Source organism: Oryctolagus cuniculus, chromosome 17, assembly GCF_051225735.1.
Source record: "Oryctolagus cuniculus isolate XC-2025 breed Fujian yellow rabbit chromosome 17, ASM5122573v1, whole genome shotgun sequence".
Lineage (NCBI taxonomy): Eukaryota > Metazoa > Chordata > Mammalia > Lagomorpha > Leporidae > Oryctolagus > Oryctolagus cuniculus.
In genome coordinates this window covers 22,017,577-22,078,524 of record NC_142883.1, presented here as the reverse complement: position 1 = coordinate 22,078,524, position 60,948 = coordinate 22,017,577, and the positions used below count along the sequence as shown (strand labels likewise).

Here is a 60,948-nt window from a genome sequence, read left to right as displayed (position 1 = left end):
GCTGGGAGCGTGTGGCAGGCCCTGGACGGCCCCCAGAGACTGGCTCTGCCCGTCACTCACATTATGTGTCATGGCCCACAGAGGGCAAGTGCCCTTGCCCGGGTTCACACAGCAAGGTGGTGGCAGGTCAGGGCTCCCCCCTCCACCCCAGGGCTCCTTTCCTGGATGGCTGAAACCCCAGAAGTCGTTTCAGAAGGATTATCAATCACTAAGGCCAAGGTGGGGCCGGGCAGAGCAGTGTCCTTCCTCTGGCAGCCGGCAGCCATTCCCACTTGGGCCACCAGGTGGCAGCAGTTCTTTGCATAACTCAGGCTGGAGGGAGCGGCTGGAGGCGTTTTTCATCTAACCATATTTTCTTTTTAAAAATGACTTACTTGAAAGGCAGAATTAGAGAGGGAGAGATGGATAGACATTTTCCATTGCTGGTTCATTCCCCAAGTGCCAGCAACAGCCAAGGTTGGAGTCAGACCTAAACCAGGAGCCAGGGACTCCATCTGTGGCTCCCACGTGTGTGGCCGGGGCTCAGCCACTTGGGCCATCCTCCACTGCCTTCTCAGGCGCATTAGCAGGGAGCCGGATCGGAAGTGGAGCAGCTGGGACTCGAACTGCGGCTCACACGGGATGCCGGCGCCCCACGCAGCAGCCTCACCCTCGCCACCGTGACGGCCTCCGCTAAGCGGCACTTCCTCACAGTCTTTGCCACGCTTTCAGACATTAGCCGCCGCGGCACCGGCACCGCACAGGGATCGCGCACGTGCTGGGTAAGCCAGTACCTTGGCGCTCGCTCCTCACTCTTGTTAACGAATGCACTGGGATTTTTAAAAAACGATTTATTTGAAAGGTAGAGTCACAGAGAGAGGGAGAGAGAGGGAGAGAGACAATCTTCTACTTGCTAGTTCATTCCCCCAAATGACTGCAGTAGCCAGAGCTAGGGCAGGCCAAAGCCAGGAGCCAGGAACTCCACGTGGGTCTCCCACATGCGTGCAGGGGCCCGAGCACCTGGGCCAACATCTGCTGCTTCCAGGTGCATGAGCAGGAAGCCTTTCAAATGAATAAATAAAAATAGGATAAAATAAAATAGAAACTGGTACATTCGCTGCATTAAAAAACAAACATGCAAACAAACAGAAAGGAATCCCAACCAAAATTGCTGGCGTTCGCTGGGCTGTGGGCTCAGGCAACGCTGGAGCTGGTTCACCACGTCAGTGTCCAGACTCGCTCTACCGCTGCGTGTGACGACGCCTTGTACAGATTTTTATTTTACTTATTCGAGAAGCAAAGAGGCAGACAGAGCTGCCCTCTGCTGGTTTGCTCCCCAAAGATCTGCAATGGCCGGGGCTGGGAGCTCCTTCCCGGTCTCATCTGAGGGCCCCCGGCCCTGCCTCCTGGGGTCTGCAGCCGTGGGAGGCCAGAGGCAGGCATTCCGACCCCCGATGTGGGCGTCGCAGCCTCTTCCCGCGCGGCTGAAGGCCCACCCTGTGGGGGTGACAGCCCTTTACCTCGGAGGCTGTGTTGGCATTCGGAACTCCTGTCATCGAGTGCCAACACCCCCACCCCATCACTATGGCAACCAAGGCTGTGGCTGCCACATCTTCCAGGCGCCCCCCGGGCTGCGTCTTTGCTGCTGGGAACCTGGGGCTGGAGTCTTCCTCCCTGCCCCACAGCCCGCCGCCGCCCGCCGCCACCCAGCAGCTTTTTCCACGTTGCTGCTGGTGACGTTTTGAGATTCTCTGGTGTGACAGGGAGTCCTGTGCGCGTGCGCAGTCCCCCGGGCAGCAGCACCCCCCTTGCTACAGGTTAGATGCTGATGGCTCCGCCTCCTGAGCTCGGACAGTTGTCCACATCGGTTCCCCCCTCCCGCCCCGCCGAGACCACTGCTGTTGAGTCTGATCACGGAGGGCTCAGGAGGGCTCAGGGAGACTGACTCAGCGGTGGGGCTGAACGCAGTCTGGGGAGGGCACTGACCCCAGACGATGGGAATGTGGCACTGACGATGGGAATGTAGCCAGGCTTGGGACAGAGCTCGGAAGCCTTCCTGGAAGAGGTGACCCCCAGCTACAACCCTAAGGGGAAAAGTTAGCCCGGTGAGGGGCAGAGGTGACGAGCAGGTCGCAGGGTCAGAAGTCATCAGCTCTGCCTTTTAACTGTTTTCTTTCTGGTGACACCGGGATGGGCTCAGGTCAAAGCCAGTTCGGGACCTGGAGGGCAGGAGCAGGGAAGGGCAGTTTGAAAGCCGGGAGTGGAGAGTGCTGGTGGGAACTGGGGTGGCCGAGGGGCTGATGTGCTTAGGCGGTGAGACCTGGGAGGACCGGGTGACTGATGAGCTGGGCGCAGTGAGCTGGGTGGAGGGAGGTGCCGCTCACTGACCCCGGGGTCTAGGGCACTGCAGGTGCTGGGTCCCTCTCCCTGCTCAGCACCACCGACTCCACTGGCCTAACCGCCCCACCATGTGCACTTCTACCTCAGGCCACCTGCACCTGCTATCTCCTCCCCTGAGGGCTCTTCTTGGGACAGCTTCATGGCCAGCCCCTGGCCACAGCCATTAAAGTGCCACCTCCTTGGAGATGTTGCTTTCTCCCCGCACTCTCACTGCTTCCTGTGAGCCCCTTGCAGGACAGGGGTTGTCCCCCTACAGCCACATGCAGATCTGAGCCCTGGGAGTGCGGCTGGCCTGACCCGAGACACTCTGTCGCTGGGAAGACGCACCAGACCTGGGAGGCTGGGTGTGGGTACAAGAATGGCAAACAGCCCCTTAGTACTTTCCGATGCTGAAGTGCTGAAATGATAACATTTTGGATATGCCGTGTTAGAGAAAATATACTTGGGAATTTATTTAATCTGTTTTTTACTTTAAAAAAAAAAAGATGTTTATTTGAAAGGCAGAGTTAAAGATGGGAGTTGGAGGGGGAAAGAGAGAGAGCGAGAGAGAGAGAGAGAGAGAGCTCTTCCATTCGCTGATTCACTCCCCAAATGGCTGCAATGGCCAGGAGCCAGGAACTCCATCTGGGTCTCCCATGTGGCTGCAGGGGCTCAAGCACTTGGGCCATCTTCTGCTGCCTTCCCAGGCTCATTTGCAAGGAGCTGAATGGGAAGTGGAGCAGGTGGGGCTCGAACCAGTGCTCACGGGATGCTGGTGTCACAGGCGGCGGCTTAGCCTACTGTGCCAGGACACCATCCCCGTTTTCAGTTTTTTAATGTGGCTCATGAGAAGCTTGATGGCCCCTGTGCCCCCTGCGGTTCCTGTCCCACGATGCTGACACACAGCTTGCGGAATGAGTGCGTCTGGGAGACAGCTGGGTGTGCACGGCTGAGTGGCCGGCATCAGGGAGATGGCAATGGCCTGGGGTCTGGGGACAGCTTCAGCTTCTCGCCCAACACATACTTACTAAGCACCCACTATGCGCCCTGGACGGGGAGGGAGTGAGGCCGAGCGGCAGGGGAAGGGCTGTCCCTGGGGAGGCACCGTGCCCTGGCATCCAGCGAGCAGGGGACGCCCGCCCTGGCAGCCTCGGCTTTCTTCCCAAGTGGGAGCAAAAGGCAGGCTGGCGCGTGAGCCGGGGCGGGACAGGGCTCCCCAGAGAGGCAGCTCCCGGTAAAGGCAGCGCACGCCCAGCCCTGGGGCTTCTTAGGGACAGTCCTGTGGTTCACAGCCCACACAGAGCACCCTAGGAAGGGACTGGCCTTACCCCGATGGCTGGGGGGGGGGGCCTGAGGGGGGTGAGGAGTGGGAGGGGACATCTGGACTGGGACAGAACTGGGATGAGACAGCCGAGGCGCCGCCCGCGGTCCCACAGTGGCCGAGGTCCTGGGCACCCCCACTGAGGTGCGGGGGAGGCCGATGGAGTGGGGGGACAGGCAGGGGACTTGGGGCAGCTGGAGGGGAGCGCAGGGCCAGGAGCACCTGGTTCTGAGGCTGGAGGGGATGAGTTTATAGACTGGGAGGCCAGCGGCGGACAGGGCGGCTGAAGACGGAGGAGAACCACCGTCTGCCCTGGCCTCTGGCCCCAAGCTGTCTCCACCGCAGAGACCCAGGCGGAGGGGCGCCTCCTCCCTCCCTTCCTAGCTGGGCCCTCTCAGCGGGGGAGCGTTTCCGGTGACGCCCTGCCGCCCAGGGAGGGCTGATGGCTGCTGCCGACCTCGCGCCCGCCCCAGCCACCCGCCCGGGATCTAGCGGAGAGCGCAGCCGCGGAGCTCACGAGGATGTGCAGGTGTGCACACGCGGAGCTCACGAGAACATACACGTGCACGGGTGCGAGCTGCACGCTGAGGCACAGGTGCACGCGCATGCGCAGAGACCTCGCACAGGGGTCACCCGTGCACCGGCACCCGCACGCAGCCCACCGCGTACCGCTTGTGCTTGTGTGCACACTCAGACCCAGCCCGCGCCCCCTCTGCAGGGGACAGCGCCGGGGAACGCTGGTGTCACAGCTGTTTTTGTCCCCAGTAAAACGGCCAGGTCACCAGCGGCCCTCCTTCTGTCCACTTCCTCTCGGCCCGGCCTCCTCCCTTCCTGCCCGCATCAGCGTCCGGCACCCGCCACGCGCTCTCCGCGCCGCTCCCCTGCCGCGCGCCGCCTGCTCTGGCAGAGCCCTGCTCGGGTTCCCGCGGAAGCCGCTTCGTGCTCCAGCGGTGTGGACGCAGGAGGCGGGGATCCCGCCGCTAGATGGCCAGGTCCTGGCGGACGGTGGCCAGGGACGCTTTGCTGCGCGCGCTGCCGCCCTCGCCGGCGCTGGCCGGCGCCTGGTGCGCATAGGCGGGCGGCGCGTACGGGTCCGGGCCAGCGCCCGGGGCTGGCGGGGCCGGCGGGGCTGGCGGCCGAAGCAGCTTCTGCGCCTCCTCGTGCGCGCGGTTGCAGCGGTTGTCGCGCTCCCCAGCGCGCGGGCGGCCCTTCGAGAGCAGGTGGCCCAGCTCGGCCACGCTGAGCAGCGCCGAGAGCAGCCCCACGGCGAAGTAGAAGAGCAGGAAGACGGTCTTCTCGGTGGGCCGGCTCACGAAGCAGTCGACCGTGTGCGGGCAGGGCGGGCCGGCGCACGCGAAGTGCGGGGCCACGCGGAAGCCGTAGAGCCGCGCCTGGCCGCCCAGGAAGGCCAGCTCGGCCAGCAGGCGCAGCGCCACGCTGAGCAGGTAGCAGCGGCGCGCGGCGCGGGCACGGGGGCCGCGGGGGCCGCGCGCCGCCTCCGCCGCCACCGCCGTCTCCGTCTCCGCCTCCGCCTCCGCCGCCGCCGCTGCCGCCTCCGCGCCGCCCGCCTCCTTGCCGGCCTGGTGCATGGAGTAGATGACGAACAGCACCGGTGGTGCCGAGAGCAGCAGGATGTGGAAGAGCCAGAAGCGGTAGTGCGAGACGGGGAAGGCGCGGTCGTAGCAGGTTTGGCGGCAGCCCGGCTGCAGCGTGTTGCACACGAACTGCTCCTGCTCGTCCTCGAACACGGCGCCGCCCACCGTGGCCAGCACCAGGATGCGGAAGATGAGCATGACCACCAGCCAGAGGCGGCCCACGAGCGGCGACTGCAGCTGCACAGCGTCCAGCAGCGACCCCAGAAACGCCCACTCGCCCATGGCGCTGGGGACACAGCGGGCTGGAAGGCGCGATCAGGGACCCCCGCGTCCTCTGGGGGCGACCTGACCTTCTCAATCTCTAGGGCGAAAGATGGGGAGTGGGTAGGGCAGGCACTGAGCGACCCCAGAAGCTGGGGTCGGCCAGGGTCTGCGTGTAGTGGGTGACTCTCCACTAAGGGGGGGTCCCTCCTCTCTGGGGTCTGGGGAGGAGCCCCACCCTGGCGTCAGTCACACACCCTGGCCTGCTTCTGGGACCCTGTGGTCCTCCAGGGAACAGTGGGCCGCCATGACTGGCACCGAGGAAGCACACAGCCAGCAGGGCCCTTAAGGTGCTGGGTGCTCTCAGGGGGTAGGAGTCACCAGCCAGCACCTCCCGCCCAGGCCTCCGGACCCCGGGGAGGGGGGGAGGGAGGAGCAGTGGCAGCCTGCCTTCCTCAGCTCCTTCTCCCGGCACGGAGCTCCCCTGAGGGTGGGGGACTGACGCAGAATGAGCCCTCCCTCCTCCACAGCTCTCACAGGGCCTTTGGCCCAGGTGTCTGCTGTCACTCCTGCCCCAGTGGAGGGATCACGGCCTGGCCCTCTCCCACCTCCACCCAAGGACTCGCTGCTTCCAGCCCCCAGGCCCCTCCACCCCCCCCCACACTGTCCCAGGCCCCCAGCGGCCCCCAGCCCCTCACTGGACCCCTCGCACCTTGGGCTGCAGCCAGGACCTCAGCGTTGAGCCAGGGGCCTCGGGAGCCAGCTGGGACCTGTTGCTCCTGGTCCCTCTTTCATTTTCCCGTTTGGGTTTGGCCGGGCTGGATGACAGGATGGGATGGCTGAGAGGGGCTAGCTCTCCCCCTTCTCTTAAAGGGACAGGGTGGCCCTGGTGGACGGCGCTGCCCTTGGGAACAGATCCAGGGCCACGCCTCTTGATGGGCTCTGCCAACTCTCTCTTTCCATCCCCCCTCCCACCCCATCCTATAGCTGTTTCCCTCTGGAAATGGAGGAGTACCCAGACCACATGCTTTCTTTGGGGAACAAGGGGGTGCAGGGGGGGCGCTTCCCCCAGCAGACCCCGGGACCAGGGAGACTAGCTCGGCTGCGAGTGACAGGCCCTTTGGAGGGTGGGCATCCATGCTGCGGTGGGGGTGAGCTGGCATTCGAGGGGCAGGAAGCAGCTAAGAGCCTCTGGTTCCAGCTCGGCCAGAACTTGACCTTGGACAACCATTCTGCTCTCTGCGGCTAGATCTCATGGCTTGTGACCCAAGGAGGCTGGGCCAACTCACACCCGCGTTTCTTTTAGCCCTGCATCTTAGCGCTTGGTCCCAACCATGTTACAGAGAGCCCAGAAAACAAGACAGCAACAGTAAGGTGTTAAGAGCGGCTGGCGGGTCTGGCGCAGTGGCACAGCAGGTTGAGCCGCCGCCTGCGACACCAGCATCCCATATTAATTGTGCCAGTTGGAGTCCTGGCAACTACTCAGCTTCTGATCCAGCTCCCTGTTAATGCGCCTGGGAAGGCAGCAGATGATGGCCCAAGTGTTTGGGCCCCTGCACGCATGTGGGAGACCTGGAAGGAAGAAGCTCCTGGCTTCGGCCTGGCCCAGCCCTCACTGTTGTGGCCATCTGGGGAGTGAACCAGTGGATGGAAGACCTCTTCCTCTCTCTGTTATTCTGACTTGAGTAAGCACATCTTGGGCTTATCACAATGAAGATGTTATTTCCTAACGGGAAAACAAAGGGCGAGAAGGCTCTGAACTGAGTCCCTGCTCCTGCTGTGGGTGTGGGAGAGGCCGTGCTGTGGGAGGGGAGCCAGGACCACCGATGGGGATCTGAGTGTCCAGGAAGGGACACTCCTGGGTTAGAATGCTTAGCTTGTCCCCTCCGCCTTCCTAAGGAGTCTGCCAAATGCTCACACAACTCACTCCTGAACCTGTGCACCTGCTGGGCCAGCCCCCTTGTGGTGTGGAGCCCTGCCCAGCCATTAGCTCCTTCAGTCCTCTGCGCGGCCCGCAGGAGGGCACTGTTCACTGGCTGAGCCACTTGCCACATCTCACAGCCAGTGAACAGATCCTGCCCCATGCCTGAGAGCCCCTACTAAGCCCCTGTCCCGCCCCGGCTCACGCGCCAGCCTGCCTTTTGCTCCCACTTGGGCCCTGTAGGCCCCCAGGGACCTGCGCTGTTTTCCATCTGCTAGTGACCCCCACCCTGCCCCGCCCCACTGTCAGGAAGGGGTGGGAAACATGCCCTGCCCCCCTGGCTCAGGGTCCCGGCCCAGAGTGGAAAAACGCAAAGTTAACCCCTTTTGGGAGAGCATGAGGATGGGGAGGAGTCCCTCGGGAGTGGGCTGGGGGGGGGGGTGAGGGGTAGGACATATGTCCCGGATAAATTACAAAGGGAAAAGCACATGGGGGTCCCACGGTCCAAAAACAGGATGTGGGGTGGGGGCCCTGCTGATCTCTGCTCGTGGCAAAGCGGCTGCCTTCCCTGGTCCCCAGCCACAGGGGTCCTGGGTCACACCTCATCTCCCCCATCTGTGCAGAGATGGTCCCCGCCCCATCCCCCCGTGGCCCCCGCCGGGCCAGGCCAGCAGCCCAGCCTGGAAAAATCCCATCCAACCTTTGTCTGGCTTTGGGTGTGGGGGATGGGGAGGGAAGGGGACTGAGGTGTGGGCTGGGGCGGACAGCCGACGGTCACCCTGGGCGGTTCCCAGCCCGCTGCCACCAGGCCAGACACAGGAGACTCCACAATCTCTAGGGCCCGTTCCCCTTCCCAGATAGCGCCACCCGGCTTGGGAGGTGTCGCTGATGCTGCCCAGAGCCGGTGCACGCGACCCCATTCTTGGCCCTGCTGGAAGACAGGCTGGCTCCGAGGCCGCCCTGCCTGCCCCAGACGCGTCCCCCCGGCCGGGGTTTGGAGCCTTCGCGCAGCACCACGCGGGACGCTGAAGGCGGGCCAGGGCAGAGCAGGGGCGAGGGTGGCCCGTCGCGGGCTCTCTGGCCTTCTGCGCCCCCCGCCCCCCGGCTGGCCGCACGACCTCTGACCCGACGCCTGGAAACTCTGGACCCAGGACCTCGAGGTCGCCGGATCGCCCACCCTAGGCCTCAGCCCGGCGCTAGAACAGAACCGCGGGCTCCGCACTAAGGGCGCCGTGTCAGCCCAGCGCCGCCTCGGGCTCTAGGACAATGTGGGCGTCTTGGGCTCGGCCGCAGCCACAGAACCACCATGCAGCGGCTCGCCTCGCTTCTCTCACGCGGAGGGCTGCCGTTGGGAGCGTGACGGGCTGGTCACGTGACCAGCCTGCTCGCACGTCATTGGCCAGCCGCCGTGGCCACGCCCACCGGCAAGGGACGCTGGGAAGTGTGGTCCTCATGATGGGCGTCCTCGCGTCCAGGAGGGGACCACAGAGCCCTCCGGGTCTCAGGTGTTGGCCAGGCCCCGCCGCCCCGGCGCACCTCCTCTCAGGAATGGGGAGGCGGCCCCAGGCTGCCTCCTCCTCTTGTCCCCAAGCCCTTCCAAACAAGCGCCTTCTGCACCCCGTGAGGTCCCGTCCTTGGGCAGCGAGGCTGGGGCGTGGGGGGTCTTCATTACCTTCAAGGAGAGGCCCCCACCACTCTCTTTGCTCCATTTCACCCGTGTTTCGGTTGTGCCTGTGGCAGCCAGACAGTAACTCTGCCTGAAGGTGGCCGGGCTCTGCAGTGGCCCCCTCTGAGCAACCCGGAGTCCCTCCCTTCGCGTCCTTGAGAGCCCGGCTTGAGTGACAGGTGAGAGGGCTGCTGTGGGGTGGAGGGAGGAGAGGGAAGGGTCTCGGTCTGCAGTCTTTCCCTGCAGCGCTGTGGTGCGGGGGTAAGCCACCGTGTGGGCAGCCCGCATCCCATACTGGGGTGCCTGGTTGAGGCTCCGCCTCTGCTTCCCACCCAGCTCCCTGCTAACGCACCTGGGGCGGCAGCGGAGGATGGCCCACGTGCTTGGGCCCCTGCCACGCGTGTGGGAGACCCGGACGGAGCTCCTGACTCCTGGCTTTGGCCTGGCCCTGCCCTGGTTGTTGTTGGCGAATCTGACCACTTGGGGGCAGTACTGAGACTACTCTGAGGACCCCGCCCTCCCAGCATCTTTCAGCAAGGACCACACAGGGCGGAAGTGGACAAGGTCAGCTCGATCACTTGCTGGCGCACCATAGCAACTCCTTCTCACCACAGTTCTGGGGGCGGCAAGAATCGTTCCTTTAGGCTGGGCTTCCTTCTCGCCTGCCTGGAATAAGGGGTAAGATGCTTCCTGGGCCGGCCGCATCCCACCGTGGAGCGCTGGAGTTGCAGCTCCGCTCTGCCTGATGCCACTTCTTGGGCGATGGCGCCCTGGGAGGCGGCGGGGGATGGTCCTTGCTGCCCCCATGGGAGATCTTAATGGAGTTCCGGGCTCGTGGCTTTCGTCTGGCTCTGCCCCAGCTTTTGTGGCATGGGGGAGTGAACCAGTGAATGGAAGATCCTGCTCGCTTTTCTCAGGGTCACTTTGCCTTTCAACTTAAATAAAAGCACCCATCACGGTTAAGCCTCCGCCTGCAGCGCTGGCTTTGCCTGCGATCCAGCTCCCTGCTAGTGTGCCTGGAAGGAATTTTTTAAAGCAATTAATATGTTTCCGTTCCCTTGCTTCCACTTCCTGTCTAGCTCCCTGCTGATGTACCTGTGTGATGATGATGACCCAAGTGCTTGGTCCCTGCCACCCATGTGGGAGACTCATAGGGCGTTCTGGGTTCCTAGCTTTGGCTTGGCCCAGGGCTGCCTGCTGGGGACATTTGGGGACTGAATTAGTGTGGACTGGTCCTGCGAGCCCGCGCACTGCCGGGATGGTGGGGCGCCGGTGTTCAACGAGAGGCACCGGAGACAAGTTTCGAACATGTCCGTTTATTGACCACCAAGCACACCTTTTACACAGCAGGCAGAGGGGGCGAAGCTAACTCAGGGCAACACTAATTCTATGGGAACTGTTTACCTGGTTGGCAGTTACAAGGCCCTTCAAGCAAGCGGAGTGAGGGACATGCGCCTGGGGCTCCCGCTGCCTGCCAGCAGTCAGGTCATAGGGTCCTTCCCGGGAGGCATAGTGTGCCCGCCCCTCAGCCTCCTGCATGGGCAGGGCAGGCAGTCTCCCAGCCAGGCACAGCATCACCCACAAATCAGTGGATGGAAGATCTCTGTCTTCTCTCTCTCTCTCTCTCTCTCTCTCTCTCTCACTTCTGTGTCCCTCTGCCTTTCAAAGAAATAAAGCTTTATTTATTTATTTTTAACAGACAAAGACAACAAGAGAGAGAGAGAGACAGAGAAAAAGGTCTTCCTTCCGTTAGTTCACCCCCCAAATGGCCGCTATGGCCGGCGCTGTGCCGATCCGAAGGCAGGAGCCAGGTGCTTTTCCTGGTCTCCCATGGGGTGCAGGGCCCAAGCACTTGGGCATCCTCCACTGCACTCCCTGGCCACAGCAGAGAGCTGGCCTGGAAGAGGGGCAACTGGGAGAGAATCCAGTGCCCCAACCGGGACTAGAACCCGGTGTGCCGGCGCCGCAGGCAGAGGATTAGCCTACTGAGGCACGGCGCCGGCCAAGCTTCTTTTTTTTTTTAAGAGTAGTTGCTGGGGCCGATGCTGTGGCATAGTGGGTTAACGCCCTGGCCTGAAGCACTGGCATCCCATATGAGCGCTGGTTCGAGAGCCGGCTGCTCCACTTCCCATCCAGCTCTCTGCTGTGGCCTGGGGTAGCAGTAGAAGATGGCTCAAGTCCTTGGGCCCTGCACCCACATGGGAGACCCAGAAGAAATTCCTGGCTCCTGGCTTCGGATTGGCGCAGCTCTGGCCGTTGCGGCCATTTGGGGAGTGAACCAGTGATGGAAGACCTCTCTCTTGCTCTCTGCCTCTCTTCTCTCTGTGTAACTCTGACTTTCAAGTAAATAATAAATAAATCTTTAAAAAAAAAGAGTAGTTGCTATTGTTGGCCAGCATTTACTTTTTTTTTTTTTTTTTAAGATTTATTTATTTGAAAAGGAGAGGCAGAGAGAGAGAGAGAGAGAGGTCTTCCATCTGCTGGTTCACTCCCCAGTTGGCTACAATAGCCGGAGCTGGGCCAATCCAAAGCCAGGAGCTTCTTCCAGGTCTCCCACGTGGGTGCAGGGGCCCAAGCACTTGGGCCATCTCCTACTGCTTTCCCAAGCCATAGCAGAGAGCTGGATCAGAAGAGGAGCAGCTGGGACTAGAACCAGCGCCCACATGGGGTGCCAGCAGCTTTACTCCCTATGCTCCCGTGCCGGCCCCAGCATTTACTCTTGAGCTGAGCTAATCCACTTGTCTTATATGAAGTTCTAGAATAGGAGGACCTAACCTATAGTGGTGGAAATCAGATCAGTGTTTGGGGCACGTAACTTATCGGGGTGATGGATATGCCTTCTGTCTTGACTGTGATGGTGATTGTGGGGTTGGCATTGGGTGCAGTGATTAAGAACCTGCTTGGGACACCTGCATCCCACATTGGCGTGCCTAAGTTCAAGACCTGGCTTCTCCCTGGGTTCCAGCTCCCGTTAATGCAACCCTGGTGGGCAGCAGGTGATGGCTTCTGGAGCTGGGTTCTTGCCATCCTCATGGGAAACCTGGATTGAGTTCCTGGCTGGTTGCAGACTTTTTTGTTTTGTTTTGACAGGCAGAGTTAGTAAGACAGTGAGAGACAGAGAGAAAGGTCTTCCTTCCGTTGATTCACTCCCCAAATGGCTGCTAAGGCTGGCACTGTGCCTATCCGAAGCCAGAAGCCAGGTGTTTCCTCCTGGTCTCCCATGTGGGTGTAGGGCCCAAGGACCTGGGCCATCTTCCACTGCACTCCCGGGCCACAGCAGAGAGCTGGACTGGAAGAGGAGCAACCGGGACAGAACCGGCGCCCATATGGGATGCCAGCACCATGGCACCATGGCGCCGGCTGTTGTTGCAGACATTTAGGGAGTAACCATCTGCACCTTTCAGAGTTCTCCCCTGCCCTCCCCTTCTCCCTCCCCCCCCCACCTCCACACTGGTCATCCTATTGCATTTATGAAATAATCATTTGGCTTGCTCTTATCAATTTGAGTTTGTAAAGTCTGAAAGAGGTTTTTTCTTTCTTTCCTTTTTTTTTTTTTTTTTTTTTTTTTTTTAAGATTTATTCATCTGAAATGCAGAGCTAGAGAGAGATCTTCCACTGCTGGCTCACTCCCCAAATGGCTGCAACAGCCAGTACTTAGCCAGGCCAAAGCCAGGAGCTTCTTCCAGGTCTTCCACGTGGGTGCAGGGGCCTCTGCTGCCCTCCAAGGCACATTAGCAGGGAGCTGGATGGGAAGTGGAGCAGCTGGGACTAGAACCGGCGCCCATATGGGATGCCAGCACTGCAGGCGGAGGTTTAACGCACTACATCATGGTGGCAGCCCCTGACAAGGATTTGCTTTTTTAAATATTTATTTATTTAAAAGGCAGAGTTAGAGAGAGGCAGAGAGAGAGAGAGTGAGAGAGAGAGAGAGAGAGAGAGAGAGAAAGGTTTTCCATCCGCTGGTTCACTCCCCAGATGTCTGCAATGGCCAAAGCTGCACCAATCTGAATCCAGGAGCTTCTTCTGGCCTCCCACGTGGATGCAGGGGCCCAAGCACTTGGGCCATCTTTGACTGCTTTCCCAGGCCACAGCAGAGAGCCGGATCGGAAGTGGAACAGCCAGGACTTGAACCGGCACCCACGTGGGATACTGGCAGAGCAGGTAGCAGCTTTACTGGCTATGCCACAGCACCAGCCCCTTCCCGTGAACTTTTAAAAAAAAGATTTATTATTTGGGGTACTGGGTTGGGGGGAGAGATTTTCCATCTGCTGGTTTACTCCCCAAATGGCTGAAATGGCCAGGCTGAAGAGAGGGGTCAGGACCTCCATCTTGGTTTCCTGCGTGGGTACAGGGGCACAACACTTGGGCCATCCCCTGCTGCCTTCCAGGCACGTCAGCAGGAAGCTGGATCAGAAGTGGAGCAGCTGGGACCCAAACCGGTGCTCCAATATGGGATGCTGGCGTCACAAGCAGCAACTTAACTGGCCTCACAATGCAACTTTTTTTTTTTTTAAAGATTTATTTTATTTGAAAAGCAGAGTTACAGAGAAAAAAGAGGCAAATAGACCTTCCATCCTCTGGTTCACTCCCCAAATGATCCCAATGGCCAGGGCTGTGCCAGGCCAAAGCCAGGAGCCTGGAACTCCTTCTGGACCTCCCACATGGATGCAGGGGCCCGAGCACACCGGTCATCCTCTGCTGCTGTCCCAGGCACATTAGGAGGGAGCTAGATTGGAAGTGGAGCAGTCGGGACTTGAACCAGTGTCCATATGGGGTGCTGGCACTGCAGGCGGTGACTTAACCTAGTACCCCACCAACTTTTTTTTTTAAGATTTATTTATTTGAAAGGTAGAGTTAGAGAGAGGAGAGACAGAGATATTCCATCTGCTGGGTCACTCCCCAAATAGCTGTAATGGTTGAGGCTGGGCCAGGCCAAAGTCAAGAGCTCTTTCCAAGTCTCCCTTGTGGGTTTAGGGGTCCAAGGACATGGGGCCATTCTCCACTGCTTTCCCAGGCGCATTAGTAGGGAGCTGGACCGGAAGCTGAGTAGCTGGGACTCAAACTGGTGCCCATATGGGATGTTGGCACTGCAGATGGAGGCTTAACTGCTGCGCCGTAACACCTGCCCCTCAACCCAACTTTTAAAAAAATTTTTCACTAATCAAAGATAGAGGAAAAATTATTTTAAAATATTTATGTATTTATTTGAAAGCCAAGAGTTACAGAGAAAGGGAAACACAAGAGATCTTCCATCCGCTGGTTCACTCCCCAGATGGCCATAATGGCCAGGGCTGGGCCAGGTCAAAGCCAAGAGCCAGGAGCTTCATCCAGGTCTCCCACACTGGTGGCTGGGGCCCAAACACTTGAGCCATCTTCTGCTGCTTTTCCCAGACCTTTAGCAGTGAGCTGGACTGGCTTCACTGTTCCGTGAAAACGCCGGCCCCCTTTCTTTGCTTTTTCTGGATTTATTTACTTATTTGAAAAGAGATCTTCCATCCACCATAGTTGGGCTGGGTGGAAGCCAGGAGCCAGGAATTCCATCTGGGTCTCCCACCTGGGCCATCATCTGCTGCCTTCCCAGGCACATTAGCCAGAAGCTGAATTGGAATTGCAGCAGCTGGGACTTGAACTGGCGCTCCAGTATTAGGATGCTGGTGCTGCGAGCAGAGGCTTGACCTGCTACAGTTCTCCACTAGAACTTACCGATACCATCAAGGAGCTGATGAGATTATCAAAATACTTGCTAACTAGGGAATCTTTTAAAAAAGATACATCCATATTTAAAACTATTTTACTAACTGATTGAGTGTGGAGGAGATTAAGAACTTAATACCTATGTATAAAATCCTGAGAGGGCCAGTGCTGTGGTATAGCAGGTGAAGCCACAGCCTGTAGTGCTGGCATCCCATATGGGTGCCGGTTCAAGTCCCGGCAACTCCACCTCCAATCCAGCTCTCTGCAATGGCCTGGGAAAGCAGTAGAAGATGGCCCAAGTGCTTGGGCCCCTGAACCCACGTGGGAGACCCAGAAGAAGCTCCTGGCTCCAGACTGGTATAGCTTCAGCAGCTGCAGCCATCTGGGGAGTGAACTAAGGGATGGAAGACCTCTCTCTCTCTCTCTTCCTTTCAAATAAATAAAACTTTTGGCCGGTGCCGTGGCTCTGTAGGCTAATCCTCTGCTTGCAGCGCCGGCACACCGGGTTCTAGTCCCGGTCGCAGCACCGGATTCTGTCCTGGTTGCTCCTCTTCCAGTCCAGCTCTCTGCTGTGGCCCGGGAGGGCAGTGGAAGATGGCCCAGGTCCTTGGGCCCTGCACCCCATGGGAGACCAGGAGAAGCACCTGGCTCCTGCCTTCGGATCAGCGCGGTGCGCAGGCCGCAGAGGCCATTGTGGGGGTGAACCAATGGAAAAAAAGGAAGACCTTTCTCTCTGTCTCTCTCACTGTCCACTCTGCCTGTCAAAAACAAAAAACAAAAAACAAAAGCAAAAACAAAAAGAAAAAAAATGAAACAAAAAAAACTTGAGGGCTATATTTTAGAATAAGAAAAAGGGTAGGGGCTGGCACTGTGGTGTAGCAGGTGAAGCCGCCGCCCACAATGCCAGCATCCCATATGGGCGCCAATTTGAATCCCAGCTGCTCCACTTCCAATTCAGCTCTCTTCTGTGGCCTGGGATAGCAGTAGAAGATGGCCCAAGTCCTTGGGCCCCTGCACCTGTGTGGGAGACCTGAAAGAAGCTCCTGGCTTTGGATTGGCACAGCTCCGGTCGTTGAGGCAATTGGGGAGTGAATCAGTGGATGAAATACCTTTCTTTCTGTCTCTCTGCACCTCTGTTTCTCTATAACTGTGCCTTTCAAGTAAATAAATAAAATCTATATATATAAAAAAGAAAAAGGGTATAGTGTGTGTTTGAAATAAAAAAAGGGCAATGTGATGTTTAGAGCTAAAATTTATTAAAGTACAAAATTGCTGAAATTAAGCTAAATAGGAAAACATAGTAAATATTTACAAAAACATGGATAACATCACACAAGTCACACACATGAAACAGTGCAAAAAGGTCTGAAAGGCTTACACGTTGACACGTGGCAATTTCCTTCCTCATGGATGTAGCGCGCTCCTCTGAGCACAGCGTCAGTGTAATACACGAGGTCTTTGTTGCCGTACTCCTCTGGAATGCAGTGCGCCCTAGAAATGTGTTCTTTCAGAGGCAGCCAAAGGGGACAAGTCAGGAGCTGAGGCAGTCATACAACTGGCCTGGTTTTCTTCATCCTATTGACTGTGTTGACGTTATACAGACATGACTACGATGTTTCTCTTTAACCTCTGATGATATTCAAAAGATACAAAGAATATGAGCAGTTTTTCATCATCTGAACAAAAATTCAGCACTTAAAAAGGCTGAACAGCATCTGGGTACCATAAAGTTCTATTTGATGGAAAATTACTTCTAAAGCTAAGATAAAACAAATAATCACAGTGTATCTCACAGTTGCTGAAAACAGGACAGGCAGGTGACACTTTAGTGAGAATGCTCCAGTTTTAGCTTAGTGAATGGTTAATAAATTACTTTATGCTCAAGTGATCACATAACTAACTCTAGAGTCCAGAACTTAAAATGAGACTTTAAAGACAAAAGAAAACGAACTCAAACATTGATAAAGTACAGAAGAAAATAATGTCCATGAGACTGTCACTATCTGGACAGTATTATAAGAAGCTAAAGCACCTGGGGAGGGAATTCAGAGCTTCGGTAACTTTAAAAGCAGTCTTGGGCTTGACAAGACCATTATTTAAAATAATCACCTCCCATTTTAAAACAGATCATCTTCATCTGACTCTTCAAGGTACTTTATAGGTTTCTTTGCCCTGCTGGATTTTGCCCGAGGAGCCACACTTGAGTCTAAGTCGAGAAGGAAGTCATCATTCTCCCCTTTGGATTTCTGAAAAAGAAAAGCTCAAGCAATGTGTACACTGCAAACCTGACAGCATAATTTCACTGTAAAAAATAGAGCAGCAGATTATAATTCAAGGAGTTTTCCATCTTCTACTAACTAGTAAGAAATAAATCAAAGGCTACCAATCCTCCCACTGACGAAATACGTGGTATATTTAACTTTATTACAACTACACATAGTAAAAACTAATGGATTGTGAAATTTAAATTTATTTCCTTAAAAATACACCAAATTACAGCTTGCATCTAGCACAGTGGGTGAGACAGCTGTGTCCCACCCTGAAGGGCCTGGTTTTGATTCCCTGCCCTGGTTTCTGACTCTGGCTTCTCACTAATACAGACCCTGGGAGTCAGTGGTGATGGCTCAAGTAATTGGGTTCCTGCCACCTGGACTTTGGCCCCAGGGCAGCCCCAGCCATTGTGGGCATTTGGGGAGTGAACTTAGGATGAGGGCTCTCTGTCTCTCAAAAACAAAACAAAACAAAATCACTATACCAAATTAAGAGCAAGAGGTTAGTTCATGTGTTTTAAAATGTGCACAGCACAAGGAATAACTAGGACTCACCTTGCTTGTGACTGCTTTGGAAACAATTTTCTCAAAATTAGAATCAGAATCGTCAGAAGTTGACGGCTTCCTTTTGCGCTGAGTCTTCGTTTTGGCAGGTTCAGGCTTTTGAGAGACATCAGAATTCAAGGCTGGATTCTTTTTGGTTCCTTTTGGTGCAGCCCTTTTTTTGGCACCAGTAGTGGAGGTGGAAGACTGACCTGTAGGTCAACAAGGCATTGGATCAGTGTGAGTCTTAGCTGAATTTTTCTCATTATGAACTTTCTTCAGCAACCTAATGACTGTGCACATTTAATATATGAAAAGACAATACTGCTGAAGATACATTACAAAATCAAAACAGAGGGGCCGGTCCAGTGGTGCAGTAGGTTAATCCTCTGCCTGCAGCGCAGGCATCCCACATAGGCGCCTGTTTGAGTCCTGGCTGCTCCACTTCCGATCCAGCTCTCTTCCGTGGTCTGGGAAAGCAGTAGAAGACGGCCCAAATGATGGGGCCCCTGCACCCATGTGGGGGACCGGGAAGAAGCGCCTGGCTCCTGGCTTCAGATTGGCACAGCTCTAGCTGTTGTGGCCATTTGGGGAGTGAATCAACGGAAGGAAGATCTCTCTATCTCTCCCTCTCACTGTCTGTAACTCTACCTCTCAAATAAAATAAATAAAATCTTAAAAAAAAAAAAAAGAAAATCAAAGTAGTATTAAGCATTCAATTTTTTTTTTTAATTTTTTTTTTTTTTTTTTTTTTGACAGGCAGAGTGGACAGTGAGAGAGAGAGACAGAGAGAAAGGTCTTCCTTTGCCGTTGGTTCACCCTCCAATGGCCGCCACGGCCGGCGCGCTGCGGCCGGCGCACCGCGCTGATCCGATGGCAGGAGACAGGAGCCAGGTGCTTTTCCTGGTCTCCCATGGGGTGCAGGGCCCAAGCACCTGGGCCTTCCTCCACTGCACTCCCTGGCCACAGCAGAGAGCTGGCCTGGAAGAGGGGCAACCGGGACAGAATCCGGCGCCCCGGCCGGGACTAGAACCCGGTGTGCCGGCGCCGCTAGGCGGAGGATTAGCCTATTGAGCCGCGGCGCCGGCCCTTAAGCATTCAATTTTTAAAAAATAAACTTAACATTTGCAACAGCGTATAAATTCTAACCCTGTCAGAAATGAATTGGATAATACCTGGCATTCTGAGAAACATGCTGATTTTAAACCTTTTGACTGTAATTTTGATTATAAAGAGCTAAAAGAAATTGCTCCTGTTTGGAAAAGGTTCAGGTTTAACATCAGTCTCAGTTTTGAGGATGAAAACCTGAGACTGACTGTGAGAGCCGTGGTTAATCTCACTATTAACTCATGTTGAAGATTTAGACTTACTTTTCGCTGCTGTCTTCTTCACGGTCACATTCTTTTTAGTAACTGGGTTTACAGTTTCAGTTTCACCTGGGAAATCAGCAGCAGGAGGGCTTGAAGAAAGTGGTGCCTCATCCTTAGCATCATCAACTTCAAGGTCTGCTACTTCAAATGGAAAACAGTACGCATGAGCAACACAAGAAAAATCATTGAATGCTTTGTCCCTGCCATGAATTCCTGTATGAAACTGATTCTGTATGACTTTTCTAGCATATTTAAAACAATACTTCTACAACTTTGTTCTAATTTCTGAGTACTTCATCAGTAAGAACAGATTTCATTTTTCCCATCTCTAGCGCTGGCCCCTATGCCCTATACCTTCAGAATCAGCACTCTGACATGGGATGTGCGTTTCCCAAACAGCTTAACCTGCTGTGCCACAAAAACCCACCCCACTATGATTACTTTTATCCTAGAAAACATGGAAACTTACTCACACACAAAACTAGATGTAATGAATAATCTCAATATAATGGCTAATAAGAAATCAAATGTAGGGGCTGGTGTTGTGGCAGATTGGGTAAAGCCACCACCTGCAATGCTAGCATCCCATATGGGTGCCAGTTTGCTTCCTAGCTACTTCACTTCTGATCCAGCTCTCTCTGTGCTTATGGCCTGGGAAAAGCAACAGAAGATGGCCCAAGTAATTGGACCCCTGCACCCACATGGGAGGCCTAGAAGAAGCTCCTGGCCCCTGGCTTCAGCCTGGCCCAGTCCTGACTGTTGCGGCCATCTGGAGAGTAAGCCAGCCAATGGAAGATCTCTGTCTCTGTCTCTAATTCTGTCTCAGTAAGCAGAAGTCTCACTATTTTCATTTAAATACATACCTGACATGGCACTTTTCTGTGGCTTCAGTTCTTTCTTAGTGGGTCTACAATAAAAAAAATAACATCCTGACAACCATTTCTAAATGTGTCAAACTACAAAAACTTGTCATGGACTGTTGAAAACAATGATGAAATCCACATTAGATCAGATACTTACTTTGGGGAAGTTTTGGTCTGAGGTGGACTAGCATATGATGGGACAAAATCGTCGTCTTGAGTTTTTTCATCAAAATCTGAGAAATCATCATCTGAATCCAAATCCACTGTGAATTTGGTTTTTGCTGTTAAAAATATACAATAAAAGAAACACTTAGTTCACAGATTGATAAGATATCCTGAATATTTAACTTCATTGTAGTCTCCTAAAAAAATGCTTCAGTTCTTCAGAACTTTACGGCATAGTAACTTCTGGGATTAAGCGCCCTGACATATACTGGCCATTCAAATCTCACAGCACACCAGCAATGCTCTTCAGTTTTCCTTACTTGCTGCTCTCCGTGGCTCTATTTCTCTTGGAGGGACATCAAAATTGCTTTCGTTACTGCTCATATCTGATTCTGAATCAGACCAGGGGTTTCTCTTCTTTGCTTTTTTTATTGGTTTAAATGGCAGTGTAGTTTGCTTCTTTGTCTTGGTACCTAGAGGGAAGATAGAAATTAATCACCTTTATATATTCTTTGACTCACTTCTCCATACAACACCCATTGATCCTTCAAATAATTATTGAGCAGTGGTAATACAATGGTGAACAGAAACTGACACAGTCCCTGTTCTTGTGAAATGAAAAGCTTTTCGTTTAATCTCATAAACAATGTGCTTATGTGGACGAGGCTTCTTTAAGAAAGATGTTTGAGATCTGAATGTTAGGTAGGAGTTGACTAGCTGAAGGGAGGAAGAGATAACTTGTACAGAGACCCTCCGGGGAAACAGTGCACTGAGAAAACTGAAAGTCCACAACTAGAAAGCAGAAATCGGGGGAGAGTGGTGGTGGAGGATTTTGTGTTAAACGGAGAACCAATATGACCGACCAGGTTTGCATTTTTAACAGTTTTCTCAGGTTGTAGTTTGGAGACTATGCAGAGTCAAGAATATAGAACCAGTGGGAGGCTATTGCTAAAGTCAAAGCAAGGGAGATACTGCAAAGGGAAAAGAATGCCTAGGACCAGACCTTGATGGGCCTTTAAACTGAGTATGAAGTTTCAAGTTACTAAGTCATGGTCATTCTGTTCCCCAAACATCTTACACTCATCCTTTGCTTTTTATTTCCCTCATCTTGGCCCACAGAGATAACAAGGGCAGTCTTACTGGCCTGATACAGTCTTCTTCATGGTCTCAGAAGGGAATTTTCCTTCAATACATCTGTGTCATGTTTCCCAGTTGAATATAGTCTTTTTAGTTGTTTCCCTGCAACAGTCTGGTGTTTATTCATTTCCTACTGTTTTTTTTTCCCTGTGTATATTATGTGCTCATTTTCCTTCTTCCAATGTGGAATACTTAAGTCCTGACCAATCTTCAAGACTCTAACTCAAGTTTTATCTCTTTCATAAAGGCTTTGTAATGTACATGGGTCCATAGTGATCTCAACCTTTCTCTAAATCCCTACAATGGCTAGTATGAGGAACTTCAAAATTTGTGGGAAAGATAAACTTATTTTGGTACAAAAGTTTGAATTCCATGCATATAAGTATATACTGCTTAACTTTCTTTAAGATTTGTTTATTTGAAAGGCAGAATAATAGAGAGAGAAAAACTCTTGTATCCCCTGTTTTACATGCCAAATACCTGCTCAACAGCTAGGGCTAGGCCAGGCTGAAGTCAATAGCCAGGAAGTCCATCCAGGTCTCCCACGTGGGCAGAGGAACCCAAGTACTTGGGCCATCATCTACTGCCTCCAGCTGCATTAGCAGGAAGCTGTATTGATAGTGCAGAGTAGCTGGGGCTTGAACCAGGCATTCCAATATGTGATGTGTGGGTGTTAAACCTGTTGCACCACAGGGCCTGCCCCTAACTTTCTTTCTTGATAAACCTGTTGGTAAATATCATGCTCTTGTATTTCTTGTGCCTCATCACTATGTGATACATTGATTGGAAATGAATGCTCAAAGTACTTTACTCATTGATCATTTATACTAAATACCAGCTAGGTCTAAAATTAAATGTGTGCTGTTATAAGGCCAGTATATAATGTTGTAGAAAATGGTACCCACAAAATACTTTTATTACTTTTTAAACATATTAAGATGTTTCCATCTGTTTTTTTTTTTTTTTTTTTTTTTTTTTTTTTTTTTTTTTTGACAGGCAGAGTGGACAGTGAGAGAGAGAGACAGAGAGAAAGGTCTTCCTTTGCCGTTGGTTCACCCTCCAATGGCCGCCGCGGCCGGCGCGCTGCAGCCGGCGCAGCGCGCTGATCCGATGGCAGGAGCCAGGAGCCAGGTGCTTTTCCTGGTCTCCCATGGGGTGCAGGGCCCAAGCACCTGGGCCATCCTCCACTGCACTCCCTGGCCACAGCAGAGGGCTGGCCTGGAAGAGGGGCAACCGGGACAGAATCCGGCGCCCCGACCGGGACTAGAACCCGGTGTGCCGGCGCCGCTAGGCGGAGGATTAGCCTATTGAGCCGCGGCGCCGGCCTCCATCTGTTTTTTATATTGCTTTTGTCCATAGATCTAGCATATGTTTGATAGCTAATTCTATCAAAAGCAGATACTCAAGGATAGATATACAGATAAATCCATGGAATAGAATTGAGAGTCTAAATAAATCTTCACATTTGTAGTTAAGTTCACTTTTTTTTTTTTTTTTTAAACAGGCAGAGTGAACAGTGAGAGAGAGAGAGAGACAGAGAGAAAGGTCTTCCTTCCTTTGCCGTTGGTTCACCTTTCAATGGCCGCCGTGGCTGGCGCACCGTGCTGATCCAAAGGCAGGAGCCAGGTACTTCTCCTGGTCTCCCATGGGGTGCAGGACCCAAGCACCTGGGCCATCCTCCACTGCACTCCTGGGGCGCAGCAGAGAGCTGGCCTGGAAGAGGGGCAACCGGGACAGAATCCGGCGCCCTGACTGGGACTAGAACCCGGTATGCCAGCGCCACTAGGCGGAGGATTAGCCTAGTGAGCCGCAGCGCCGGCCTGTTCACTTTTGACAAAGGTGAAGATAATTCAATGGATAAAGAAATCTTTTTATGTGGTACTATCTTAGATGGATATCTACATGCAAAAGAATAAATGTGAATCCCTTATATCATATAAAAAAACTAATTCAAAGTGGATCACAGACCTTAAGAAAACACAGGAGCAAAAGATTATGACACCAAAAGCATGAGCAACAACAACAACAACAAAAAACAGGCAAATTGGACTTTAACAAAAAAATATTTCCAAATCATACCTGGTATCTAGAATGTAGCTCTTACAACTCAACAAGAAAAACAAGACAAATAACCCAATTAAAGGATCTGAGTAAATATTTCCGCAAAAAGATAAGCAAATAAACATTTTCAAAATCATCAGCAATTATGGGAATGCAAATCCAAACCATACTTTCCACCCGCTAGAATGACTAGGATCAAAGAGAAAGATGACCACAAGTGCTGGTGAGGACGGGAAGGAACTGGAAAGTCAGATACTGCTGGGGGAATGTGAAATGGCACAGCTGCTCTGGGAAACAGTCCATCCAACAGTTCCTCAAAAGTCCAAACAGAATAATCATGTAATTCAAAAATTCTAAGTATCTACCCAAAGAAAACAGAAATCCACACATATACCTGTATATGAATATTCAAAGTATCATTACTCGCAGTAGCCAGAAAAGTGGAAGCAACCCAAATACCCATTAACTGATGGACAGATAAGTAATTAATGTTGATGACCTCTAATCTGCAAATTTGAAATTTAGGGACCAGCATCATGGCACAGTGGATTAAGCTGCAACCTCCAGTGCTGAATCCCATGTTGGGGTCCCGGCTGTTCTGCTTCTGATCCAGCTTCCTGCTAACATGCCTGGGAAAGCAGTGGAGGATGGTCCATATTTGGACCCCTGTACCCTCATGGGAGACCTGGATGGAGTCCTTGGATCTTGGCTTTGGCTTGGCTCAGCCATAGCTATTTGGGAAGTGAACCAACAAATAACAGATGGAAGATCTTTCTGTCTCTGCCTCTTTCTGATACCCTTTCAAATAAATAAATCTTTTTTAAAAAATTGAAATTTAAAATGCTTGAGAATCTGAAGGTTTCTGAACACACTCAAAAATTTCAGGTTTCTAGGACTAGGTGTTTCTTTAGCCAAGCAGTTAAGATGCCCACATACTGTAACAGAATATGTGGGTTCTAATCCTGGCTGCAACTCCTAACTCTAGCTTCTTGCCAGTCAGTATAGCCTGAGAGGCAATGGTGATGGTTCACGTAAACTCTGCCAGGCACATGGGAGGCCTTTGAATTTCTGGCTCCCGGCTTTGGTCCTGGCCCTTGCAGGCATTTGGGTAGTATTTATCTATCTAATTCTCCTACTGTCTCTCAGACCTCTCTCTCTCTACTTCCGCCTCTCTGTAAGTCTGCCTTTCCAACAAATAAATAAATCTTTAAAACACAAACACACACACACACTTTTAATAAAAAAAGAAAAAAACTAAAATATTGGTCAAAAAAGGGTAGGAAAAACCTAAAAAAATTAGGTTTTGGAGCATTTCAGATAATAGATACTTAAGCAAAAAAACCTGCAAATATTCCAAAATATGAAAAACTCTGGAATATGAAATACCTCTAGTCCCAAATGTTGCCAGATACTATTTGGCAATCAAAAAAGAAAGAATGGTAGGCTTTAGGCCACTGTGGACCCAGGGAGGTAGTGGTGATAGTGCAGACAGGTACTTCTTGTCACCTAGTGGGAGACTGAGACGGAGTTCTCAGCTCCTAACAGCAGCCCTGGGTAGTGATGGAGTCAACTAATGAACGGGAGCTCTCTCTCTGTACCTTAAAAAACAAAACTAAACAAAAAAACTGATATATGTTAACACATGGATGACCCTTGTAAACTTGTCAACTGAGTGAAGTCAGTCACAAAAGACCACGTATCATCTGATTTTGTTTCTAGAAAACATCCAGAATAGGTATATCTAGAGTCAGATTTTTTTTTAATGGTTGCTTAGTGGGAGAGGGTGTTTTGGGAAATAATGAGTACTGTTAATGGGTACAGTGCTTCTTTTTAGGGTAATAAGTTGTTATGAAATTCTTTGGCTCTGCTAAAAAAAAGTGAGTGGTACACCTAAAATGGGTGAAATTGGTATGTGAATCTTTCTTCTCAAAGATTTATATACTAGAATCTTGAAATTGGCCAGTAAGTGACATATCATTGTTTTCTTAGATTCCCAACTAAGGAATTCAAATTACAATGTTAAACTATTTCATTCCAAAATGATCTCTTCTAATATGAATCAAATCCAAAGGTCAATATATAAGGAAAATTCAAGTATACGTCAGACATAGCTTTCCTTCAAGTTAGTAATTCAACTCAACAAAAGCATTTTGAACATTTATGTGCATTTACTAGACAACAAACACAATTTAATCTTAACTTTATACCATTTTCCCTAAATGTTATTTATTATACCTGGTTCTCTTTTCTGTTTCTTCTCTAATCTTTGTTTTAAGTCTTCTAGTTCTGTACCATCTTCCTTAGGGCTTCCTTCAGTATTTTCACTCTAAGATAGTAAAAACCAGTTAAGTTCTGTCACCTTATTATTTAGAATACTATATATCAAATACATATATATATATATATATATATATATATATATATATATTTGCAGAGGAGCTTCACATAGGTCCATGGAAATTTTGCAATATTTTTATTTATTTATTATTTTTTTGACAGGCAGAGTGGACAGTGAGAGAGAGAGACAGAGAGAAAGGTCTTCCTTTGCCGTTGGTTCACCCTCCAATGGCCGCCGCGGCCGGCGCGCTGCGGCCGGCGCACCGCGCTGATCCGATGGCAGGAGCCAGGAGCCAGGCGCTTTTCCTGGTCTCCCATGGGGTGCAGGGCCCAAGCACCTGGGCCATCCTCCACTGCACTCCCTGGCCACAGCAGAGGGCTGGCCTGGAAGAGGGGCAACCGGGACAGAATCCGGCGCCCCGACCGGGACTAGAACCCGGTGTGCCGGCGCCGCTAGGCGGAGGATTAGCCTAGTGAGCCGCGGCGCCGGCCAAATTTTGCAATATTTTTTTAAAAGACTTTATTTTATTTTTTGAAAGGCAGAGTTACAGAGAGGCAGAGGCAGAGAGAGAGAGAGAGCTTTGCCATCTGCTGGTTCACTCCCCAAATGGCCATAACGGCTGGAGCTGTGCCGATCTGAACCCAGGAGCTAGGAGCTTCTTCTGTGTCTCCCACGAGGGTGCAGGGGCCCAAAGACTTGGGCCATCTTCTACTGCTTTCCCAGGCCATAGCAGGAAGCTGGATCGGAAGTAGAGCAGCTGGGACTCAAACTGGCATCCATATGGGATGCCAGCACTTCAGGCAGTGGCTTTACCTGCTATGCCACAGTACTGGCCCCTGATTTGCAATATTTTAAATTCCATTTTCTAGTTTTTGGAGTTCCTTTATTTGACCAAAGGCTATTGTTTACCTTGGGTTTTGGTTAAAAGCTCTGAATAAATATATAGGTGTGAGTTTTTCATGATTCTTAAACATGAAAATAAAAGCAATCATGGGGCAGTGTTTTGTTTAAGATGCTGCTTGGGACACCTTGATTGCATATTGGGAGTGCCTGGTTTGAGTCCTAGCTCCTCCACTTTTGATCCAGCTTCCTGCTAATTAATGTGTACCTTGGGAGGTAGCAAGTGATGGCTCAAGTAGTTGGGTTCCTGTCCACCTATGTGGGAGACTTGAGTTTTGGACTCCCAGCTTCTGGCTTGGCCCCAGCCATTGTGGGCATTTGGGGAGTGAACCAATGGATGGAAGATCTCTGTCTCTCCTTATCTTTCAAATAAATTAAAAATAAAATACAGGGGACCAGTGTTGTGGTGCAAGGAGTTAAACTGCTTACTTGGGATGCTGGTATGCCATGTGAACTGCTTCCAATCCAGTTCCCAGGTAATGTGCCTGGGAAGGCAGTGGAAGATGGCCCAAGTATTCATTCCCTACCACATGTGGGAGACCTGGATGGAGTTCCAGGCTCCTGACTTATGGCCATCTGGGGAGTGAACCAACCGATGGAATCTCTCTCTCTTTCTCTCTGTAACTTTGCCTTTCAAATAAACAAATCAATCTTTAAAAAAAAAAAAAAAAAAGAAACAAAAACAGTTGGGGGGGGCAGTGCTGTGGTGTATTGGGTAAAGCCACCACTGCAGTGCTGGCATTCCATATGGGTGCCGGTTTGAGTCCAGCTGCTCCACTTCTGATCCAGCTCTCTGTGATGGCCTGGGAAAGCAATAGAAGATGGCCCAAGTGCTTGGGCCCCTGCACCCATGTGGGAGACCTGGAAGAAGATCCTGGCTCCTGGCTTCGGATCGACGAAGCTCCAGCCGTTGAAGCCAACTGGGGAGTGAACCTGCGGATGGAAGACCTCTCTCTCTGCCTCTCCTTTTCTCTGTGTAACTCTGACTCTCAAATAAATAAATAAATAAACAAATTAAACACACACACACACACACACACACACACATACACACATACACACACACAGTTGGTTCTTATAAACAACCAGGCACAATAAGAAAGGAAAGTTATGGTTTAGATGTATAGTAAATTCTAAACGATGGGGGTTAGAAATTTAATAATATAATTTGTTCAACTTTAAGCAAAAATATACTTAGTTTATATTTAACATTCAAGAGTTTACCTTAATTTTCCTTTTGATTTTCTTTTCTGCTTCTGCCTTCATCTCCGTGGTCACTCGAGGAATGACTCTTTTTCCCCGTGGAGAAGGCAAAACTTCAGCCATTTGTGTTTTTTTCCCTTTTGCTTTCCCCCCTTTCCCAGGAAGTCCTACTTGCTCATCTTGTTTTTCCTTGGCTTCAACAGCCTACCAAAGGGATATAAGTAAGATTATAAGCTAAGACATCACAATTATCTAAAAGGTATCAGGTTATACTGATTTCAATTTGTTGTATCTTTTTTTTTTTTTTTTTTTTTTTTTTTTGACAGGCAGAGTGGACAGTGAGAGAGAGAGAGACAGAGAGAAAGGTCTTCCTTTGCTGTTGGTTCACCTTCCAATGGCTGCCGCGGCCGGCACACCGCGCTGATCTGAAGGCAGGAGCCAGGTGCTTCTCCTGGTCTCCCATGGGGTGCAGGGCCCAAGCACCTGGGCCATCCTCCACTGCACTCCTGGGCCACAGCAGAGAGCTGGCCTGGAAGAGGGGCAACCGGGACAGAATCCGGTGCCCCGACCAGGACTAGAACCTGGGGTGCTGGCGCCGCTAGGCGGAGGATTAACCTACAGAGCCACGGCGCCGGCCTCAATTTGTTATATCTTAAGATAAATTTGTGGTAATCTGTTTAACAACTAAGAATAACATCAAGCACAGTGGAGATAAGAAGCAGGCATTCAGCCCGGTGGTAAAGAGCCCACGCCCCACACCACGCATGCCTAGGTTTGGTTCCTGACTGCAGCTTGCTGCTAATGCAGAAAGGCCTGCTGATGGCTCAGCTAGTTGGATCCCTGCCACCTGTGTGGGAGAGCTGGGCTGTGCTTCCAGTTCTTGGCTCCAGCCTGGCCCAACCCTAGCCCTTGTAGGCATTTGGGGAATGAACCAGAGAACAGGGTAACTCTCTCTATACCAAAAAACCCATACCACAGTAGTAAAGATATGATTAATGGTCACTTTGAAAAGTGTAGGGACAGATTGGATTATTTTCCTGATTCTGCCACTCAACCTTTCTGAGGGTAAAAGGGGGAAACTGAGTTAAGGATAGAACATATACATGTATCTGTAAATGCAAATATAAGAAAGGATGTGATATCAGTAATATGCACTTATCCAGTCCATTGACTACAATGATTTGGTTATTTACACTAAAGCTTATGCATAAACATGTGCATTAAGTTTATAAAACTGTAGCAAAGGATCTTGTGAGGCTGTCTACCTGGTGAGCCCAGAAGACGAGCTGGCCCTGTCCTCACACTGACCAGGAGGCCGCAGCTTGTCCCCACGTTCCTGCTGTCTTGCTCTTCTTAGCTGCAGCAGATCCTTCCCTTTATCAAAAACCAACTCCGTCCTTTCCTCTCTCTGTCTAAAAACCGGGTTCCCAGCACATTGACTTTATTTAATAATTTGTTCTCTTATATATTATTTATAATGTGTCCTTATATCCTTTATATTCTTTCTATTGCTAACTGTGTAACTTCTTGTTAAGGGAGTATATTATTAGACTACATGATTTCATTAATAAACATTTTAACATGGGCATTATAAACCACATACCTCCAGTTCTTCAATAAAAGCAGCCAGGTCTTCTTTCCACAAATCTGATGGGCCCTTTCTCTTTAATGTTTCCAGCTCTTGCTCCTTCATAAATAATCAGGAAACTGAGTTAATATATATGTACAAAAATAGATTTTCATGCAGCACACAAGCTTTAGTCTTAATATTAGAGCAAAATTAAGTAATATGCAACATCCATGTCCTATCAACAACTTACTTTTTCGTTTCTTTGTCTGCACAGCTCATCTTTCTTTTCCTTGGTTAGATACCAAAGGGGCATATCAAGCAGGTAGTTGAAGGTTGGCCCAGAATCTGTTACAGAGTCACTTTTTTCAGTTTCCTTTTCAGTGTCACTCTCTTCATTTTCTTCTTCATCTGGGACCTAAAGTATGAATCAAAAGGTAGGTTTAATAAGAAAGGTAAAACATAAACATTATACAAAGTCTTTAATGATATATGAAACCAAGTGCTAAGCAAGAAAGTACCTTTTGCTGGGCTTCTTTCCAGGCCTTCACAGGATCCGAATCATATCCTCTCTGAATCAGAACTTTAATTAATTCTTTCTTAGGCTTATTTTCTATTAAAATATAAACAAAGATAATGAAAAAAAAGTTTTTCCATGACAGCGGCAGATAATGGTTTTCAGCAATATTTCAGAAAACAGACAAGATTTCACTACGTTGGCTGGCGCCATGGCATAGTAGGTTAAATCTCTGCCTGCAGTGTCGGCATCCCACATGGGTGCCGGTTCAAGTCCCAGCTGCTCTACTTCAGATCCAGCTCCCTGCTAATGGCCTGGGAAAGCAGTAGAAGATGGCCCAAGTGCTTGGGTCCCTGCCACCTACGTGGAAGACCCAAATGAAGCTCTTGGCTCCTGGCTTCTGATCAGATCAGATCAGCTCAGCTCTAGCTGTTGTGGCCATTTGGGGAGTGAACCAGCAGATGGAAGACCTCTCTGTCTGTAACTCTGCATCTCAAATACGTAAATCTTAAAAAAATTTTTTTACTACACTAAGCCAAAAGAGTAAAACTGGAAATTAAGCTATATTGTCTTGTATATATTTGCATATCCTGATATAATAGACAAGTCTTCCTAATTCATTGACAAATGGAAATTACCACAAGGGGGCAGTCAAATCACATGAGGTCAAGTTCTAATAACTTGTAAAATCAGAAGAGAACAAAACCTCTATTTCTGATAAGACTCTATCTGAATTATACCCTTTGGTTTTTATTTTAAAACTTGACCAGGCAAATTTTAGTACCACCCAACCAAATGCTGATTTCTCTTAACCATGGTTCTCCAGGATGTATTTGCTCCTTTTTTCTGTAATACTTCTCTTTCAATGTCTTCTGTAGTCTATTTATTACACTTGAAGGTATACTGGGAGTTACCAGCTAGAGTATGAGTTTTGGAGTACCACCTTTTGTTAGTTAATTTGACATAGATTACAACTTTAGGCCCTCTAATATTCACTTATCAGGAAGACTGGACAGTTGCTAGTATTTCCTGAATTCCAGTCACTGAGTATAAACTTTTTTCTTCAAATCATATTCAGTATTACTCACTTTAGCCATGCCTTAAGCAATAACATCTGTGAAATAAGAGGGCTATAATGCCAGTGTGATTTCTTTAATTATACATGAAAATGAACATATAACTATTAAATATTTTTATTTACCATCATAAAATTAGCCTGTGATGATCAGTCACTTGTGTTAGTATATTTTGAGACTTGCTTGTTGAGACTGTTTTCTTCCTGGTCACTTAAACCCTGACTTTGTTGTTTCTAAATTTTTAAGGCCTTAAAATTTTTAAAATTTGCTTGCATTTATTTGAAAGGCAGAGACGCAGAAATGAAGTGGTTCCCTTCCTAAATGTCCACAACAGCCAGGGCTGGGCCACACTGAAGCCAGGAGCCAAGAAACTCATTCTAGATCTCCCATGTGGGCAGCAGACACCTGAGTACTTGAGCCATCACCAACTGCTTCCCAGGGTGAACATCAGCAGGAAGCTGGAATGGAGAGCTGGAGCTAGGACTTGAACCCAGGTACTCCAGTGTGGGATGTGAGTGTCCCAGGTGGTGTCTTCACTACAGAGTCAAATGCCCTCCCCGGCCGGCGCCGCGCTCACTTGGCTAATCCTCCACCGGTTGCTCCTCTTCCAGTCCAGCTCTCTGCTATGGCCCGGGAAGGCAGTGGAGGATGGCCCAAGTCCTTGGGCCCTGCACCCTCATGGGAGACCAGGAGGAAGCACCTGGCTCCTGGTTTCGGATTGGCGCAGCGCGCTGGCCGTAGCAGCCATCTGGGGGGTGAATTAATGGAAGGAAGACCTTTGTCTGTCTCTCTCACTGTCTTAACTCTGCCTGTCAAAAAAAAAAAAAAAAAAAAAAAAAAGGCAAGCCCTCCCCTAGACTTTCATTTCATTTCCTTCCTTCCTTTCTTTCTTTCTTTTTTTTTTTTTTTTTTTGACAGGCAGAGTGGACAGGGAGAGAGAGAGAGACAGAGAGAAAAGAAAGGTCTTCCTTTGCCATTGGTTCACCCTCCAATGGCCGCTGCAGCCGGTGCACTGCGGCAGGCGCACCACACTGATCCGAAGGCAGGAGCCAGGTGCTTCTGGTCTCCCATGGGGTGCAGGGCCCAAGCACCTGGGCCAACCTCCACTGCACTCCCGGGCCACAGCAGAGAGCTGGCCTGGAAGAGGGGCAACTGGGACAGAATCTGGTGCCCCGACCGGGACTAGAAGCTGGTGTGCCGGCGCCGCAGGGCGGAGGATTAGCCTAGTGAGCCGTGGCACCGGCCTAGACTTTCTTTAAACAAACAAAACTAACCTCAAGACTTGACTCTTAATAGTTTTGGTTACATAATATACTTATAATGTAAGCCATTTGTAAGTTCCTTCCTGATTTCTTTTTTCTATAGACATTATCTCTTCTTTTGATCATCCAATTTACACAAGATAAACTAGCTCCTTATTCTCTTCCTGTCTAAATGTCAACTAAGTTTTGATTTTGCAAGATGCTTAATCTAGGAAAAGCTTGTTCTTTGAAACTGTAAATGCCTATTCAGGTATTTAAAAGAAATGTTTGTATAAGTAACCAGGTGAACCAAATGGATTTTGCCCTCCCTTTATCAATGTTACTTTCACCAAAAATATTTAAAGAAAGTTAGCATAACCACAGTTTTAGTAGAGGCAGTCATTGTTCCAAAAACATACCAATGATTATTTTGCCATCTATTTTCTCTAAGATAAAACGAGCCTGATTGTTCAGTTTAGCAGATTCAGCACCAAGCATTCCTAGAAGCCACTCTTTTCTTAAGCCATAATATTTAAGCCGGAGTTCAAAGAAGTCTTTTAGAATATCCAAGACTGTGTCATATTTCTTTAAACAACCTACATGGTCAAAAAGCACCTGAAAAAGGAAAAGCCAAGAATAAACTGGATAAACTATATAGAAGTAGCCTAAGATATCCTTTTAAAATTGACATTAGTCTTCAGTATAAATTGAACCATGTATCTCTCTCACAAGACATACCATAGAGTTGCAGGTGAGACTGGTTTGGAGTTTGAAGACTTTGTGTAACCCAACTCTTTCTGCCTCTGCCAGTTTTTCTTCAGTCATCTTCACAACAAACTTCACAGTGGTATCTGTGTGGTATTCCCTGTAGTCTGTTATGAGAGGGGGTGTCTTCTCGGTGCCATTCAACATGGGTTCTAGAACTTGTTCTTTATATGTCTAAAGAAAGAATTAAGCCTACTGTAAGTTTCTAAAACATAGGCTCCTGAATACTCAACAGTAACAGGACAAAAAGTGTTTCTCCTGTTCTCAAAACTAAAACCAAAATCCAAATCATTACTCACCTGGGTCCACGTTCTGACGGGAAGCTCCGAGATTTCAATGGTTGTGGAATTAAGAATAGCTACTTCACCATTAATAACATACTGATTTGGAGCCAGCTCTTCAATAGTACCCTTGAAGTTCTTGTAACTTGGAAGCTAAAATGGCATTTTAAAAAATAACATGTTTTCTAAATATATCAAAGACAGAAATCACAGTGAACAATAAAAGTGTAAGGTATGAAGTAAATTCTACTTTCCTCCTCTTTAATCAGATAGTCTACACAATTGAAGCCCGAGGAAAACTAAGGCTCCTTACAACACAGAATACTTACCATTGGCAATGGTTCTTCTCCATCCATCAAACGTCTGATGTTATTCACAATTTCACGAACATCAAAGTTGGGGATTTTGCAGGACCACCCAGTACCAATTCCTTCAGCACCATTTATCAGCACCATGGGTATAATAGGAATGTACCATTCAGGCTCAACTCGTTGGTTGTCATCATATAAGAATCTTAACGTGTGATCATCTTTTGGTGGAAATAATAGCCGAGCCAAAGGGCTAAAGAAAACAAAGGCTGTTATATTACAAGACACTGGCTATGAAGGAAGACCTTTCTCTCTGTCTCTCTCTCTCTCTGTCTAACTCTGTCAAAAAAAAAAAAAAAAAAAAAAAAAAAAAAAAAAAAAGACACTGGCTGTGACACTTTCATGGAAAGGACACGTTATCTCATACTTATTTATGAAAATTACCTTGGCTCTGCTTGCTGACTAATATTCATTTAACAGGATTTACTGAGTACTTTCTATATGCCAAGTATTGGGACTCAAAGTCTCAGCTCGCAAGGAGCTCACATTCTAGTATAGGGAGAGAGAAAATGAACACACATTTTGTCAGGTGGTGTGGAACTGCCAAGGGAAAAAACTGAAGTAGAAAGTATGATTAAAGGAGTACTCAGGGAAGGTAAACTCTTTTTGATAGGATACCATTTGAACATAGAGAAGAAACTGAAAGTGAGCTGAGCCAGGTGGATATCTGGGGAAGGTGCTGTAGGCAGAGACAGTTAAGTAAAAGGCCTTGAAGAAGGCATGTGTGGCGCATGTTTGAGGACAGGCAGAGGCTAGTATCGTTGAAATAGAGATGGTATGAGAAAGGATCAGAAGATATGGGGAGGGGTCCGTGTAGCGTAGCGGGTTAAGCTGCTGCCTGCTATGCCACCATCCCATATGAGTTGCAGGTTGCTCTACTTCCAATCCAGTTCCTTGCTAATGTGTCTGAGAAAACAGAGGAAGATGGCCAAGAGCATGGGCTCCTGTGACCCATATGGGAGATTTGGATGAAGTTCCTGGCTCTTGGCTTTGCTTGGCCTGGCCCAGCCATCATCACTGTGGCCATTTGGGGAATGAACCAACAGATGGAAGACCTCTTTCTCTGTAACTCTGCCTTTCATATAAATAAAATCTATATTTTTAATATTTATTTTATTTATTTGAAAGAGTTACAGAGAGAGGTAGAGATAGAGAGATCTTCCATCTGCTGGCTCATTCCCCAGAGGGCCACAGCGGCCAGAACTGCGCCAATCTGAAGCCAGGAGCCAGGAACCTCCTCCAGGTCTTCCACACGGGTGGCAGGGGCCCAAGGACTGGGCCATCTTCTACTGGTTTCCCAGGCCATAGCAGAGGGCTAGATCTGAAGAGGAGAAGCTGGAACTAGAATTGGCACCCATATGGGATGCCGGCGCTTCAGGCCAGTGCTTTAATCCACTCCGCCACAGCATCAGCCCCAATAAATAAAATTTTTAAAAGCATATTTAAAAAAAAGATCAACTATAGGATAAAAAAAATACATATGGGGAATTGGGGCACAGAGCTCAGGTCTAATTAGCTAAATAATCTTTAGATTTTGCTGTGAACAGCTGAAAGGCTCTGAACTATAGTGGCTTGTTTTTTTAAAAAAATAATTTGCTGTAAGAAAGACTGACAGGTTAAATTATACATTTCAATGCAGATACTATGGAGTTTGCTGATAAATTGGATGCAAGTGTTGGGAGAAAGAATCAAAGTTACAAATACAATAGTTTATAGTTCAGGACACAGATTTGAATATATGAGACTGGATGGGCGATCATTTGAGAAGTGAGTATAGACAGTGAAGAGATCTGATGACGGAGCCTTAGGGCAGGGCAATATCTAGAGGTTGGTAAGATAAAACAGACCCAGTAAGGAAGACTAATAAGGAAGAGAAGAATTATCTATTGTCATAGAGACCAAATAAAGAAGAGTTTTAAGAAAGATGGGAGTGATTAATAACTATGTTGAATGCCACCAAAATGTTGAATGAGAGCTAAAAACTACCTATTCATACTATACTTTCCACAGACTTATAAAGGAAGTAAATTTCAAAGTCATTTTGATTCAGACCCAAACTCTATACCAGAGTTTTATGACCCTTGTAATATTGACATTTTGGGCTGGATAATTCTTTATTTTTGTTTATTGGAAAGGTGGAGCGACAGAGACAGAGATAGAGGGAGAACTTCCATCTATTTCATTTTTCAAATTGCCACAACAGGCACAGCTGGGTCAGGCCAAGCCAGGAGACAGGAATTCATCCATGTCTTCCATATGGTGCAGTGACCCACATACTTGAGCCATCACCTGCTGCTGCCCAGGGTGTACATTAGCAGGAAGCTGGATTGGAAGGAGAGGTGGGACTTGATTCTAGGTACTCTGACATGGGATGTGAATGTCCCAGGCAGTGACTTAACTGCTACAGCACAACACCTGCTCCAGCTGGAGAACTCTTTGTGAGGCTATCCTGTGTATTATAAAATATTTATAATAGCGTCCCTAGCCTCTATTCACTAGATAACAGTATTTTCTAATTAATTTTTGTATTTTAGCCTCATATTGCTTCAAAACTAGAAATAGCAATCTACTATAAGTTTGAAAGTATACCCACCTAAGCATGGTGAAGATGTATCGAGGGCTAGCAGAATCCTTGCCACCATGCAGCCTGGTACCAAACTGACCAATGGGCTGTAAGAGGTTCAGGTTATTGCTACCCACAAAATTCTGAGCCAAATTGATAATGGTCATCATTAGCGACATCTAGGGGGAAAAAGATTCATTAATATCACTTGTAGGCTCTTAATAATATACATCTATTATTATAACTAAGTTCCACTATAATTCTGTAAGGTTTTATGAAGTTTAGATGTTTCCCAGATAAACAGATGGCAGAAGTAGTACCTAAATTCAAGACTTTTGGTTCCAAGTTCAGGGCTCTGTCTATGGCCATACTACTCTGAACACACCAATCTTGTCTGACCTCATAAGTTCAGGGCTCTTGCCTTCAACAATTTCTATCTATTAAGTTCTCTTAATTTTGAAGTTCCTCTCCCTTTATAAAAGTTTCTTAGCAAACTGAGAATTTCCACTTTTGTGTTAAAATACTGCTCATTTCTATTCTAGCATGTATCATTTTATCCTACAATTATAAGTGTGTGTTGGCCATCTGGCTAAACTGTGATTCTACTTTGGAGGTAGAGAACATAGTTATCCTGTGTATGCTGTATAAAGTAGACACTCAACAAATGTTTATTGGGTGAATATTTACTGAGTCTTCACTACATTTTGATTTAAAGCAACAAGATAATCATTATATTTCCAGAAAATTAAAGGAAGCCTAATTTTCTAAAATTGTTTCATATAATAAATGCAAAAAAGCAATTCAATAACAAAATACAAAAAAAGAATAAAGGGAAATGTAGTCATAAGATTCAGATGTATATAAAGTTGCCCTTTCCAATTTCTAGGGACAAAGAAAATTAACAATTTGGCGTTAAACCTGCTAGACACTTTGCTGTAAGAATTCTTTGGCCTTGGGGGCTGGCATTGTGGTACAGCAGGTTAAGCTGCTGACTGTGATGACAGCATCCTATATAGCTATCAGTTCCTATCCAGGCTGCTGCACTTCCAACCCAGCTCCCTACTAATGCACCTGGGAAAGCAGCAGAAGATGGTGCAAATACTTGGGCCCCTGCACCCATGTGGGAGACCCAGATGAGTTTCAGGATTCTGGCTTCAGCCTGGCTTAGCCTGGGCCATTGTGGCCGTTTGGGGAGTGAATTACAGAATGGATGATCTCTCTCTCTGTGTAACTCTTTCTTTCAAATGAGTAAGTAAATATTTTTTTTCTTAAAAGAGTGGGGAGGCAGTGCTGTGGTGCAGCAGGTTAAACCCCTGGCTTGCAGCACTGGCATCCCATATGGGTGCTGGTTCGAGTCCTGGTTGCTCTACTTCTGATCCTCTCTGCTATGGCCTGGGAAAGCAGAAGATGGCCCAAGTGCTTGGGCCCCTGCACCCTCGTGGGAGACCCAGAGGAAACTCCTGGCTCCTGATCAGCTCAGCTCTGGCCGTTGCGGCCATTGGGAGTGAACCAGCAGAAAGAAGACCTCTCTTTCTCTCTGGCTCCACCTCTCTCTGTAACTCTGAACTCTTTCAAATAAATAAATATTTAAAAAAAAAAAAAAAGAAAGAAAGAATTCTGCCTCTATTTTCCTATCTGACATACCATGGTGATTCTTCAGTGTTTGTTTGTTTGTTTTTTAATTTATTTGACAGAGTTAGACAGTGAGAGAGAGAGACAGAGAGAAAGGTCTTCCTTCCGTTGGTTCACCCTCCAAACGCCAATCTAAAGCCAGGAGCCAGGTGCTTCCTCCTGGTCTCCCATGCGGGTGCAGGGCCCAAGCACTTGGGCCATCCTCCACTGCCTTCCCGGGCCATAGCAGAGAGCTGGACTGGAAGAAGAGCAACCAGGACTAGAATCCGGCGCCCATATGGGATGCTAGCGCCACAGGCGGAGGATTAACCAAGAGAGCTATGGCGCCGGCCCCTCTTCAGTGTTAGTGCATACATTTTTACTTAAGTTATATCATAGATTCCATGCCTGCATATGTCACATTTTAATATAATAATTTGCCAGTCAATGAATATTTTGGATGTCAAATTTTCACCTAACCAAGTTATAATATACATCATTAAATATCTTTGAACACCTTGCATATTTATGAATATCCTTGTAGGAATATTATTTCTATAGAAATACAATGGTTAGATCAAAGGCAAGCACATTTTATAGCTTGATAGATGTTACCAAATTGTTCTCTATTATGGATATACCATCTTACATTTCTGCCAAACATGTTTGGAGAATGATTTTGCAGATTTCTGCTGTAATGCTTTTTGGAAATATGGATTGTCTGTTTACCTCACCATGATGGTAAGAAGACATTTCTGCCACTGACCCAGCTAACTGGGCAACCTTCACTTCTCGCTTATCATTCCGTTTGAAACAAGTAAACAAAACCTTTCTCTGCCCTGGTTTCAAACCTGTAAAATGAAGACAGGCAAATAGTTAGCCATTTCTGGGCACTGATTTCTACTTTACAATAAAATTATACCAACAAATTGGAACTCACCATCTACCATTGACGGGATAGATCTCTCATTATCAGAATTTGAGAAGAGGATAAGTTCTTTGTTTATGAAGTCATTGTATGTCAGATATGTGGTGGTTTGCCCATATAAGTAATCCTAAGGGATCAAAGAGGGTAAGTATTACATGATTTAGTTAAAAAAAAAAATCACTGGTCTTAATAAGACACAGAAATAAAATATAAATTATGTGGAAGTATTTATATGTTTTAAAAATTAAAAACAAATTTAATTGTTGCACAATTAGAAAAAAAATGCATCACCTTTGTAATTTCTTTCAGGCCTCATACATTCACCCAGCAGTTGAAATAAGAAAATTTATACAGTTATTATATTAAATTTTTACTGAAATAAGTATTCAGTAAGTGTAATTTGCTATAGTATCAATCCTAAAAGCTCTATCAAATAGTGCATTTCGTGGAATATATTTAAAATTGTTACCTCAGGAAGGCCAAGTAACTTTCGTTGTCTTCTATCCTCCATGAAATGAGTTAACCATTCTTTTCGATCATCTATTTGCTTTTTGCTAAAGGCCTACAAATTAGAAAAGGAAAAATATGTCAGTGGCACTAACAGGTTCTAAGATCTTTCTCTCATGAAAACAACCAACCAAGAACAAAAATCCTGTTATCTAAAATAAACTGGGTCCTTCTATGGAGTATACTTACTAGAAATATTCTATTTTACAAAACACTCACATAAAAACTTACATGTTGATTGAATAGTTACAGCAGTGCTTTCTAAAATTAGAATATATATATATGTATATATATATATATATATATATATATATATATATAAAAATTACAACTCAGACTCACCAGGCTGATTGCAGCATCATCTTCAGGACCAGAATATTTGAACTGGATACGATGTCTCTTCATATCTGCAAAGTATTCTTTAGCTTCCTTTGATGTGCTAGTGCCCAAACCTACGAAATGAAGAACACCCATATAAATATTGTACAATGGTATATAACAAAATGAGAATTTCTATATGGTTTCAATACAAACCTTTGTAATACTTGACTTTCCACTTTTTATGATTTGGAGTAGAACTCTTCCATTCTTCAAATTCGGGAAGGCTATAGAATGCCATTTCTTGCTTGTTTCTCGATACCTGTGAGGAAGTGCACATTGCTGTGGCTTTGCATTCTGTGGAGTCCCTTGCATACCACCTCACATCACTGGGGTTATGTATACATCAGGTTTGAGGAAAAGGACCTTAAAATATTCACTCTGGTATCGCAGAAATTAGCATACCTTTACAATTGGAGTGATAAATTCTTCCAGAAAACGATGTCGCAGAAGCGAAGGCCAGTTGTGATGGATAAAATTAATCAGCAAGCCTTTGATATGGGAACCATCTTGGTCCTAGAAAAATTTGGAAAGATAAAGTACAAAAGGATTATTTTGAAACTAAGCAAAATTATAACTGAACTACTGGCAATTTCTCAAAAAACCTTCTATGGGAATAACTTAAAAAAACGATTTAAAAAAGAGCTATTCAAATTCAGACTCATTTAATCTATATATTTAGTATATAGGCACAAGACACAAGATTAGAAATTTATTAGAGATAATGAATAAAGCTACTTAAATAACTTATTATTATGGCAGGAAAGCAATGTAACAATAAGATACGCTTAATTGTGTTTAACAATCTAAACTACTTAATAACAAATCTGACCTGATCTGTCATAATCATTATCTTCCCATAACGAAGAGTCTTTAATGAATCTTCATCTTCATAGTTTTTCTTGTACTGAAGACCCACAATCTTGATAATATTGTTAATTTCAGCATTTTCCATAATCTGAAATAGACATATGTCCCCCCCAAATAATAATTTTTATAAATTTGAAGAGAACAAAGAATTATAACAGTATGTATTGCTTGGGTTTTTTTGAGCTTCAATATTTTGAATTATAGGCATTAGCCTATAATTCAATAAGTCAGAAAGATCTATTAGGGTATGCTACAATGTACACAATTTTTTTTTTTTTTTGACAGGCAGAGTGGACAGTGAGAGAGAGAGACAGAGAGAAAGGTCTTCCTTTGCCGTTGGTTCACCCTCCAATGGCCACCGCAGCTGGCACACTGCGCTGATCCGATGGCAGGAGCCAGGTGCTTCTCCTGGTCTCCCATGGGGTGCAGGGCCCAAGTACTTGGGCCATCCTCCACTGCACTCCCTGGCCACAGCAGAGAGCTGGCCTGGAAGAGGGGCAACCAGGAAAGAATCGGTGCCCCGACCAGGACTAGAACCCGGTGTGCCGGCACCGCAAGGCGGAGGATTAGCCTAGTGAGCTGCGGCGCCAGCCAATGTACCCAATTTTTAAAAATAATTATCTAAAATATATTTCAAAATGCCCAATGAGGGAGTAAAATACAAGCATGAAATCCTCATTATAAACTAGATTTAGATTATAGAAATAGTTTTATATTTTACCTGTTTATGAGAAGCTTCTCGAACATTGAGTATTTTTCCTCTAAGAGGGAAAACCCCGTATTTGTCTCTTCCAACCACACCAAGCCCTGAAACAGCTAAAGTCTTGGCTGAGTCTCCCTCAGTCAGGATAAGTGTACATTCAGCAGAGTTTCGGCTCCCTGAAATAAAAACACACAAATTATTATAATCACATTTAATTCAACCTCAAATATACTAACTTGGACATGTTATTAATAGACTTTGGATAAAACACAAATAATTTACAGCATACAAGTTGGCTTAGGAGTAAAGCGGTGCCAGTAAATAGAGCGATATTTTAACTAAAGTTCATCAAAAAATTAAAAATATGGAGCTAAGTTTTTTACCTAATGGTTAAAACACCTATGCGGGGACAGTAATCCTCCACCTGTATCGCCAGTATCCCATATGGGCACTGGTTCTAGTCCTGGCTGCTCCTCCTATTCCAATCTGGTTCTCTGCTATGGCCTGGAGAGCAGAAGATGGCCCAAACCCTTGGGTCCCTGTACCCGCGTGGGAAACCTGGAAGAAGCTCGTGGCTTCAGATCAGCACAGCTCTGACTATTGAGGCCAACTGGGGAGTGAACCAGTGGATGGAAAACCTCTCTCTCTCTGCCTCTCTCGCTCTCTCTCTCTGTGTAACTTTGACTTTTAAATAAAATAAATTAATTAAAAAAAATTGTACACTGTTCAGAGTGGCATAATGAAATTTTTAACCATTCCACTCTATCCTGCCTGGTGCATGATTCATCTTCTTGTCTAATGTAGCTATGCTATGTATGCTAATAACCAGGTTATCAGATGGATATTTGGAGTATACTGTGGTGCTTGTGGTCAAGTAACCTTTTCCTGGTAGCCTAACTACAATGCCCACAGCATTCACCTCATTTCATCTCACATACGCCCTGTATCATCTAACACCTTCACAAGAAGAATGACTATAATAAGTACAAGAAGATATTTTGAGAAAAGGCCCACATTCACATAACTTTTATTATAGCATATTGTTATAACTACATGCTATTACTGCTCATCTCTTACTGTGCCTAATATATAAATTAAGATTTATCATAGTATGGATGTATAGGAAAAAATAGTATATATAGGGTTTGAGACCACCCATGGTTTCAGGCATCCAATAGGGGTCTTGGAACATATCCCCCAAAGATAAGTAATGATACTTACATTGTTTCTATACATTCATGTTTTTTTAAATGTCCTCTTTTCAAAATTTTTTTTATTTTTATTTATTTGAAAGGCAGAGCAGGAGAGAGAGAGATAGAGAGGGAGAGGGGAAGTAGAAGGGAGAAAGGGAGACAGAGATATCTTCCATCCACCAGGCAAGGGTTCACTCCTCAAATACCCACAGTAACCAGAGCTGGGCCAAGCTGAAGCTGTGAGCCTGGAACTCCATCTACATCACCCATGTGAGTGGAAGGGATTCAGTAATTGAGTCATCAGCTGCTGCCTCCCCAGCGCAGTAGCAGGAAGCTGGATCTGAAGCAGAGTAGCTAGCTGGAACTCAAACAGTGCACTCTCATATCAGATATAGGAGACCCAAGTGGCAGCTTAACCCATTGCACAACAATTGTCCATCCTAAGCATTCATTCAATCGTATTTATTAATAATATTTGTTAGGCAATGGGCTTACTATATAAAATTCTTGCTTTATACTACAAAATAATCATCAATATTATTTAAAATAGCTTACATTTGGAAATGATCTAAATGTTCAGTGAAAGGGAATTGGTTGATTTTTAACAAAATTATTCTATTCATGGGAAAAACACCTATGGCATGTTGTTAATGTATAAAACAACCAAACTCCAAGATTTACAGTGTGGAAACATCTGAAATGAATACCTGCATCATTGGCATCATCAAGTTTGGGAATTCCCTTGATTCTGTTATGCTTTACAGCTGAACACTTCTTGTTTAACTGGACTTGGGCCTTAAACTTCACCCAGTTCAGTATGCTTTCTACAATACCACAGCCAATTGCCTGAGAAAAGATTCACAATAGGGATGAAGAGTTGTGTTAGAAATCTAGAATATAAGTAAGGCCCTATAACAATAAAAGTAATGCAAAGGCTAAAAAGAAGCAGAACAGTTTCTGATAGAAGGCGTGTCAGACAATCAGTGTTAAGGGAGCTGGTTCCTTTGGCTCATTCATTCAATAAACATTTACTGTGTACCTGCATGGTGCTAAGTACTGAGTACTGGTTGGGGCTATAGTGGTTAAAACAAAGTAGACACGGTCCTTGCCTAGACTTTAAGACAAAACAAGGAAGCCAGAAATAAAATATTACACGTGTGATGAATGTCATGATTAGGTAAAGTTTACCAAATAATGTAACTTAGTTGGGGGGTGGGGGGAAGTAGACTTTTCCTGAGTAGAAGTCATCAAAAGATTTCAAAAGAAAGGGGCCAGTGCTATGGCACGGTTAACACCCTGGCCTGAAGAACTGGCATCCCATATGGGCGCCGGTTCTAGTCCCGGCTGCTCCTCTTCCGATCCAGCACTCTGCTGTGGCTTGGGATGGCAGTAGAGGATGGCCCAGCTCCTTGGGCCCGTGCACCCAGGTGGGAGACCCGGAAAAAGCTCCTGGCTCCTGGCTTCGGATCGGCGCAGCTCTGGCCGTTGTAGCCATCTTGGAGAGTGAACCAGCGGATGGAAGACCTCTCTCTGTAACTGTTTTTCAAGTAAATAAAATAAATCTTCAAAAAAAAAAGATTTCAAAAGAATATAAAGACAAAAATGTGTGCTTTTATAACACAAAATAATCACCCGAGAGAGGTGGGCTTTGTGGTGCAGGTTAGGCTGCTACTTGCGATGCTCACATTTTAGATCATAGTGCCAGTCTGAGTCCTGGCTGCTCAGCTTCCAACTAATGCTTTCTGGGAGGTAGCAGATGATGGTTCATGTGCTTGGGCCCCTGCCACTCATGTTGGAAACCTCGATGGAGTACTGGGCTCTTGGCTTTGTCCTGGCCTAACCCTGGCAGTTTTGGGCATTTGGGGAAGTGCTCTAGTGGACAGAAGATCTCTTTCAGGCAGACGACAATAATTATCACTCAAGAACATTGCAGAGAAAAGACTGAAAAGGAATGAAGGTTAACTAAGAATCTGTTATAGTAATCCAGAAGAGAGAACGGTAGGAGGCCACTAAAAGACATGATTCTTGTCATTGAGGCTTTTTTTTTTTTTTTTTTTTTTTTGACAGGCAGAGTGGACAGTGAGAGAGAGAGACAGAGAGAAAGGTCTTCCTTTGCCGTTGGTTCACCCTCCAATGACTGCCGTGGCCGGCGCACCGCGCTGATCCGATGGCAGGAGCCAGGTGCTTCTCCTGGTCTCAAATGGGGTGCAGGGCCCAAGCACTTGGGCCATCCTCCACTGCACTCCCTGGCCACAGCAGAGAGCTGGCCTGGAAGAGGGGCAACTGGGACAGAATCCGGCGCCCCGACTGGGACTAGAACCTGGTGTGCCGGTGCCGCTAGGCGGAGGATTAGCCTAGTGAGCTGCAGCGCCGGCCCTTTAAAAAAAAAAAAAAAAAAAGATGTATTTATTTATTTGAAAGCAGAACTACATAGAGAAATCGTCCATCCATTGGTTCACTCCCCAAATGGTAGCAACAGCCAGGGCTGGGCCAGGTGGAAGCCAGGAGCCTGGAACTCCAACCAAGTCTCCCACATGGGTGGCAGGGGCCCAAACACTTGGGTCATCTTCCACTATGTTCCCATGTGCATCAGCAGGGAGCTGGATTGAAGTAGAACAGCCAGGGCTGGAACCAGTGTTCATATGAGATGCTGGCATTGCTGATGGTGGCTTAACCCACTGCTGCCACAATTCCAGCTGCTCGTTGGGGCTTTTAAAATAAGATAGGCAGTAGTTTTGTTTGCTAGGTAGTAGGGAGTTCCGTGCATGGGGAATAGTGAGTTTGGAGAGAACGAATTCAATTTTAGATGTATTGATTAAGAGTAATATTAAGCATTTAAGTGAAGGTACTTGGTAAGCAGATTAATTAGAAAGTGATATGAATTGAATGGTGTTAGGTAATTGGGAAGTATAGGCATGTAGATGGTAATTAAAGCCTTGGTAAAACCAGTGAAGTAAAAGCTATTTTTTTAACTTTCTTTTCAGACTGAGATTTGGCGATGATCTGTGTGGGAAGAATCTTTGTTTCTGCAGAGCTGAAAAGAGCAATGGAAAAAAAAAAAGTAAGGTGCTTCTATTTTTATTTTCCTCTAAGTACTCACAGCTTTGATGAATTTTTCACTCAACTGGCATGTTGATCCAAAGCTCTTGGCTTGTAAAGTCATGTTTTCTTTTGTCTGAGAGTCAAAGGTTGGGTTTTCAATTAAGGCGTTCACAAAAATCCACATGTGATTTTTCACCTGCAATAAAAGTTGATATAAAGCCAGTAAAAATATATTCATGTTTTATTTACAGTCTTTTTCTTTTCCCTTGACTTTAGAAAAAGAAAACTGCTAAAATATCATACCTGATGTGCTTTTACTGCAACACCACCCTTGTTCTTCTTCTTTACAACATCAACAAGTTTAGCCACAATCTGATCAGCTACATAATCAACATGTCTGCCACCCTAATGAAGAAATAGCCAATTTGTTTAAAACTCAGTATACTCAAAGTCATAATAATCAAACATTTAAAAATAATCTAATTTAGCTTCCTTTATATCAAGGTAGCCAGATGGTCAAATCCATTTTTTATATTAAAAACAATAAGAACACTTCTAAAATTACCTTGGAGGTGGCAATGCTGTTGACAAAGCTAATTTGCTGAAAGCCTTTTTCACTCATTGTTAAACATACTTCCCATCTGTGGTTTACTTGCTCATGTATTACTTTCAGTGGGTTACCAGTTTCATCTACCTTATCCTTCAAATACATATCCACATAACTACGGAATCCTTTCACCTGAGTGGGAATTAAAGGTAATAAAGTTAGTAAAAGTGGAATAAATAATAGTCTATGAGGATTTTTTTAAAACTAATGAAACAATGTTCACTTATGGGCATAAGAGAATGGTCATTAAAGAAGGGTACAAAAGTATTTTAGGTGTCTCTTTGAGGAAAAAATTCCTTCTGTTAGCTTTAAATGAGCTGATTTTAAAAATGTGATATACCACTTTCTTTTTAGGAACATATCTGGAAAATGGTAAGAAAACCATATGGGAGAAAAAACACCAAAATTTGCACTTGACAATGATCAAAGTCCCTTAACACCTAGGAACACACTTACTGGCAGCTTATTTCCATTAAGGAAAACTTTGACATCTTTAGTGGACCCAGCAATATCATATGCTCTTCTAACCATCAGTGCAACAATATCTTTGTCCAGGCTTTGCATTTTAAACTTAGACAAATCGGGCTGAAAGGTGATACATGTATAATCTTCTCCACTAAAGGACTTGAGCTCCATCTCACCAGCTCTCCCCATGTTATCCATCCAAGTCTATGAAATAGAGAATAGAAAAAATGAAAAACCCGTCATCTCAAAAACAAACTAACACAATATATGAGTCCTGGAAAATAACTCAATAATTTTCCATGGTTTAATAGCTTATAACTTAAGTTAAATGAACTATATTAGTATAAATGGTAAAATTATAGTTCATAACAAAGCACACAATTACTATTTACTTACCTGTTTGAACATTTTTTTATATTCTCTACTGGCTGTTTCCACAGTAAATTTGGTACTGAATATGTTACACAATTTGGCTCCATAGCCATTTCGACCACCTAGGCAAAATACAAAACACCATTTTATTGTTATTATCTCATTGACAATTTTATTTTATTTTTTTTAAAAAAGATGTACTTATTTACTTGAAAGGCATAGTTACAGACAGAAGAGGGAGAGAGAGAGAGAGAGAAAGAAAGGTCTTGCATCAGTTGGTTCACTCCCCAAATGGCCATGATTGCTGGAGCTGGACAGATCCAAAGTCAGAAGCTTCTTCCGGGTCTGTCATATGGGTGCAGGGGTCTAAGCACTTGGACCATCTTCCACTGCTTTCCCAGGCTCCTGGCTTCGGATCGGCACAAATCTGGCCATTGCGGCCAATTGGGGAGTGAACCAGCAGATGGAAAGACCCCCCCGCCACCCCACCTCTCCTCTCTCTCTGTAACTCTGACTTTCAAATAAATATTTAAAAAATAAAAAAATTTTTAAAAAAGGTATTTTTAAGCAATAAATATCTCAATGTTCTACCTGTTACTTTCTTTTCATCATCATCATAGTTACTGGACGTTAGGAGCTGTCCAAATATGAGAGCTGGGACATACATCTTCTCAACTTTGTGTTCAACAACAGGAATACCTTTTCCATTATTCCATATGCTAATTAAATTATTTTCTCTAGGCAAAGAAGGTTGAAAACTTTATTGTAAAGCAAATGTTACACTAATACTTAACATTTTAAAGTATTTAAATAATATTATTTCTAAAATAGATAAATTCATAAGTCCAATTTCTCTCTTTTCATGTATAATACTTTCTGAAATTCATCATGAACAACATTTTCTACCATGCTTATTTCCTGATACTCCTAAAATAGGAGCAAAGAGGAAAAAATATCTTTTCCAACCACTGAGGGAGCCACTGATAATGCTGAAATACTATTTGATTTAAAAATGTTAGGATAAACAAAGGGAAAAGATTTATGCCCAGTGGAAAGAAAAGAACAAACTTGGAAATAGTACCATCATGCCCCTTTTAAGAGGATCAGCTGTGCCTCTCTAGTTCCCTTAACTTTCTCACCCAACAAAGCACATCCCAAAACAAATATAAAAGGGAAAAACATTATAAACATTATCAATAATAAAGTAGTTTGCTCACTAATAAAATGCTGACAATTCATTTGGACTCATTTACTTGCTGATTATTTTAGGCTAATTTTTAGAAAATATATTTTGGTTATAACTGGATACATGCTACAGTTTTTATTTCAAACACTACTTAACCTTATCTATAAACAAAACTGATTAAAACTAGCTCAGTATTTTTTGAAAGACTATGATATTGAGTCCTTACTTAGGAGTTTGTCATTTATATACTCCCCAAAAGAGCCATAAGTAGTTTATGTCATAACTGAGCAGGCTAATAAAAAGGTGACACAAACACTGTGACCATCCATAAAGGACAGTGACATTTATAACCAGAAATGGTATATCAGAACATTCTCTACTCCCATCTGCTGGTTTATTATTTGAATAACACCAAGAGAAAAAACTAAGACTATATAATACTCAGAGCAATTACAGATGCCTGCTGAAGTAGTTCTGCACTGTGCCATGATGTCTTTACTTTGAAATGACTCAGAAAAAAAAAAATAGATGCAGCAGACATGGAAAAACGTTGACAACTGGTGGGTTTATTTAGTGGGTATCACAGGTTGTTCATTTTAGCATTCTGCCTTTCTGTACTTTTGCAGATCTTTGTTTAAACGAAATTCAGCTTCATTGGTAACCAAAGTAAATGCAACCAACAACAACCCAATGAACTATAAGAAACAAAAGAACCAAGCAAGAGACATACGGATCAATGGTGACTCTAATGCAAGACATTTTGGGGTCCCTTTGTTTATTGTCCGCAGCATTAACTGAAAGAAAAGTAAAATACATATTTGTAAGAAATTGAAGTGTTTTAAAGAATTCCTTTATAGAAAAAAAATTTCCCAAACAGCACAGGAGTAGCATTAACAAAATGTTAATTTAGCAATTTTTATTCTTAGTGCTGTTTTAGGAAACACTTTTCTGGGTTTCAGTAGACTGCCTCACTTCTGCCACTTGTGCGAAATGACAGGAGCTCTGACTACAGAGGGTTTGGAAAGCGCGATGCTCCCTATGAAGGATTTGACCAGTAGATCTTTAAAGCATTCACCACTCACCTAGAATCTCGTCAAAGATTTTGTACAAACCAGGAACAAAAGTGACTTCCCTGTAGTTAATACCAACATCTTCATCGTAAACCCACATATGCTAGAAATAAGGCAAAGACATAGTTATTTCTCTTCTGTACCTATTGTTTTGTCATCATGGTTACTGTAAAATCTTCTAGGTTTTAGATATAGTAGTTTAGGCCAGTTCCAATGACACCTCGTACATGAAGTACGAAAAAGCTAACTTAGAAAAGTATAACATTTCAATCGATAAATTAACTGCATTTAGGTAGCTTAGTTTTACCTGGGTCACTAATTCTACAGAGCCAATGTAGGTATCTGGGCGGAGCAAAATATGTTCCAACTGCGTTTTCTTTTGATAGATTCTTTCAATAGACAGTCTCTTCTTCGCATCTTCATTTTTCTTTATTTTGTTCATTTGCATATTTTCATTGACAGGCTAGCAATTTTAAAAAAGAAAAGAGCTCTTTACTCACAGGTTTATAGGAAACTACGAAAAAGTGTCTACCACAGCGATGCACTTCACTTTGCAATCCGTTGTCTGCTGTTGGTGGCGTTTAGAGCAAACAGGGCAATTTCAAGTTCAGTGCAGCCAGCCTCCCGGGCGACAGATTAAATGGACATCACATTATCTCAGCACCTGTCGATGCTGCGGACACCTGTTCTTTGGACGACTTTGGATGTCACCCGCACACGAAGCTACTGCGTGCCCGCCATGTCCTAGGCACGGAAGCGTCTAGGCAGTTTGGGGGCTATCAACCCAACCCACTGGCCCCGGGAGGAGGCTCTCTGGGCCAGCCGGGCCGGCCGGCTCCTCGCCGGCAGCCCTGGGCCAGGCTCTGCACCCTCCGAGTCGGGCGACCTCCATCCCGCGTCCACGCAGAGAGCAGGAGGGAAGCACCTGACGCGCCACTTCGAGTCCCGCACGGACCGGCGCAGAGGCCGACCAGAGGGCGAACTGTCCCCAGAAACATTAAAACGACATACAACGCCCTGAAGCCGTTCAGCCGATGAGTCACTGCTAGCGCCGTGAGGGGCTTCACTCTCCTCGCGATCACCCCGGCCGCGGAATATGGACGCCCGGCCGGTCGCGGGCCAGACTACAGCCCAGGAGCCTCACCCCCTCACGGGCAGCCAGAGAGACGCCCCGGCCGCACCGAGGCTCCACCCTCCGGCCCCTTCCTCGAGCGGTACCTGCAGTGGTGACACCTCCATGGTGACGGCCGTAAAGGGGCTCGAGAACCCTAAAAGCGACTAAACCGGTGGGACCCACGAGACGATCGGAGACCGAGCCGCTACTCCACAGACGCGCGTCGGTTGGAAGTCCCCTAGACTCATTTGAACCAGCCTCTAGCCCGCCCAAAACAGACGAGCCAATCCCCAACTTGTTCTCATTGACACCCTCCTGAAGAACCAATCGTGGCTGACTTTTTATATCCTCCTTTGGACGGCCAAGGAGGCCGGGCCTGTTCGAATGAACCAATTAGGCAGGGGAGGCGGGTCTAGAGGGTTAGCAGAGGCACTCTGGGAGTCTGAACTGAGAGATTGAAAAGGAATCTGACCAATGATGAGCGTTGGTTTGTTCTCTCCTGGCCGAAAACCCTGAGGAGCGGAGCCGAAGAAGCGGGAAGGGGTTTCCTGTACTGCCTGCTGGCTTATGAGGAAGAGGAGGGAGATATTTATTCCTCAGGCGATGTTAACCTATGTCAGAACCCTGAAATAAAGTAGTTAGCGAGCGAACGGCAATTTCTGTGTTTTCCTGGGGGAAACTGAGCCCCGGCTTTCCGGACAGGCAGTTCGGGCCATCCAGTCAAGATTTTCTGGCGTCTGCCTCAACCTGACGCCTTCACGGCATCCCTCCATCTCCGCTCCCCCCAAGGATTTAGTTTCCAAATACGAAAAAGTTCCACAGTTGTGGGTTTGGGGCGTCGAGAGGCCATGCGCGATAGAGGGCGGCGGTCACGCTCCCAGCAGGGCCGTGTGGATCCGCCCCGGCGCATCCACAGGGCTCCGAGCGGAGCGGGGCTTGGGGCCGCCAGGGACCCCGCGCCCTCCTCGGGGGGTGGTGCTTGTTACTCTCGCCCTCGTCCTGTGGGTGTTTGAGTGGATTTTTTTTCTCCCCGCGCCTCAGCACAGTTCAGCGCGTTTGGGGAAACAGCACAGCGGGAATGGCTGCTGATTGCGGCTGAGCCCCCTCCTTGTGTCCAGAACTCCTTCCCTCCACCTACGTTTCAGCCCCAGCTCAGCAGTTTGCCAGCTGTGTCATCTTGAGGGAGGAAGCTTCCGTTTCTTCCCCGGTAGCTTCTGCCCAGCCAGAAGGCTAACCAGGCCCTGGGCTCCAGGGCCAGCGTCCAGTCTCGAAGTTTCCCCAGACGCAGGCTGGCCCTGTCAATCACGCTGCCTTCTTCCTCCTGGAACGAAGAGCCTGCCCAAGGCTGGCAGTCGGCCCCTACAGCTCCCAGCCCTCACCCTGTGGTTCACCCAAGCATGCAGGACCCCGCCTCGACCTATCTGAGATAAGGCAGTTCCAACCCTCTGTTCTGTCCCCCGGCCTTAAATCTCACCTGTCGCTTGGCCTTATCCTGACTGTATGGATCTCTGTCCCCAAAACCCAGAAGCAGAGCCATGGAGTCTAAAGGATTTTGGACTCCCACATCCCTGAGGCTCTGTTTGTTTCCTCAGGTCGTTGTCCTTTATCAAGGCCACAGAGGGCTCACTGAGATGTGGAAGCACCTAGGACCATCCTTCTCCCACCCTGTGGCACAGGGTGACCTTACCCTGGCCTCCGCCTTTGCCTTCTCTTCTGGGCACAAGCTGTTTCCTGCTTGGCCTGACCCCTTCACACAGCCATTCACAGGGGCACCTTCAGGACATTTTGGGAATCACTGAAGAAGGAAGTACTCTGGACAGATGGGTCTGAGTGGCACAGAACATAAAAGAGAACACCTGGAGCCTGCCAGCCACTAATCTGCTAAGCAAAATGGGTTGGGCCTCAATTCCTGAGGGCTGTGGTGTGGGAGGGGGAAGCTGTGGTCCTCATTACAGCCTTCCCTCACTCAGCAGGGGTCCAAACTGGAACTTACCCTCAGCCCTACCCCAACCATGTGTAGGGGGGTGGTTGGTGAGTACTTGCCACGTATATGACCTTGAGCAAGTCACTCAGTCTCATTGTGTCTCCATTTCTTCATCTCAATGGGGATGGGCCAAAAGAAAAAAGAAACGGGGATGGGGTTTGCATTACGACGCTGGCTGGAATGCCTGCATTCCATATTAGACTCCCTGGGTTCAATTCTTGGATTGCAATGTCTTGCTAATGCACATCCTAGAAGGCAGCAGTGATGGCTGAAGTAGCTGGGCCCCTGCCGCTCATGTGGGAGACCTGGATTGACTTCCCAGCTATTGGTGGGCACTTAGGAGTGAACCAGGAGATGGTAGCTCTGTCTGTCTGTCTCTTTCTCTCTGCCTCTCCAGTAAATCAATAACACATTTAAAATGGTGATAATGGGGAGTACCTCCTTCTCTTTATAGACTAGTGAGATAACAGGTGACGTGCTGGTTTGGTGTATTGCCTTGGCAAAGAGCAAGTGGTCAAACCATATTGACAATGATTACTTCTGCTCCCTTGCAGGACTTTCCTCCCCTTGTCAGTGTCAAAGCCACTTCAAAATTCAAGGCTCTGAGAAGCTTATCTGTTTAACTGAAGCTCCATCAAGTCTTTTGGAGCATATTAGCATATGCAGATAATTTCTTTTAATAAGTATTCTTTGGTTGGTTTCTCTGGGGGTTTTGTGTGTTTCAGATTCCCCACTCAGGGAGGGGACCGAGCAGACAGCGGCCAGACTGAAAGCGAGGCTCTGGATTTGGGGTTTGGAACAGGCTAGACTAGAGCCCACTGGGAGTTCTTGGATGAGGCCGGGCCAGTGCCAGGGTACTCAGGTGGTTAAGGCTGAGCCAAGAGGCTCTGTTTGTTTTGAGGTTGACAAGTGGTGGTGGGTTCTGGTCAGGTGTTTTTTTTTTTTTTTTTTTTTTTTTTTTTTTTGGCCAGGGATACCAGCCTTGGGTTGGAGGAAAACCCAGAGTGTCCCACAAAGTTCAGTGTCTAGGTAATTCCTGGCAAACAAACCTGGAGGGCTCAGACAGAGGTAGGAGGAGGGTAAGAGAGGTTCTGGAGAGGAGCAGCTAGGCCCAGAGATTAGTTCCCAAATCTCTCAGATGTTTCCCTCAGCAGAATCTATCAAAATTTCAAACATGTACACACTTTTAAACTCAGCAATTTAACTTCTAAGAATACTGGATGCAGTTCACCAATTGTACAAACAACAGGGTTATTGGTAATATTGTTTTTATTTATTTAACATTGAATTGTCAGCTTCATTTTTATTTGAAATGCAATTAAAGACAGAGACAAACATCTTCCATTTGCTGGTTCCCTCCCCAAATTCCCCACCACAGTGAGGGATGGGCCAGGCAGAAGCCAGGAACCTGGAACTCAGTCCTGCTATCTAATTGGATGGCAGGGACCCAAGTACTTGAGCCATCATCTGCCGCCTCCCAGCGTGCATGTTATCTGGAAGCTAGAATCAAAGGCATAGCCAGGACTCAAACCCAGGCACTCTGATAGGGGATACAAGGGTCCCAAGTACCATCTTAACTGCTGCATCTTATGCCCACCCCCAAGAAATATATTGTTTTTAATAGAAAAGAACTAGTAGCAATCTAATAGAATAATCAGCTATTAAAGAGAATAAAGTTAGTCTAAGTATACTGATATGGAAATATCACTAAGATGTATTAAGTTAAAAAAATGAGATGAAGGGTAGTGTGTAAATTATGATTACATTGGGTTAAATAAAATTATATATAATTTAGGAGCAGGCATTGTGGCTTCCCTCTGTCTGATTCATTTTCCTGCTAATGTGCCTGGGAAGGCAGCAGATGATGTCCCAAGTGCTTAGGTTCTTGCCAATCATGTGGGGGACTAGGTTGGAATTCTTGGTTCTTGGCTTCAGCCTGGCCCAGACCTGGCTGTTGTGGTCATTTAGGGAGTGAACCAGTGGCTAGCAGATCTTTCTCTCTCTTTCTCTCTCCCTTTCTCTGTGTCATTCTGCCTTTCAAACAAACAAATCAATAATCTTTAAAAAGTATATCTAATCTATCTATCTATGCATTGAAAACATCTAGAAGGAATTGCAAATAGGTAGAAGGGGAGGAAGACTCACTGTTTAAATTTATTTGTTTATTTGAAAGACAGAGTTACAGAGAAAAGGAGAAACAGAGTGAGCTTCCATTCTCTGGTTCACTCCCCAAATAGCTGCAATGGCTGGGACTATGCCAGGTTGAATCCAGGAACCTGGGACTCCATCCTGGTCTCCCACATGGGTGGCAGGGGCCCAAGCAATTGGGCCATTTTCCAGTGCTTTCCCAGGTGCATTGGCAGGGCGCTGGATCAGAAGTGGAACAACTGGGATGTGAACTGGTGCTCATACAGGATGCTGGCATTGCAGGGGGAAGCCTAACCACTGCACTGCGATGCTGGCCCCAGACTCACCTTTCCTATTTTCCCTTCTTTTTTTTTTTATTTTTTTTATTTTTTTGACAGGCAGAGTAGATAGTGAGAGAGAGAGACAGAGAGAAAGGTCTTCCATTTGCCATTGGTTCACCCTCCAATGGCTGCCGCGGTCGGTGCGCTGCGGCCGGCGCACCGCGCTGATCCGATGGCAGGAGCCAGGTACTTATCCTGGTCTCCCATGGGGTGCAGGGCCCAAGCACTTGGGCCATCCTCCACTGCCTTCCTGGGCCACAGCAGAGAGCTGGCCTGGAAGAGGGGCAACTGGGACAGAATCCGGTGCCCCGACTGGGACTAGAACCCGGTGTGCCGGCGCCGCAAGGTGGAGGATTAGCCTAGTGAGCCACGGCGCCGGCCTCCTATTTTCCCTTCTATCCTAATCTAAAAATTTAAAACCATGGGCACATGTTATTTTTGTAATGTAAAAAAATTAGCTTAAATAAGCAAAGTTCAAAAGTTTTCCTTCTGAGGGGCCAGCATTGTGGCACAGGAGGAGTGGCGCTAAGGGCAACTCATTCACTTGAATAAAACGGAAGGCTACATCCTTTTGTTTATGATTGAAGAAAGTCACAGTGCGTTCCAAAGATCTGCCATGAAGCACTGTTTACATGTTGTTGTTTTTGAGAGGCTGTCTTTTTTTTTTTTTTTTTTTTAAGATTGATTTATTTATTTGAGAGGCAGAGTTACAGGGAAAGACAGACAGAGAGAGAGAGGTCTTCCATCCACTGATTCACTCTCCAAATGGCCGCAATGGCAGGAACTGGGCTGATCTGAAGGCAGGAGTCACGAGCTTATTCTGGGTTTCCCACGTGAGTGCAGAGGCCCAAGCACTTGGACCAGCCTTTGCTGCTCTCCCAGGCCATAATTAGGGATGCTGGATCAGAAGTGGAGCAGCTGGGACTTGAACTGGTGCCCAAATGGGATGCTGGTGTCGCAGGCAGAAGCTTAACCTACTACACCACAGCGCAGGCCCCCTGCTTACATGTTTCCCTGTCTTCCCTCTTGATCATAAAAGGAGAGAAGTTACAGGAGCAGAAAGAGGGGAGTTTTACAGAGCACAGTGGAGGCCGTCACTTGGAGCAGGCAATGAGTCTTTTACCCACTAGAGGAGAAAGCCTGCAGAGCTCTTGAAGTCAAGGTGTCTTGAAGTTCTCTGGATTCCAAGGAGAGCAGAAATGTGAACATGGGAAAAAGTACCATATAAAGAAACTGTTTCCAATTAGAGTGGGGGAAGAATATACATTCTTAGGAGATAGGGACTTTTCCCAGTACTGGAATGTTCAAGAAGAGTCTAGATGATCATTTTCCAGGTATGTTGCAAGAGATCTCTAGGGTAAGCATTGGACACAAACAGCTGCACGATCTCTTCTGACTTTATGAATATTACAGTAATTTTCCTAGGAGTTTATAGTTTTTTTTTTTTAACCACAGTTTAGGAAAGGAAAAATACACAATCTTTGGAACAAAATAATTAAAGGCAGAAATTTAAAGGAAAATACATATTCAAATAAAATACATATTCAGCTCCCAAACTATGCTTTAAATCAAGGCAACTGAGGCCCAAAGGGGTTTAGTAATGCCCCCAGGATTGTGAATTTCCACTTAGCTTTTAGGACTCAGATCCAGGGTCACCTCCCTCTGAAGCTCTCCCTGGCCACCCTGGGCGCCTCGGTTTTCCTGGCACCCTGTGCACTTCTCTCTATCACACAACACTGCTCACTGCTCATAGTGAGCTCCTACCCAGGTCTCTTCAGAACTCAAGCTCTTGGACAGGTGGATTTGCCTGTTCCTTTGGGGCCCTCAGCACTTGTGCCTGAGTGCTGCTAATAGTACTCTTATCGACCACCTGGTGGCAGCATACTCAGCTCCAGGCACTTTGTGCAAGAGGGCCAGGACTCAGGGCCCTGCGGCTGAGCAAAGTCAGCTCCTGAAGCAAAGGGAAAGACCCATATGTGCCTCCGCTCATGCCCACGTGGAACTGGGGTCGGCTGTACCAGTGTTTGTTTGCTCCCTCCCTTGGGGATTCATTGGAAAGTGCCATGCCCACTGCTGACATTGCCAGGTTGTTCTTAGGGACACAGAGGTTGGTCCCAAGTATTTGCACTTGGACCTCATGAGGGAGCTGCAGGAAGGGGAACCCAGAAGTGGCCAAAGGGCTTAGCAGCCAGGGTCCCATGGGCCTTCTCCTGCCTAGGGCTAAATCCCCTGAGATGAAGAGGAAGGAGAATTCCCCACCAGGGCAGAGGGACCCTGCTAGAGGCTAGAGTGCCAGCGGCTCCAGCAATCTCATTTATAAGCCTCTTACCTCCTGCCTTTCTCCAACCTGTTCTGTGACTCCCAGATCACGTCTAAGGATGGGGCAATGTGGGCATGGGGGTGGGTGATGTGCTATTATATCCCCTTGAGCTCTGCGGAGAGGTGGGAACCAGGTTAATAAGTCTGTCCTCTGGAAGTGGAGCCACGGTAGTCACTGGGTGTCCCTGAAGTCGCCTGGAGGCAGAAGGTGTGGGGGTTGTGGGCACCCACTGTGGCAGAGAACTTTCAGAAGAGCAGAGCCGATGATGGAACCGGGGAACGGCAGGGCGTTGCTGATGGCTTAGTTTGGAGTACACAGATGAGAGCAGAGAGGGCTGGGAGGCATCTGGAATTATTTATCTCGAGGAGAGAGGCATTCTTGCAGGCCTCACTGACGTGACATATATAAGAAGTGACAAGTCCAAGATTACAGTTCCCGGTCTATGGGGTGTTCTCCTGTACACACTGCCTTCTCAAGGCCAAGGGAAGTAACCTTGAATGCTGCAGGGAGACCTGAGAGGCATTTTTGAGGATGCTGCTTCGGGGAGAAAGAGGAGGTGAAAGAAAAAGAGTTGGGGGCAGCCAGAAAGGAAGGGAGCTCTGGCCTGAGGACAAGAACCACATCTGTTCTCTCAGGGAGACAGCAGAGCAGAGATGATCTTCCCATGGTCTGGGGGGCCCAGGAGGCCCCTGCAGGCATCTCCCACCACACAAGCGTGTGTTGGGAAGAGGGGTAGAGGGACAGAAGGAGATGAGCTTTCCAGCCCCGAGGGAAGAGTCCAAGGAGGAGATCCAAGGGGAGGTGTGATAGGGGGTTGGTGAGCCAAGAGGGATTGCGGAAAATGTATTCAATGCCAGTCTCCAGCCACACGGGGGTGTTAGCATGCAGCCGCTCACAGGGGAGCAGCGTTTGTTGTAGCAAAGGATGTAGGGAAGGATGAGGGAGAGGAGGGGGAGAGGGAGAGGGAGAGGGAGAGGGAGAGGGAGAGGGAGAGGGAAGAAAGAAACTGAAGACATAAAGGGAAGAGGAGGAACTAAAGGTATGGTTGTTGATGTTCTAGCTGTGGCAACTGGACAACTCGAGAAAGGATAGCTAAAAATTCCAGGGATGTGAGCGGTCCCCAGAGAGAAGCCAAGAGGGGATGCCGAGGAAGGTTTCAGGAGGGCTTGGGACAGAGAAGTGGACTGACATGGTAGGTGAATTCGTTGTTGTTTTTTAGATTTATTTATTTGAAAGTCAGAGTTTCAGAGGAAGAGAGAGTTAGAGAGAGAGAGAGAGAGAGAGAGAGTGCTTCCATCCACTGGTTCACTCCCCAGATGGCTGCAATGGCCAGGGCTGTGCCATGCTGAAGCCAGGAGCCAGGAGTTTCCTTGGGGTCTCCCACATGGGGAGCAGGGGCCCAAGCACTGGGTCATCCTCTGTTGCTTTCCCAGGCGCATCTGAAGAGAGCTGGATCAGAAGTGGTGTAGCTGAGACATGAACGGGCACCTATATGGGATGCTAGCATTGCAGGCAGCTGCTTTAGCCATTACACCACAACACGGGCCCCTGTAGGTGACTTCTTATCTGTGGACCCACTGGCTAGGTTGTCCTGGAGGAGACTCTGCCCCAGAGACCCCTCTTCCCGTCACTGGGGCTGGGGCTTAGCCGTGCATGCCCGGTAGCTGGATGCAGGGTCCCAGAGCTGTCAGGCTGATGCTAGTGCGGGGCTGGCAGGGAAGACTCAGCAGCTTCCAGGCACGTGGAACCCGACACCTGCGGCAGCAGGGCTGCTTGGCAAGAGAAGGAGATGCTGCCCGAGTTTGGGGAAGCTCTCCAAGGCCATGGAACCTCCATGTGTGTGGCGAGGCTGCCAGTTGGAGAATGCTGGGCCTGAATGCAGCACCGGCTCTATTGTCTCACAAATGGGTTTCAATGCACTCAGTCGCCTGTGACCTTAGGCCGGGTCTTTTCACTGCTTGCAGCCCCGTTTATAAAGTGGGTTTATAGGATTTCCATGGCGATCAGGGATCACAATGGCTAACATATATTGAGCCCTACTCCATGCCAGGCACTGTGCTAAGGGCTTTACATGCATCGTCTCGGCTGGTTTTGCACAGCCCCTCCTAGCCTGGGCTGGCGTTCTCCCTCTGTTATAGCCTAGGGCTTCTGAGGATAAGAGGGAGGATGTCGCTCCGCCAAAGTCACACAGCTGGTAAATGGATCCAGTGCAGGCGGTTGGCTCTGGGCTCTTAGGCTCACTCACTGGGCTGGTTATGGCTAATAACTAACACTCAGTACACACTTCCTAGGTGGCAGGCACCATCCTGAGCACTTCATAAGGTTCATTCTTAGTCATCACAGCCACCTTGTAGGTGCTAACTTAAAGATGAGGACACTGAGGCATAGACAACTTGCACTGAAGCTACTGCCAGGAGTCCAGCCTGGGCAGGATAACTGGAAAGCCAGCACACGTTCAAAAACTCTGCAAAAATGCTTTCTTTCATGAAAACCATTTCAGTTACACATAAACAGAGAGAGAGGTGTGGAAATAAGAAATGCTCAGCTCACAGAAAGCATCGGGAATAAACCATGTAACTAATAAATATCTCCCATATGGGGCTGGCTCCATGGCTCACTTGGTTAATCCTCTGCCTGCGGCGCCGGCATACCATATGGGCACTGGGTTCTAGTCCCAGTTGCTCCTTCCAGTCCAGCTCTCTGCTGTGGCCCGGGAGGGCAGTGGAGGATGGCCCAAGTGCTTGGGCACCTGCACCCACATGGGAGACCAGGAGGAGGTACCTGGCTCCTGGCTTCGGATCGGCATAGTTCCGGCTGTGGCGGCCATTTGGGGAGTGAACCAACGGAAAAGGAAGACCTTTCTCTCTGTCTCTCTCTCTCTCTCACTGTCTGTAACTCTACCTGTCAAATAAATAAATAAAATCTTTTTAAAAAATAAATATCTCCGCCGGCGCCGTGGCTCAATAGGCTAATCCTCCACCTTGCGGCGCCGGCACACCGGGTTCTAGTCCCGGTTGGGGCGCCGGATTCTGTCCCGGTTGCCCCTCTTCCAGGCCAGCTCTCTGCTATGGCCAGGGAGTGCAGTGGAGGATGGCCCAGGTGCTTGGGCCCTGCACCCCATGGGAGACCAGGAAAAGCACCTGGCTCCTGGCTCCTGCCAGGATCAGCGCGGTGCGCCGGCTGCAGCGGCGGCCATTGGAGGGTGAACCAACGGCAAAAAGGAAGACCTTTCTCTCTCTGTCTCTCTCTCTCACTGTCCACTCTGCCTGTCAAAAAAAAAAAAAAAAAAAAAAAAATCTCCCTCACTCCATAAAACTACTCTCACCCTTCTGCTCCCAAAGTCACCTTTATCCTCACTTCTTTTTTTTTTTAAGATTTTTTTTTATTTGAAAGGCAGAACGACAGAGAAGAGAGAGAGAGAAAGAGAGAGAGAGAGAGAGAGAGAGAGAGATCTTCTGTCTATTGGTTCACTCCCCAAATGGCTGCAATGGCCTGGGTTGGGTCAGGCCAAACCCAGGAGCCCAGAACTCCAGCCGGGTGTCCCCTGAGGGTGGCAGGAATCCAAGCACCTGGGCCTTCCTGTGCTGCTTTCCCAGGTGCGTCAGCAGGGCCCCGAAGCAGATCAGCCAGGACTCAGTGGCGCTCCCATCCAGGAGGTGGCACAAGCAGTGGCTTAACCCGCTGCTCCACAGCACCAGCCCCACATCTGCTTTCTCACCCGCGTTAGATGAGAGGACCTTTTCCCCACATGCTGGCACGTTCAATATTTTTGATCTTTTGCCAATCTGGTGGGTATGTAGTGGGATCCCATTGGGTTTGCCATATGTATTTATTTATTTTAAAGATTTATTTCTTTGAAAGTCAGAGTTACACAGAGAGTAGGAGAGGCAGAGAGAGAGAGAGAGAGGTCTTCCAATTGGCTTCCCCAATTGGCTGCAACAGCTGGAGCTGCGCTAATCTGAAGCCAGGAGCCAGAAGCCAGGAGCTTCTTCCAGGTCTCCCTCGTGGGTGCAGGGGTCCAAGCACTTGGGGCATCTTCCACTGCTTTCCCAGGCCATAGCAGAGAGCTGGATGGGAAGTGGAGCA

At 47.5% G+C, this 60,948-nt stretch overlaps 2 protein-coding genes across 3 annotated transcripts; both read right to left on the bottom strand.

Moving 5' to 3' along the window:
* Positions 1-4,515: 4,515 nt before the first annotated feature.
* On the bottom strand, positions 4,516-6,342 carry GJD3 (gap junction protein delta 3). The gene is made up of 2 exons (XM_017349304.4): positions 6,248-6,342; positions 4,516-5,635 (listed from the first exon to the last, which is right to left on the bottom strand). The coding sequence occupies exon 2, from the start codon at positions 5,554-5,556 to the stop codon at positions 4,660-4,662; it is 897 nt and encodes a 298-aa protein (XP_017204793.3). The 5' UTR covers positions 5,557-5,635; positions 6,248-6,342; the 3' UTR covers positions 4,516-4,659.
* A 9,708-nt stretch (positions 6,343-16,050) lies between these two features.
* Positions 16,051-50,407, bottom strand: TOP2A (DNA topoisomerase II alpha). 2 transcript variants are annotated; one of them, XM_051825664.3, is made up of 35 exons: positions 50,195-50,407; positions 49,284-49,439; positions 48,989-49,079; positions 48,637-48,700; positions 47,312-47,457; positions 46,745-46,842; positions 46,340-46,552; positions 45,842-46,015; positions 45,580-45,681; positions 45,335-45,472; positions 42,942-43,080; positions 41,060-41,217; positions 40,301-40,426; positions 39,874-39,984; positions 39,625-39,730; positions 39,433-39,542; positions 39,053-39,145; positions 38,596-38,710; positions 38,385-38,506; positions 36,075-36,223; positions 33,443-33,674; positions 33,132-33,266; positions 32,806-33,006; positions 32,487-32,682; positions 29,755-29,846; positions 29,487-29,651; positions 29,270-29,353; positions 27,688-27,870; positions 25,461-25,551; positions 20,348-20,500; positions 20,020-20,143; positions 19,863-19,906; positions 19,000-19,140; positions 17,642-17,841; positions 16,051-17,062 (listed from the first exon to the last, which is right to left on the bottom strand). In XM_051825664.3, exons 1-35 carry the CDS (start codon positions 50,213-50,215, stop codon positions 16,934-16,936), a joined length of 4,602 nt encoding a protein of 1,533 aa, XP_051681624.1. In that variant the 5' UTR covers positions 50,216-50,407; the 3' UTR covers positions 16,051-16,933. The 2 variants fall into 2 exon arrangements, with proteins under 2 accessions (XP_051681624.1, XP_051681625.1); XM_051825665.3 differs by having other exon boundaries at positions 19,000-19,137.
* Between the last annotated feature and the right edge of the window lie 10,541 nt (positions 50,408-60,948).

Bases quoted from the DNA above. Each gene is read 5' to 3' on its own strand.
- GJD3 (XM_017349304.4), bottom strand. From the start codon at position 5,556: ATGGGCGAGTGGGCGTTTCTGGGGTCGCTGCTGGACGCTGTGCAGCTG.
- TOP2A (XM_051825664.3), bottom strand. From the start codon at position 50,215: ATGGAGGTGTCACCACTGCAG. The intron at 47,458-48,636 runs GTATGTCTCTTG...TTCTTTGCCTAG, and splicing joins ATTAGAGTCACCATTGATCC to AGAAAATAATTTAATTAGCA. The intron at 25,552-27,687 runs GTAAACTCTTGA...TTACTATCTTAG, and splicing joins AAATCAAAAGGAAAATTAAG to AGTGAAAATACTGAAGGAAG.